The sequence below is a fragment of the Nicotiana tabacum genome, chromosome 17, assembly GCF_000715075.1.
Source record: "Nicotiana tabacum cultivar K326 chromosome 17, ASM71507v2, whole genome shotgun sequence".
NCBI classification, from domain to species: Eukaryota; Viridiplantae; Streptophyta; class Magnoliopsida; order Solanales; family Solanaceae; genus Nicotiana; species Nicotiana tabacum.
In genome coordinates this window covers 117877367-117949455 of record NC_134096.1, presented here as the reverse complement: position 1 = coordinate 117949455, position 72089 = coordinate 117877367, and the positions used below count along the sequence as shown (strand labels likewise).

Below are 72089 nucleotides of genomic sequence, written 5' to 3'. Positions count from 1 at the left end.
TTTGGGCAATTCGAGAGCAGTCCTTAGCACGTTCGAGGACGAACGTATGTTTAAGTGGGGGAGAATGTAACTACCCGACCGGTCGTTTTGAGCTCTAATGCGTCGTTCAGCAGTTTGAGGCCTTGAGTAGCTTCACTTCAGGTATTATGACTTGTATGTGTGGTCGGAATTGAATTTCAGGATGTTCGAGTTTGATTTGGAAAGACAATTCTAATTTCGGAAGCTTTAAGTTGGAAGAATTGACTAAGGTGTGACTTTTGAGTAAACAGCCTCGGAATCGGGATATGAATGTTTCAATAGGTTTGTGTGATGATTTTGGACTTGGGCGTATGTTCGGATTGAGTATCGGATCACCCGGGAGCATTTCGGCGTCTATTATGAAAGGATGGCATTTTGAAGGTTTATCAATATCCGTTCGGGGTTCCGAGCCTTGGAATAACTTTCATATGTCATTTGTGATTCGTCTGCAAAGTTTGAAGTCATTCCGGATTAATTTGATACGTTTCGGCACGGGATATAGAACTTGGAAATTTGAAAATTTATAAGTTTGGTTCGAGGCGCGATTCATGATTTTGATATTGTTTGACGCAGTTTAAGTCTTCGACTAAGTTCGTATTACTTTTTGGGACGTGTTGGTATATTTAGTTAAGGTCCCAAGGGCCTCGGGTAGATTCCAGACGGTTAACGGATTTATTTTTAGCTTATGAGATGCTGAAGCTGGGCAACAGCTGGTGTGATTCTGCAGAAGTTTGGTCGTTGAAGCGATCTCGCAGAAGCGAGGTGAGGCTCGCAGAAGCAGCTTGGGCAGCCTGGGCATGAAGTCGCAGAAGCGGAGGTGAGCAGCGCACCTGCATGTGCGCAGAAGCGAGGTCAGGGCCGCAGGTGGGGAAATTTGTGTAGATGCACTTGGCTGTGTCGCACCTGCGGTAGTGCAGGAGCAGAAAAATTTCTCCAGGTGCGATGGCCTGCTAACAGTAGTCTTCCGCAGGAGGGGGAAATTTCCGCATGAGTGGCTGCTTTTCCGCAGATGCGAGAGGTCGTCTGGGCAGAGGGGTTCTTTTAAGAAGTAGGATTTGGCCCATTTAATCTCATTTTCACTTATTTGGGGTGATTTTGGAGTGCTTCAAGGGGATATTTTCATCAAGCATCACAAGATAAGTGATTCCCACTTATTACAAGTTAAATACATGGTTTATATATCGGTTTAAACATGGAAAATGATAGAAATTTTGGGTTTTTGGTAGAAAACCTAGAATTTGGTATTTTTGGATTTTAACCATGAAATTGGACATGGAATTTGAAATAAATTATATATTTTAGTTCGTGGTGTTATAGGTAAAGTTTATCTTCGAATACTTTTGGAATTCGGTCACGTGGGCCCGAGGGTTGATTTTATAGCCTTTTCGAGCGGAGTTGGGAATCGTTTAAAATGATTAATTATGGGTATTAGAATATATTTTTAGCACATTTGTTTGAATAGTTTTGGATCGACGGACTTTGGTTTGAGGTGTTAGAGAGGCTTTGGAGCCGGTTATAGAACTTCGGAGCGAGGTAAGTATCCTATCTAACTCTATGAGGGGAAAACTACCCCTAGGTGATGTGTTTGTTATGTGCTACTTGTTGCGGGGGCTACGTACACATGAAGTGACGAGAGTCCGTACGTAGCTAGATTCATGTTATGTCAAGGTAGACTTAGGTTCCCTCCATGCTATAACTTTACTATTTGAGTTGTCTCTGGCCTACTAAATTCCTTTATTTTACATTACGACTTGAGACTAGGCTTGCGTAGAGTGATAGACTTGCTATTGTACAGATTTGACGGCTTCATGACAAACCGCAGATTAATTATACTCTCCTTACGAAATTCTCTCGCGTTGTGCATTCTCGTCGAAAAGTTCCCTTAAAAGTCTATAACTCACCCGACTATTCATGAGTGGGGTCGAGGACCCGTCAAAGCTTCTTATTCTAATGGGATCGGGCCATTCACCTCGGCAGGATAGATACATCTATGGTTCGTGCCGTTAGACCCTCGGCAGTGCGCACATTATGGTGGATCGGACCGTACGCCTCGGCAGGATTATGTACCACTCTCATGGGACAGGCCGTTCTCCTCGGAAATAAAATAGATGTATCTATAATTCGGCAATGTTATGATGGATCGGGCCGTACGCCTCGGCATTTCTATAAAATATTCTTGTGAAGTCGTGCGTAATAATTGGCAAGAAGCCAGCATATCTATGAGCTCTTCCTGATTGAACTGTGAGGACCTCTCTGGTAAGGTCCATTATATATACACTCCGATTGAGGAGGTAGCTACTAGCTGATAGTTTGAGTTATTGCTGAGAGCAGGATTGCACCACATATTATACTTGTTATTTTGCTTAATTACTCTAACTCACATCCGTTTACTTCTACTGTATCTGTCTTATTGGACCACTAGTAAGTGTTGATGTAGACCCCTCGTCACTACTTCTCTAGGGTTAGGCTAGATACTTACTGGGTACGTGTTGATTTACGTACTCATGCTACACTTGCTGCACTTTTTGTGCAAGTACATATATGTCTGGTGGTCTTTTGGGTGAAGAAGCGCTGCTATTGCGGGGACTTTACCGTGAGTTGTATTTCATGTTACGATCCCCAGCCTGCAGAGTCTCCATCAGAGTTATTTATATTCTCCTATCTAATTTGTATTCCAGACAGATGTTGTATTTTATTATATTTCTTAGTTGATGCTCATGCACTTGTGACACCGGGTTTTGGGGGTTCCTACGGGTTCTTCACTATTGATATTCGTGTAATTCTATTTCATACTATTTAACTAATAAAAATTATTTTTTTTTAAAGTACTAGAATGAGTAATTAAATTGATCTATCACTGTTGGGTTGCCTTACGGCGGTGTTAGGCGCCAGCACGACCTATAGTGGATTTTGGGTCGTGACAAAAAAAATGCTCGCTCAAAGATATTGTAAAAATAGGATGTCCAAATCCAGCCTCGAATCTACGACCTTCACAAGCCAAAATACGATCTTGACTAATGGACCAAGAACACCCTTCCCAAAGAAGCAGTGTTATTATTATATATTCTTTACTTTTGCAGAATATTAGTATAAATATTATTAAATTTTTTGGACAAAGCAGTGTTGGATGACACCGCTTCCTCCCATGTGCATCGGCACCTGACTAGACCGTGTAATTACTATCCTAATAATTACACTAAATCAAATTACAAGGTGTAAATTTCTAGTTACGCAACAACCATGAATAAGTATAATAAATATGAAATTCACTACTCATCCGTTTCAAATTAGATAAGTTACTTTTCTTTTTAGTGTGTTTCAAAATAAATGACACTTTTTTAAATATGGAAATAATTCAACTTAAACTCTTTATTTTACCCTTAATGAGAAACTTTTAGAACCACACAAATGTTATGGCCCCACAAAGCTTTTATCCCTTGCTTTTAAGACTACAAGTTTCAAAAGACTTCTTTTTTTTTTTAAACTGCGTGTCGAGTCAAAATACCTCATCTAAATTGAAAAGGTGGGAGTACAAGATAGTTTCGAAAAATAGCAAAAGTGTTTGTTTACTTTATGAATAACATCTATGTGCTAAATAGCATAGGTGATAGGACCATCTAGACTTTCATAGAATGGTCCATATACTGGATTATTGTGGTCCAATCACTAAGCTTTGAAACTTCAGATGAATTTTGGTAAGTGTTTCTTTCTGCCTTTAGATACACCTTCATTCACTAGAATGTCAACATAATAGAAAAATGAATCTCAAAAAAGGAAATCTTAATTATTAGAGGAAATGTTCCTTGATCTAAACTCACAGACAAGAAAGCCGTAAAATAAATATAGTTTTCACTATATATATTTCATATTTTGAGGGCAAAATAAGTTATTCATCCTTCTGATAAATTTAACCCTGTTTCCACACACACAAAAAGTCTTATTTCCTTCGTATTACATCCAGAGAATGCTGACCTCTTTTTAAAATGAAAACTTTTCTCTCTTCTAACAATTCAAAGCAATATACTTGTTTTCCCTCGAAATCGAATAACATTAAAATTTGTAAGTGGTATTAAGGATACACGGATTAACTTGACACAAAATAATAAATTAAGTTGCTATTGAGTAAATAAAGATAAGATAAGTCCAAACCACACGAGTTGGATAATTTCAGCCTTGATAGAATAATTGCCCTCGAGCCGGGCTCACCACGACCGGTGTTGATAAACAGAAGAACGAGAGCTTAAAGATAGAGAAAATAATAATGTATTCCTTTTGTGTGCATATTACAATGTGTCAAATGAATTAATAAACCTCCTTTATATAGTAGGAGAGTCCTATTTTAGGTACAACTCTATAAAAGGTAAAAAATCTTTTGATTCACTGATTGCCGGCTCCTTATCGATACGCGCCGAGATCCCTACCGTAATATGCGGCCGGTCCCGGATATTTCGGCCTTCTGTTGGCTATGCTGGATTGTCTAACAATATTCTTCGAAGTCGCTCGAGGCTGGGACCGACTCCAGGATCATGGGCTCAATATTCTCGAAGGCAGGCATCATGCCTCCGGGTTCTAGTCCGGTGAGACTTTGTCTCGATTTTGGTCCCTTATTGCCATGTCTCGAGCTTTGGTTTATCTTCCTCGGAGGCTAGGATGCATCATGAGCTCGGTTTTACCCGTATACAGATAGTCCCCTCATTTTTTGGAGAAATGACATGAGCTTATGATTCTTGCTTCGATGCACTGTGACAGAAACGATAAAACAACCGAAACGTCCCATTAGTCAAGTCTTAATGGCATTAAATGCATGTCAGTCACCGGTCGTCCGTAAATGCATGTCAGCCGCTGAAATACTGTAAATACCCCCCTTCTTTGTTCATTTTAACTTTACATCCAAACCTTCTACCCTCGTACCTGTAAGATTTCAATACTTTCTAGCACTTTTACTCCGGTTTTTCGAGATCCTTCGCAAGAATTTTTACCCGTCTTCATCTTAAGCCATCAGGTCGAATCTTTCAACTTTCTTTCTTTCTCAGATTTTCCTCCATTTTTAAAGAAATGGCAAAGAATTCAAAAACTGTTTCTTAGAAAGAGACCCCTTCTACTTCGCGGCCAGCTACTGAGGCCGAGGAGACCGTTTCATGCGCCGCTGTTGATGAACCAGTACCTGAACCACCTTTGAAAATGTTCATCCCCGGGGGATGCTCGGTCAACATCTATTTCAAGTTTGAAAAATCTTCCTCCGTACAAGGCCGATGTGAGGACGTCTCGAGATACATCTGCTCGATCACTGAAGAAGTCCTCCATACGGTCCGAAAAGACTGCAACTGGCCGATAAGGACATAGTGATCCCCGACCCCGATGAAGCCATCACCACCCATGTCGAGGGATACCTAAGTGTTTACACTTATCCCTTTAAGTTGGGACCGATGGACCCGCTCATCATAGATTTTTGTAACAGGTACGATGTATGCCTCGATCAGATTCATCCTTCGCTTTGGAGGATCGTGATCCTCCTCTAGTTCTTCATAAAAGAAATCGATGGGTGGTCGTTCACCATCGACCATCGTCTTCGCTTATACAGTCCCCAAATCTTCCGGGGGGACTGATAAAGCTTGTGCGTCGGGCCAGTAAAACCCCATTCTCAAGTATTTATGAGGACCGGGATCGAGGCTAGCATAGCCATTTTGTCCTACTTCGGACTTCGGACTTAATCCTAGCCGAGTGCAGGTCATTCCCCGAGATGTGGAAAACCTCATGTACGTATGATTTACTTTCGAATGTCGATTTTACACTTACTTCTCTTTTTCTTACTGATGTTTTGTGGCGGTGTCGTGAATCACACTCAAATGCATACCTCAAAACAAGGTATGAAATGGTAGGTTGCAATTATAGTAACCCAACAAATAGTCGGGATCGAATCCAGGGAGCTAAATGAGAGTTAGGAGTATATATTCTAATGCGTGAAATTGAATTATCTTAATTTGCGCTTCCACAAGAAAGGGTTTTGTTTCTATTTCTATTTTAAAAATAAAGATTTCAAAATAGAGAAATATGACTAAGATAATTATTTTTGATGTTTTTCAAATAGGTAAACGCCTAGGGATGTGACAATTACCTAGGTGTTTGCGTAATGGGATAAAAACCTTAATGTTTGTTTTGTTGATCGGGGTGTATTATAGCTATCAACTCTCAATTACCCACACAATACCTCTCGATTAGAGAATGGTTTTGCCCAATTTGGCTTTCTCAAGACCAAATGGGTATCACACAATACAGTTGATAAAAACTCAAGTCGGGTTATTACTATCTCTAGGTTGAACCCTTTAATTGGGTTATTCAATCTCTAGATTGACCCAATTCGTTGTTAGCTAAGTGTTTATAGACTAAGTTTCTCTTTCTCAAGTAAAGACCAAGTTAAATAGGCATGAACTAATGTTTGCAATAATTAATTCCACAAATTAAAGCATGAACTAAGCAAAATAATAAATACCAAATCATAAACAAGCACTAATTTAATTACCCATAAGGTGAACACACTAGGGTTAGGTCACAACCCTAGTAAACATCTAGCTATTCATGCTTGAAATTGAAGAAATAGAAGAAGAAATACTAATTAAACTCATAATGTAAAGTTAAAATGATAAAATCTATAATAAAATACACCAAAATATAGAAAACTTCCAAAAGAGGCAAAGAAAAACGGCTATAGGACTTGCTGATGTCAAAACTTAACCTAATTTTATGAAACTTGTCTATTTATACAAGGGTGGAAATTTCGGACAAAAATGTCCTTCGGGAGGTTATGCGGCTAAGGCTTTTTCCTTTCTTCATCAGGCAGGAGCTGAGATTCTGCGGCTGTACAATTCTGAACTGCGTCCACGAGGTTATATTTCTACGGTTCGCAGATTTAGCATTGCGGCCGCAAGGCCCTCTTTTGTGGTCCGCAATAGTATGATTGCGGCCGCAAGACAATCTTCTGCAGCCGCACATATCTTTTGCGGACGGCAGTTCAATGAAGCTCTGGACTTGGCTATTTTGTCATCTCTCAGATCTTGGTCTTGAGCCCTTCTTTTACGGCTGCACAATTCATGTGCGGTCCACAATTTACATGAAAGTCTGCTGGGTTTTTCTTCTTTGGTTGTGGCCGTAGATAGAATTCTACGGACTGCAATTTATTTTGCGGGCCACACTTTGTATGCTTCTGTGCCCTTTCGTTGCCTTGTGCTCGGACTACTACTCTTTGGGCCGGATTTCATCTCGGGAGTCCAACTGCCAACATTCCTATAATTTTGCACATTTCATTAGTTTCGGGAATGCAATTCACTGCTTTTAGACTAGAACACAAGCTAAAAGGCACTAAGAAGTAGTCAAAATTCTCACTTATAAACTCTCCCAAACTTAAGTCTTTTTTTGTCCTCGAGCAAATAAAGTAGTTCCCACCTCCACAAGTTAAGGGCCATTTCAGCCAGCCAAGGTGAGCCATTCACACATCAGTTGGGACCAACAATTACCCACAGTACTTATGTATTATCAACAAGGCTACAAGTTAAACATTTATGCACATATAGTTCTAGTGTGACACTTGAGCATCAAGAGTTGACTTTACTCATCAAGGAAGCTCGCTCTCTCATGTAGGTTTTTGTGGATCCCAAACTCCTCCTCCTCTACTCTCCGTTTGCCTAGATCACTTAAGAATTTTAGCACTCAGTCCAAGTATTTATGAAAGGTTCACTCCTCTCTCTCAAGAGAATGTTGCAAGTACGGCTTCAAGTACCATAGGCTTGCCCCTTATGTAGATCGCCACTAATATAAGCTTACTCGGCTTGAAATCAGGTAGGACTTCTTTTGGCATGTAATAAAGGCTTTTGGGTTCGAGTTGGATACAATATGGTTGAGTGGTTACACCTTTCCTTAAGCACTCCATCTTTTTATTTTCGGCTCACACCTTGGCAGTTCTTTGAGGCATATTTTTTTCCTTGGGTGATTAGAGAAACTTAACATCACTCTTTCTTGATCATTACACTCATATTTCTCCATGTTTGGGCTCATTGCCTTTTTTTGAATTTCTTCAACTCTTCTACTTATTCATTTTTGTTGCACTTCTCTTTTTGTTCTTATATTTTCTTTGCCTTTTCTTCTTATCATTTCTTTTTCTCTTTTTGTTCCTTGATACCCTTTTTCAATTTCCTCGTCTCTCCCCCAAACTTACGTTTTTAGATAGTTGTTTCACCTGAGTGTTAAGGAAAGCTCGGGTGCTAAGAGAGGGTCACAATAGAAAGGGTAAAGGCTTATAATATGGTTTTCAAATAAGAAAGGCTAAAGGCTCAAAGAGGTTGACTAGGGATGACATCATTGGTAGGCAATAGAAAATTCAAACGGGCCAAGGAAAGCCTACAATCACTTCTCAAGCCAAGCAAAACTTAAGATATCGCCTTGAATCACAATCAGGGCAAGTTCTAGACAATTCGCATGGTTACTTGGACTAGCAACAAAGCATCTCACCCCTCACGTAACTAGATTGTTAAAGAGGAAAGAGTCGAAGGCCCATAATGACCACATTCAAGATTGAAAATCACTATTATTCGATTAAACTACTCGATGGTTTGCTAGATTAACACAAGAGTCACAAAGTTACTAACTAGAGCTATTTTTTTCAAAAACCTTGTCTCTAACTATAAGCACATAGTTAAGTGTGTTGGTGCCAAATGAAACATGTTTGACTCTTCGAGAATGACTTAATTAGGTTTTTTTAATATTCATTACTACTACTATTATTACCTGAACACTAAAAACCGACTCAGTCCCTTAAGAAGGTTGTCACGCCATCCATCGTTGGGAAGAGTCGCCCGGTTCACAGAAAAATTACATTTGGAAAGAACTATGGCATTAAGAAAACCAAAGGATTATTGTCTACAAAAACATAAAAAGAAACTACTAAATCAAGAAGGAGCTACTAATTCAAAAAGAAGCTACTAATTCAAAAAGAAGCTAGAAGCTACTCACTTAAACACTAACTAATAAGAAAACAAACATAAAGAAGCTACAAAGTAAAAACTATCGAAAGCATAATGAATATACATAATGAGGAAGAATGAGAAAATATATACACAATGAGAGAAGAAGAGAGAATATATACAGAATAAGGAAAGAGAAGAAAATATTGCCAAATTATTACAAACCAATTATCTCAAAATCATCAAATATAAACAAATAAACTCCACCACCCCCACCCCCCACCCCCCCCGAATAAAAATAAGCATTGTCCCCAATGCTTAACAAAATAAGAGTAAAGGAAGGGTAAGAGTGAAGAAAACTCCCTATGGCTCCTTGGCCATCTCTATGTCCCCAGCAGCGTCACCACTCTGAGTCTCTTCCAACTGGATCTCATCATCCTCAACTCTGGAGTGACTGGGTTGGTGAACATCTGACGCACAGCCTCGGCAGTGTCAGCAGTAGAGTCTAGCTACTAAGACTGGCCAGCTGGTGCCACCGGTGCTGTTGGTGCTGTAGGATTTGGGCCTAGGTGGTGTGGGTCAATCAACATGTCGAATGGAATATCTCCGGCTGCAGAAAGCTTGGTAACCTGTCTCCGGAGCATGTCCACTGACTTCTTGGAGGCCTGGGACTTCTTCATCTTCTTTACTTCATTGCCCAGCTCTTCGATCACTGACCCATGCTGACCAATGTAGCTATGATTGTGTTCTGGTTCTCCAAGAGCTTCTTCGGAGTTTCTTCCACTTATGGGGGCATCTGAGGTGCAAGAATAGAAAACTGCGCTACAATAGTACTGGATAAGTCAGATAGCTTTGAAGTGGCTATCTGCATCCAGTTGTTGAGGATCGCCAATGTCTGGAAGACTCGCAGCACAGAAAGTGGAGTAGTAGGCATGGGCACCGGCTTCAAAGCCGAGGTGGAACCTATGGTAGGAACTACTGTGGGAAATGAGGATGGTGGTGGAGGCATGGTTGCAACACTAGATGAAGGCTCGATCGACGCAAATGGAATATCAACTTCCTATGCAACTACCACCGATGGCTCATCAGACTGCCCTGTGGTGGTAGATGGCTGACTCTTTTTCTTCGGGTTGTGTGCATCCATCAGTGAGTACCATGAGAAGGGCTTCTTCGGCTTCACCTTTGTGTCAAAGTCCCTCGGCTCTACCCTCGCATTTGTGAGATACTCTTTAATGGTGTTGGATAAGGGTAGGATGTGTCAGCTTGCCGAGCAACCATAGAGATGTTGGCGGATATCATGGCACCCACATTGATAGGGTACCCGGCCATGATGGAAGAAACTAGAATTGACCGAGGGATTGGAAGATATGTCTCATTCTGGCACGGGTCTAGCCTGATGCATACAAAGGTTTTCCACCCCTTTTCCTCAAAGCTCAGCGTACTCCGATGAATAGAAATCCCTATTGTGATCCATGGTGGTGGTGGCCCAGGAACTGCTAAAATCTCTACTAGCTAAGGACGAGCTGCATCCCCAAGTGCACATTTCTCTAAGTACTCTGTGGGCTTGACATCATCAAACCCCAAGTAAGTGTTCAATGTGTGCTGATCAAATCGCACCTTGAGGTTCCTCACTTTAGTTACCTTTGTCTCTTTCTTGATATGCGCCACATTGGCGTAGAATTCCTGGACAAGGTAATCTTTCGCATCCACCATGCTCTGGGTAAATCACATCCACCCTTTGCGTTCCCGAAACTGCCTCAAAACTACAGGGTTATACTTTTCTAAATTTTTCTACTGAAATTGTCGCTCAAGAGTGAGCGACCTCACTGGCCACCAATCACGGAAGCTGGAGAAAGCAGCCAAACTGACAAACTGATCCTCCCACATCTTTTTCTTCTTCGATCGCTCAAGGCCGGCAACTGTAGCATCTCCCCCTCTGCCATTATCGGGGATGTCATGAATGGATGTCTCTGGTGCCTGGGGACAGGTGTAGTAGAAGGTGCAAAAGCCAGACTGGCACTCTCCAAACCCTCGGAAGTGCTGTGTGGTGTGGATGACTTGTCCCTGAGCTGATACCTCTCTGGCGACCTTGACTGGACAGTCGGCTGCTCATGTACAGAGGCTGAGTTACCCTCTGATACTTCCCTAGATGGGGCATAAGAATTGGTCTCGGAAAGATCTACACGTCTCCCTCTACCGGCTGTTGTTTTCTTCCTGATTTCCTGTTGTTGGGTACTAGGCAAGGGTTTCTTCCCTCATCCCGAGAAGGGACACCCCTTCCTTTTGAAGTGTCGCCTCTGCCTCTAGATCGTACCATTTTCTGTATCAAGCAAAGGCGATTGTTAGATGCAATTCAAGTTCAGAAATACAATGAATGTAAGGACACACTAGAAGATACAGTGAGGGACACAGTTGAAACATGTTTGCAGGGTATAGATTTGTGGTCCACAGATTTTACATTGCGGCCGCAGAATAGGACTTGCGGACCACAAAATTCTCATTTGCGGCCGCAGAATTGGATTGCAGTCTGCACATTTCTCATTGTGGTCGCAACTCAGATACCACTAACATGCCAACTCTCTGATAACAGAGAATTGGCTTTTTTACGGCCGCAACATGTTTTCTGTGGTCCGCACAAATTGTCTTGCGGCCGCACATGATAGTCCCCGGCAACGGCGCCAAAAATTGAATCGCACTCAAATGCACACCTCAAAACAAGGTATGAAACGGTCGATTACAATTATAGTAACCCAACGAAGAGTCGGGATCGAATCCACATGGAGCTAGATGGGAGTTAGGAGTATATATTCGAATACGTGAAATTGAATTATCTTAATTTGCGCTTCCACAAGAAAGGGTTTTGTTTCTATTTCTATTTTAAAACTAAAGATTGCAAAATAGCGAAATAAGGCTAAGATAATTGTTTTTTATGTTTTTCAAATATGTAAAAGCCTAGGGATGTGACCATTACCTAGGTGTTTGCCTAATGAGATAAAAACCTTAATGTTTGTTTTGTTGATCAGGGTGTATTATAGTTGTCAACTCTCAATTACCCACTAAATACCTCTCGGTCAGAAAATGGTTTTGCCCAATTTGGCTTTCTCAAGACCAAATGTGTATTACACAATACAGTTGATAAAATCTCAAGTCGGGTTATTACTATCTCTAGGTTGAACCCTTTAATTGGGTTATTTAATATCTCGTTTGACCCAATTCCTTGTTAGCCAAGTTTTCCTAGACTAAGTCTCTCTTTCTCAAGTAGAGACTAAGTCAAATAGGCATGAACTAATATTTGCAACCATTAATTCTACAAATTAAAGCATGAACTAATCTAAATAATAAATACCCAATCATAAAAAACACTAATTTAATTACCCATAAGGTGAACACACTAGGGTTAGGTCACAACCCTAGTAAAAATATAGCTACTCATGCTTGAAATTAAAGAAAGAGAAGCCAAAATACTAATTAAACTCATAATGTAAAGTTAAAATGATAAAATCTATAATAAAATACACCAAAATATAGAAAACTTCCAAGAGAAACAAAGCAAAATGGCTACAGGACTTGCTGATGTCCAAACTTAACCTAATTTTGTGAAACTCATCTATTTATACAAGGTTGGAAATTTTGGACAAAAATGCCCTTCAGGAGGTTCTACGGTCGCATAAATCTATGTGCGGTCAGCATAATTCTTCATCAGGCAGGAGCTAGGATTCTGCGGCCGCACAATTCTGAGCTGCGGCCGCGAGGCCATATTTCTGCGATCCGCAGATTTAGCATTGCGGCTACAAGACCCTCTTCTGCGGTCCGCAATAGTATGATTACGGCCGTAAGATAATCTTCTGCGGCCGCACAAATCTTTTGCGGACCACAATTCAATAAAGCTCTGGACTTGGCTGTTTTGTCATCTCTCTGATCTTGGTTTTGAACCCTTCTTTTGCTGTTTTGCACGAAAGTCTACTGGATTTTTCTTCTTTGGTTGCAGCCGCAGATGGAATTCTGCAGACCGCAATTTCTTCTGTGCTCCCAAAATTTCTTCTGCGGGCTGTACTTTATATATTTCTGTGTCCTTTTATTGCCTTGTGCTCGGACTACTACTCTTTGGGCCGGATTTCATCTCGGGAGTCCAACTTCCAACTTTCATATAATTTTGCACATGTCATTAGTTTCGGGAATGCAATTCACTGTTCTTAGACTAGAACACAAGCTAAAAGACGCTAATAAGTAGTCAAAATTCTCACTTATCATACAGTCGTTGCTCGGGTCCCAAACGATGTCCCTCAACTTAAGGAGTGGGTCGAAGGTATCATATCACAGATGCCATATTCCGAGCACTCGTGGCGCAAGCTCTCGAAGGGACGTTGGGAGGTGCGTTCCCATGGTGAGACTTCTTTAATATTAAGCCCATACTCCCTTTACTTCTTTTTGCAGGCTAATCTAAGGACGTTGAGTTGAGGCCTCCCACCGAGTCCCCTGCTCTGAGACAACCGAAGAAAAGAAAAGAAAAAGGGATCCGAGTTCCCCGAGCTCCGAGAAAAAGGAAACAAGAAGAAGGCTGGTGCGCAAGTCAAAAGAACGCACCAGTGCCTGAGAACCGTCTTCGGATTCGCTCTATCGTCTGAGAGACGAATCCGAAGAGAAAGAAGAACCCTATATTCTGGTGGCCCACTTGCCGTCGCAGATCAAAAGGCAGGGGGCCTCCGAACCAGAGAACCGCAAGACCGATCTGCCTCAAACTAAAGAGGTCGATGCGTGGGGCCGAGGCTTCCCGAAATGCGGGAAATGCCCCAAAGGAGACAATCGATGTGATAGACATCGAGGCCCAAATGGCGAAAGTACGGTCAAATTAGGGGGTCTAAGGAGCGAACAATCCCCTCCAAAGCTTTTTTGATGGCGTGGATTCCACTGCCACGGAGGACGTCAACGAATTGGGTGACTTAGAGGTACCGAAGAAGAATCCGTCTTTGGGAGCAAGTGGGCCTACCTCATGCCCAAAGCTGATCAACCGGTTCCCTGCCCCGAACGTGGATCCTGACCAGAAGATATCCACCATCATCTCTGTTTCGGAGGATACCCAGGTTTTTTCCACCCCTGTATGGGTGGCCAGTTACCTTCGGTGCCTGGTGACCGAGGAAGACCAAGCCAAAATGAACGAGATATACGCGCCCTGCATGTTCAACGAAGCACAACAGGTACTGAATCGGGTAACTTTAGATAACTCTTGATGATTTCAATTTCTCCTCTTATACTTGAACTAATTCATTGATAATCCTAATATTCTTCTTCGTATTTGTAGGCCTCGATGCTTCACCATGAAACTTTTCTCCGGTATCGGGATGAGTTGAACCAGCTCGAAGCCGAAGTCAGAGGGCTTACTGAGAAGAGAGATACCTACAAACTTCTCAGCGAGCAGTGTGAAGGAGAGGCTAAGAGCTTTCGAGCTGAATTAGAAGTGGCTCGAAAAGAACACGCCGACCTGATTGCACAGGTAAAAATATTTGAAGTTAGTAACGATGAACTAGACTCGGTGACTAATGGTCCGAACCCGCAGGTCCAGCAGAAGATTTATCGGATCGACCAACTCCGAGCCAAGATTGATGCAGTCAAGGTCGAGGCCGAAGAGTGGAGAGGTAGAATGGACCACCTGGCCTCGGAAAAGGAGATTGCTCGGGCATAATTGGCCTCGGCTGAAGCCCAGCTTCGGGCGGTGAAGGAGAAGTCTAAAAATCAGTCCCAAAAAGTTGAGGAGCTACAGTCTCAGCTAAGCTCGGTCGTTTCCGATCAAGAGACACATGCCAAGGAGCTTAAAGCAGCCAAGTTGGTGGTTGAAGTGACCAAAGCTTATGCCGACGAGATGGTAGCCCAGTATAAGGCCAATGTCGAGGCAGCCCAGGATCAGCTGAAAGATACCATTGAATACGTGAAGTGGCAGTCACGAAGGGAGGCCCTCGGAGAAATTCATGCTCGGGGATTTGATTTATCGACCGAGGTCAAAAGTGCTAAGGTGTTCAAAGTCGATGCCAAGAAACTGGCGTATCCTGAGGATGAAGAAGACTCTGAGGGTTCAGACGGATCCAGGGGCGGAGAAGACTCTGATGGTACTGGTAACGAGGCGGGCTCCGGTGGAGACCAGGCCGTTTAAGTGCCTTGCATATATTTCTTTGTTTTTGTATTTTTGTACTTTTTTACTTTTTTTTGTTCAGTAATTTGGCCTTTGTAAAGATCTTTTTATATATATATATATATATATATATATATATATATATATATATATATATATATATATATATATATATATATATATATATATATAAGGCTTTATTTCCCTTCGACAGTTTTTAAGCTTGTTTCCTTTCTCTTTGTTCTTTATGATTGCAAAGATATCGAAATGCCTTAGCATGTAATATTTAGGTCTTGCCCAGAGGTTTGAACAGGCCCTTCTTTCGATATTATTTTGTTTACTATTCATGGGGTCTCGCTACGACCAAAAACGTTCACCAAAATATTTAGAACTTTATAGATTATAATTTGCCGAGGGTAGCCTTATGAACCGGTTTAGAAATTTTGAAGGAGTTTCTTTTTTTGTCACGGGTCTCGGACGTCTCCGAGCCATTTTATTAAGGCCGTAGCCCTTTTAGTTTGGGTGTTTCCAAGTGGGTTTGTTACCCTGAGTCATTTGGGTTTAACCGAGATAATCGTTCCCGAATGGGGGTGGCCGTAGCCTTTAATGTTCGAGCACTGCCAAATAAGCTTTGTGCCCCCGGACTTTATTATCTAGGGATGTCCGAACCTGCCTTGAGTGGAAGTCTTCGAGTGAGGTGGCCCTTGGCCTCGATGTCTTCGGGGGATCAAATGTAACAAAGAAAAATTTTCAAAGGGCAAGATATTTATTCGCAAGGTAGAAACTTCCTTTCAATTTTGTGCGTAATATACAAAGTTACACATGTGTTCAAACTTTGTGTCCGGGCATGAGTGGTCTATGTGGGCACGGTTCATTATAACCGTTTGGCCCATACAGTAAATCCTATCGATCGAGCCTAGACTATTCGAGCACAAAGTTTCTTTCCTTACCAAAATCGTTTTCCAAGAGTGATGCCCCCTAGTGTTTGAGGTCGATTATAGAGTAGCCTCGAATACTGTTGACAATCGATCTTCAATTCTAAGTTATCATGATCCACTGTTGCCTCGTTAAAAACCTTGCGGAAAAACCCATTTGGGACAAAACCGGTTCAAGGGAAAAAGAGTGCAACGCGTGCTTTCAGGACTAAAACATTATGTGGTTCTTTGGCGACTACCTACGAGTGTTAATCCAAAATGTAGATAAATAAAAGAAGTGAACGGGGTCGTACCTTAGCAGTAATATCGTTTCAAGTGAGTTACTTTCTAGTTGTTCGGTAGTCGTTAACCATTCATTGCTTCGAGTTTGTACGACTCTTTTCTGGTGATCTCGATAATTTGATACGAACCTTCCCAGTTTGGTCCCAACTTTCCTTCATTCGGGTTCCGGGTGTTCAATGTGACATTCCTCGACACTAAGTCCTCGACATTGAAGTGTCGAAGGTTGGCTCTTTGATTGTAATACCTCTCGATCAGTTGTTTTTGGGCTGCCATTCGGAAGAGGGCGTCTTTGCGCCTTTCATCTAACAGTTCCAGGCTTGTATTCATGGTCTCGTTGTTTGATTCTTCAGTTGCATATCGGAACCTGAGACTCGATTCTCCGACTTTGACCGGTATTAGAGCTTCAGTGTCGTAAACCAACGAGAATGGGGTAGCTCCGGTACTGGACTTCGAGGTCGTACGGTAAGCCTATAGGACTTCGGGCAAGAGTTCTTTCCATTTTCCTTAAGCTTCGGTCAATCTCTTTTTGAGGTTTTGGAGTATGTTTTTTTTGTGGACTCTGCTTGCTCGTTCCCACTAGGGTGATATGGTGTTGACAGGATTCATTTGATCTTATGATCTTCGAGAAACTTGCTTACTTTGTTGCTGATGAACTACTTCCCATTGCCATACACGATCTCGGCCGGCATTCCAAACCGACATATTATGTGGTCCTAGATGAAATCAATGACTTCCTTCTCCCTGGCTTTCTTGAACGCCTAGGCTTCCACCCATTTAGAAAAATAGTCAGTCATAAATAGTATAAATTGAGCCTTACCGGTTGCCCATGGAAGGGGGCTGACGATGTCCATTCCCCATTTCATGAACGGCCAGAGGGACAAGACTGAATGTAGTAGCTCCCCGAGTTGATGAATCATCGGAGCATGCCTTTAACAATCGTCGTATTTTCGTACAAACTCCTTCGCGTCCTTTTCCATGTCGATCCAATAGTAGTCGGCTCTGATTATTTTCTGAACTAATGATTCGGCGCCGGAATAATTTCCGCAGGTGCATTCGTGGATTTCCCTCAGAACATAGTCAGTGTCTTAGGGTCTTATACATATTGTGAGTGGGCCTTGGAATGTTCTCCGGAACAATGTGCAGTCTTCGGATAGGTTGAACTGGGCCGCCTTCATACGCAGAGTCCTCGATTCTTTTGGGTCCCAAGGCAGTTTTCGATCTTCAGATATTCCATATATTTGTTTCTCCAGTCCCAAGTCAGGCTTGTTGAGTTTATCTCAGCGTGACCTTCTTCCACTACCAATCTCATAAGTTGCACGATCGCCCCCGAGTTGAAATCGTTGTCATCGATCGACGATCCCAAGTTAGCAAGGGCATCGACCTCGCTGTTTTGACCCTGAGGCACGTGTTGTAGAGCCCATTCCTTGAACCAATGTAAATGAACTCCTTCGCGTCCTTTTCCATGTCGATCCAATAGTAGTCGGCTCTGATTATTTTCTGAACTAATGATTCGGCGCCCGAATAATTTCAGCAGGTGCGTTCGTGGATTTACCTCAGAACATAGTCAGTGTCTTAGGGTCTTATACATATTGTGAGTGGGCCTTGGAATGTTCTCCGGAACAATGTGCAGTCTTCGGATAGGTTGAACTGGGCCGCCTTCATACGCAGAGTCCTCGATTCTTTTGGGTCCCAAGGCAGTTTTCGGTCTTCAGATATTCCATATATTTGTTTCTCCAGTCCCAAGTCAGGCTTGTTGAGTTTATCTCAGCGTGACCTTCTTCCACTACCAATCTCATGAGTTGCACGATCGCCCCCGAGTTGAACTCGTTGTCATCGATCGACAATCCCAAGTTAGCAAGGGTATCGGCCTCGCTGTTTTGACCCTGAGGCACGTGTTGTAGAGTCCATTCTTTGAACCGATGTAACGTTACCTGCAGTTTATCCAAGTACTTTTGCATTCATTCCTGTCTGACTTCGAAGGTCCCATTAACTTGGTTCACCATGAGGAGGGAATCACACTTAGTTTCGACCACCTCTGCCCCCAAGCTTTTGGCCAGTTCGAGACCTGCAATCATGGCCTCACACTCGGCTTCATTGTTAGTTAATTTTATAGTCTTGATAGATTGTTTAACTATATTACCTGCGGGCGATTTTAATACAATTCCAAGTCCGGACCCCTTCACTTTCGAGGCGCCATCCGTAAAGAGGGTCCAAATTCCCGAAGAGGTCCCCAAGTTCAACAACAACTCTCTTTCGACCTCAGGTATTAGGGCCGGTTCAAAGTCGGCCACAAAGTCTGCCAAAATTTGAGACTTAATTGTTGTCCGACGCCGATATTCTATGTTGTACCCACTAATCTCTACGGCCCATTTGGCCAACCGTACCGAGAGCTCAAGTTTATGCATTACATTCCTCAATGGGTAAGTGGTTACGGCACATATGGGGTGACATTGGAAGTACGGTTTTAGCTTCCTAGAGCCATTTATCAAAGCGAGCGCCATCATTTCTAGGTGAGGGTACCTAGTTACGGCCTCGCCGAGAGTCCTACTAACATAGTAAATTGGAAATTGCAGACCTTTCTCCTCCTGGACCAGGACTCCACTTACCGTTATCTCTGATACTACCAAGTATAGGTATAGATGTTCATCTGTCTTCGACGTGTGAAGCAGCGGCGGGCTTGACAGATATCGTTTAAGCTCCTCCAAGGCCCGTTGGCACTCCGGGGTCCATGAGAAGTTATTCTTTTTCTTCAACAGTGAGAAGAAACGGTGGCTCTTGTCGGATGACCTCGAGATAAATCGAACCAAGGCGGCTATACGTCCGGTTAACCTTTGCACAACCTTCACGTTGTCCACAACAGTGATATCTTCACTGGACGTGATCTTATCGAGGTTGATCTCGATCCCCCGATTGGATACCATAAATCCGAGGAATTTATCGGACCCCACTCCAAATGCACATTTCTCCGGGTTCAGCTTCATATTATATTTTTTCAATATGCTGAAGGTTTCCTGCAAATACTTCAAATGGCCCTCTGCTCACAGGGACTTAACCAATATATCGTTAATGTAAACCTCCATTGATTTTCCTATTTGTTCTTCGAACATCCGATTTACTAGGCGTTGGTAAGTGGCGCCGGTATTTTTTAGTCCAAATGGCATCATGTTATAGCATTAGGTGTCGTACTTGGTGATGAAGGAAGTGTTTTCCTGATCACTCGGGTCCATCCAAATTTGATTGTACCCGAAACAGACGTCGAGAAAACTGAGGATCTCATGGTCGGCCGTCGCATTGATCATACGATCTATGTTAGGCAAAGGGAAAGATTCAGGGACTACTACTACGTTTGCTAGACAGTCTGGGTATTTTACTTCCCAGATGGATCCTATTTTAAAGAGTTTAGATACCTCGTCCTTGACGAAAGCATGTTTGACCTCGGACTGGGGTCTCCTCTTCTGCTCGACCGGGTGGAACTTCGGGTCCAAGCTTAGTCTGTGAGTGGTTATTTCCGGCGGGATCCCTATCATATCAAGGTGGGACCAAGTGAAACAATCTTCGTTAGCTATAAGAAATTGAATGAATTTTTTCCTAAGCTCAGGATTCAACCCCATGCCCAGGTATACCTTTCGATCGGCCAAGTGTTTGATCAATACGATTTGCTCCAGTTCCTCGATTGTCGATTTGGTAGTGTCAGAATCATCGGGAGCTACGAAAGACATGGGAACCCCGTAGTCGTCGTCCTCGCCCATCTCCTTCTTATTCTGTTGGGACGAAATTGGTGTCAGTAGTTGCTATTTGGTTTCTCCCTTGGTGACTGGACCCATCTCCTTTGGTGTCGTAATTGTGGATATCGGGACCACCTCGTCGACTATGAACATCTCTTTTGTGGCCGGTTCTTCTCTATAAACTGTTTTTATTCCTCCCAGCATTAGGAACTTCAACACCTGGTGCAGAGTCAAGGGTACTTCCATCATGTTGTGAATCCACGGTCTCCCGAACAAAGCATTGTACCTCATGTATCCGTCGATTACATAGAACTTTATTTCCTGAACGGTCCCGGTGGTGTTCACCGGTAATGTTATCTCTTCTTCAGTGGTCTCACATGCCATGTTGAACCCGTTTAGGACTAGGGTCGCGAGCACAATCCGATCTTACAGGCCGAGTTGTTCCGCGACCCTCGATCTCATGATATTGGCCGAGCTAGCTAGATCAATTAATACACGCTTAACTCGAGATTTATTTATAAGCACTGATATTACCAATGCATCATTGTGGGGCTACACGATCTCTTCAGCGTCTTTATCATTGAAGGGCAAGGTTCCCTCCGGCACATAATCCCGAGTTCATTTTTCCCTTGTGATAAATACTTTGGTGCGTTGCAGCATCAGCCCTAGGGGAACATCGACCCCACCGATGATCATGTAGATGACGTGCTGAGGTTCCTCATGTTCGGCTTGTTTACCAAAATCTCTGTTCCTAAAGTGGTTCTTGGCTCGGTCGCCCAGGAGCTCTCGGAGATGCCCGTTATTGAATAGTCGAGCTACTTCCTCTCTCAATTGTCGACAATCTTCCTTTCTGTGACCGTGAGTGCCATGATATTTGCATATTATGTTAGGATCCCTTTGGACTAGATCTGATACGTCCAATGGAGGATATGAAGGCGGAAACGTTAACGTTAAAGTTATACTCCGACAGTCTTGGCGCTTCTTTCGGCCCGATGGGCCTGTCGAAACTGTTTCTGCTCATGAGTCCCTGGTTGTTTTGACCCCGGTCACTCCTTTTACTTTTCACGGGGTTTCGCCCAGGTCCACCACCTCTTTGGTCTCCATTGTATGGATGATATCGATCCTTGTTCGACTGTGGTTCACGATCAATGTCTCTCCTGACTCTATCAACTGATCTGACAAGATAAACGGACCCGAAAGGGGGCCCGAGTTGATCATCTTCAACCCTGATTTTTTATTGATACCGATTATGCACGTCGGCCCAAGTGACATCCGGGTATTCTACCAGATTTTTCTTTAACTATTGTGAAGCCAATGAGCTTCGAGCATTGAGTCCCTGGGTGAAGGCCTGAACGACCCAATCATCCGCGACCGGAGGTAAGTCCATCCGTTACATTTGGAATCGGGACACGAATTCCCTGAGCATCTCGTTATCCCTCTACTTCACTTTGAAAAGGTCTGGCTTTCTGGTCTCGACCTTGATAGCCTCGGCGTGTGCTTTTACAATTGAATCTTCAAGCATAGCAAACGAGTCAATAGAATTAGGAGGTAGATTGTGATACCATATCATAGCTCCCTTGGATAGAGTTTCCCCAAACTTTTTCAGCATGACAGATTCGATCTTGTCATCTTCCAAGTCGTTCCCTTTGATGGCGCATGTATAGGAGGTCACATGCTCATTTGGGTCGGTCGTTCCATTGTACTTAGGAATTTCGGGCATGCGAAACTTTTTTGGGATCGGCTTCGGCGCTGCGCTCGGGGGAAAAGGTTTTTGAACAAACTTCTTAGAATCCAGGACCTTCAATATCGGAGGTGCTCCTGGGATTTGATCGACCCTGGAATTGTAGGTTTCCACCTTTTATTCATTTGCTTCGATTTCTTTCTCCCCCGATTATATCCGTTTTGTCAATTCCTCGAGCATTTTTATGATCTCGGGGTAAGTCCTCAATTCATTTTCATTCGGCCTCTCCGCGATCGGTCCATTTCTATGGGTGACTTCCCGTGATGGCTCGGGCTAAACCCTGCTTGGCGCTTGGCTTTCGTTCTGCAACTGGGCTATCGCCACTTGTTGAGCCTGTAACATTTTGAAGATTACTCGTAAGTTGATCCCATCATTTTTACCGTCGTGTGTATTCTGGGCAATTGATCAGACTTCCCTGCGTACGCTGTTCTTGGGATCGGTAGGAAAATTTGTGTTGTTGGCCACACACGAACTGGCGTCGATGCGATCCGCCACCAGGACTCCACCGAGATTGACTGGGGGCACCTCGTTACCGGGTGCTGCATTGTTTTTTTCTCCATGGTGGCTGGACTCCGTATTCGTGTTTAGAGGAGCAGACTGCGGGTTTGACATTTCGATTTTAACCTGGAATCAAAGACACTTCAAAGAACAAGTGTAAAATAAGGTGTGTTACGGGAATTTGTATCAAATTGCCACTATTATCCTTAGCCCCACGGTGGGCGCCAAACTGTTTTCCCTCAAAATTGGATAACAATTAAATTTGTAACTGGTTTTAAGGATATGCAGATTAACTTAACACAAAGCGATAAATTAAGTTGCTATTGAGTAAATAAAGATAAGATAAGTCCAAACCACACGAGTTGGATGATTTCAACCTTGATAGAATAATTTTTCTCGAGCCGGGCTTACCACTACCGGTGTCGATAAACAGAAGAACAAGAGCTTAAAGATAAAGAAAATAATAATCTATTACTTTTGTGTGTGTATTACAATGTGTCAAATGAATTATTAGACCCTCTTCATATAGTAGGGAGTCCTATTTTAGGTACAACTCTATAAAAGATAAAAAAAAACTTCTGATTCACTGACTGCCGACTCCTTATCGATACGCGCCGAGATCTCTGCCGTAATATTCGGCCGGTCCCAAATATTTCGGCCTTCTGTTGGCTATGCTGGATTGTCTGACAATGTTCTTCAAAGTCGCTCGAGGCTAGGACCGATTCCGGGATCATGGCCTCGATATTCTCGAAGGCAGGCGTCATGCCCCCGGGTTCTAGTCCGGTGGGACTTTGGCTCGATTTCGGCCCCTTATTGCTATGTCTCGAGCTTTGGTTTATTTTCGTCGGAGGTTAGGATGCATCATGAGCTCGGTTTCACCCGTATACAATACTATCACATGAAATTATTTAAAACTTGGTTGAGATCCGGGAAAATTCTTCTTCTAATTAAAAAATAATTTAAAACTTTTAAAGCTCCCACCCAAATAAACTACCCATGGCGACCCAACCTTTAACTTTTTTATAAATGGACAGTTTGTTGTAAAGCTCTCATCCCATCAGTTTCAAACATAAAGATAGCTCATCACTAGCCTAGTTTCAGCATCAAGGTTGGAGAACTTCCTGACTCCTGAGCTAATGGAAACTGATAATGTTGAAGCAGCCAGTGAATTGTTCAAAGCACAGGTTCACATCTACAAACATGCATTCGCTTATGCAAATTCCATGGCCTTGAATTGTGCCATTCAACTAGGCATACCAGATATTGTACATAACCACAAAAAACCAATCACTCTTCCTGAACTTGTTTCGGCACTCAAACTTCCCTCATCAAAATCAATTGGCATTCATCGGCTAATGTGCCTGTTGGTGCACTCTGGATTCTTTGCTACAGCAAAGATCGACGAAAACTCAGAGACAGATGGATATATTTTGACAACTCCTTCAAGGCTGCTTCTTAAGACTGAATTCCCAAACTTGTCACCTTGCGTTAGAGTAATGATTGATCCTATCGTTGTCACTCCTTGGCAACTAATGCTTGAATGGTTTCACAATAAGAATGAAGAGGCCACAGCATTTGAGACAGCCCATGGGGTACCTATGTGGGAATTTTGTGCACAAAATCCAAGATTCGACAAAGATTTCAATGAAGGAACGGCTAGTGATTCCCAAATGATGAGATTAGTTGTCAAGGATTGTAAAGAAGTTTTTGAGGGGATGAACTCATTGGTTGATGTTGGAGGGGGCATTGGGATTATAGCTAAGACAATCTTGGAGGTTTTTCCTCACTTGAAATGCACTGTTCTTGATCTTCCTTATGTTGTTGCCAACATGCCACAAAGTGAGAATTTAAGCTATGTTGGAGGGGATATGTTTCAATCTATTCCTCACGCTGATGCCATTTTGTTTAAGGTATGCACAAGAATTTTATTCTTGACATATGTTTAACTTATACGTATGCTTGACAGTTCACCTAAAAGATAGCTTTACGTAACTATCAGTAATAAAAGTGGAATTAGTAACCTCAAGAATAAATCAGGTTAAATACACAATCGTGCAAAAATAGTGCATTTAAGTTTAATCCTATACAGATAGTCAAGAACAATTTGTTCAGCTTTTAGAGCTTGAGAATCTTTTCTCCAATTATTATACTCTATCCGTGGCACAACCTTCTAACTACAAATTTCTCGAGTTAATTCCTAGATGATCATCCAAGTTATAGAAACAATTCGTCAAAGTCATTTTTGTTTTGTTTAGGACCATAAAATTATTTAACTTTTAGGTTTGTCTCTTAGACAATAACTCTAGCTAGAAAAGCTTATTTCTCTTATCGGATTATTACATGGCAGCTATGTCAGATTACTATTCTTTTTCAACACGAAAATTAACGAAACAGACAGAGCCTGCTGCTTCACCCCTTGGATATATTGATCATAAATTTTGAAATTGATTGGGTGATTCAACTCACAAATGGAGATTAAAACAACATCACTGACAAACAGAAAGCTACTTCACTTGCTACCTTACCAAGAAATAACACATCAGAGCAATACAAAACAAGTAGGTGGATTAATCAATGTCTTAACACAGAAGAACAATCAATCAAAATTTTCAATATAACTTAAATTCAAAACTAGAAGTCCACACAAAAATGATTTCTACCTAGAAAGGGAAAGAAGGAACGAAGGGAGAGCAAGGGCAGACGACTGAAACAAAACTTGAACAAGTTTTGATTGGTTTCATTTATTTTAAAATAGACCCATTTTGCTTCGGGTCAGATTAAATGGGTCTTATGATTTAAGAAATAGGATTTTGTGGCTAGAGTTATGTGACAAAGCTAAAGTTAGATGTTTTTATTGTCCTAAATAAAACAAATATAACTTTACTGAGTTAATTCTGCGTACTATCCAAGGAATTAACTCCAAATTTCTCACATGGACTTAATCTTCTAGATTCTGTTTGTATTGCTCCGTACTTATTAACTGTAAACTTTTGTGTTACGTCTGTTTGATATATCTGATTAACCATCTTTGAAGTTGGCATACCACTTGTGCAAATTAAATTAAGATTCGTTACGATGATGTCACATATAGTAATTAGTATTAATTGCTTTTGCAGAATATATTGCATAGCTGGAGCGATGAGGATTGTGTCAAGGTTCTGAAGAAATGCAGAGAAGCTATTGCAGAAAACTTTGAAGAGGGGAGAAAAGGGAAGAAGGTCCTTATCATTGACATAGTATTAGACACAAACGAAGATGAACCAGACATGACTCAAGTAAAGCTCATGAAAGACATGTTGATGGTAATGTTTTTCACTGGAAAAGAAAGGACTGAGAAAGAATGGGAAAAACTATTCCTTAAAGCTGGCTTTACACGTTACAATATTAGACCAATCTTTGGCCTTAGGTCTCTTATTGAAGTTTTCCCTTGAATATATATATGGGGTTTTCTGTTTCTTAATTAAGAGAGATGATGTTCATGTTGTGCTCTGATAAATAAATAATGACTTCCCTGCTTACATATATAATAATAATGGGGCCATTTCTCTGTTTTCTTAAGCACTGTGCAGTATCCTATTTGTAATTCCTCTGAGAGAACCATCAAATTTCAAGAGACAAAGAATAAAAGTTTTTCACCAACAAATCACTCCTTTGGTATCTAGGCCTTATTACTTGCCCTCGTAGTATATACAGTTTTATTTTTGTTTCTACCTAGCCCAATTTTGTGAAGGATCGATTTATCACCTAATCAAATTGCTTAGTTTACGCTGATGTTGCATGTTGCTCTCAAACGCACACGCAAGTATACGTGATCGTACAAGTAATATAAGATTGTAAGTCCAGATATCATACCCACAGGAACTTGTGATTAACTATCAGCTAAATTAAACTATGACAATTAACATATTCAAGCGATTTTTCAAATATTATTAACTACAACTAATCTAGAGTCGAAAATTAAGAAATTACATAAAACAAGTGGGCAAAATTAGAGACGAATTCAATGAGAGACGATATTCTAGAGCTATAAGTTAGCTAACAATCCCGTTGAGTTTTCCTCTTAAATTGTCTAATCAATTTATCTAGTTTTTAGGGATCAATCATCGTCTCGGACTTGGGCGTACAAAGACGATGATTTTGGACTTGGGCGTATATTCGGATCGGTTATTGATCCTATTGGTTTTGGGTTGCGATTCTTAGTTTTAATGTTGTTTTTCGCGTTCCGAGGGTGCAAGCGAGTCCGTTTTATGATTTCAAACTTGTTGGTATGTTTAGGAGGGGCCCCGGATGCCATTCAGACGAAGAGTGGAGGTCGTTTGGCCTTGGGTGCATAGCTGAAGCACCCAGCTTCTGGTGCAATCGCACCTGCGGAGGGCCAGCCGCAGGTGCGAGCTCGCAAAAGTGAGCCAACAACCGCAGAAGCGGCCCAGTGTGAGCTGCCCAGGGATCGCAAATTTGGAGCATGGTGCGCACCTGCGAGCGCGCAGGTGCTATGGAAGAATTCGCAGGAGCGGCCAATGCCGCAAGAGCGAGCATCGCGTCGCATAAGAGGACCCACAGAAGCGGGCCAGTTATCCGCAGATGCGGAGGAAGGCATCCTAGCCATGGTCGCAGATGCGCGAATCGAGCCGCAGAAGCAGGCTCGCAGATGCAGGACTTGGCCGCAGAGGCGGTGGGCTAGTGGTCAAGCGTGTTCCGTACAAGCGGAAGTCCTCCCGCAGGTGCGGAAATACCGCTCGGCAGAAGGGTTCATTTAAGTCGGGAGTTAAACAATTTTTGGCTCATTTCCTTCATTCATTGGGAGATTTTGGAGATGGGTTTTCACCTAGCACTTTGAGGTAAGTGATTTCTATACAATATGAGTTTAAAATATAGATTGTGGGTAAATTTTAACATGTAAAATTATGAAAATCAGGGGTTTAGATGAATAGCCCTAGGTTTGAAAAAAATGGGACTTACCCACGAAAATGGTTATGGAATTGAGTGAAAATTATATATTTGAGTTCGTGAGGTCATGGGTAATAACTTTCTTCGAAAAAATTCTGGAATCCGGGCACGTGGGCCTGGGGATGAATTTTAGGAATCCTTCAATTGGGGTAGGGCAATCACTCTAATAGTTAGAATATGAACTTTTGAACATGTATTGATTAATTTATATAATATTTGACTAGTTTTGGATTGTTCGGCACCGAGTTGAGGCTTTAGAACGAAATTGTGACCGAAAGGTGAGCCTTGAGACGAGGTAAGTCTCTTGTCTAACCTTGTAAGAGGAAATTTTCCCCATAGGTGATTTAAATTAATATTTGCTTCTAATTGTGGGGGCCACGTACGCACGAGGTGACAAGAGTCCGTGCGTAGCTACTATTCATGCTTATATCCGGGTAGTTTAGGACTGTAATGTTTGCACCTTAATTGTTAATTTAAGTGCCTAAATCAGATTAGAACCGGTTAGAGGAGTTGTAAAAGACCGAATTTCACTTACTTGAATTTTTAGCAGATTACTTGACCGTTAATGGAAATTTTATTATATTGTGTATTAGCCTTGTTATAACGTTTAAGTCAAATGCTTATAAAGTATCCTCTATTCTTGTGGAGCGGGCCGAATGCCTCGGTAGTAGATAGATGCATCTATGGATCGTTTTGCACGTCCCTCGGCAGTGTGCACGTTATTCAGGATCGAGTTGTACGACCTCGACATTAATCGTGCTTAATAATACTCGGAGCGTAATTAGATTTGATATTATTTTGTGGCTTATGGGGTTACACTTATTAATGACGGTAATTTTTTTGGAATTTATTAATTTGTGAAAGAATTATTTGCTCCTGCTTGTTAATAAATTGTTATTATAATTTACATAACTCATGCTTATTTAGAATTTCTATATTCATATTGTTAGCCCATAGTAAGTGTCGAAGTCGACCCCTCGTTACTACTTCTTTGAGGTTAAACTATATACTTACTGGTACATGTTGTTTATATACTCACGCTACACTTCTGCACTAATCGTGCAGGATTTGAGGCAGGTGCATCTGGCGGTCCTACCGGCGCGCATCCCAGATATCCCGAGGCCTAGTGGTGAGTTGCTTCCTGAGTCGTTCCGCAGCACCTAGAGTCTCTCCTTTGCATTCATATCTATCTATTTTCATTTCAGACAGTAGCTAGAGTTTTGTATAATCTATTAGTTCTCATACGCTTGTGACACCAGGTCTAGGCACGCACACTAGCAGACATATGGTTTTGGATTATTCTATTATTATGATTGCACTCAGCTGCTTTCGTCTATTTATTTAAAAATTTATTGTTTCTTAACCTTTTAATTAATGGAATTTGATTACTTGAAAACTCATTAAAAGAGAAATAACAGGGTTTAATTCACTGTTGGCTTGTCTAGCGGTAATGTTGGGCACCATCACGGCCTCGAGTTCAAGATTGAATTGGTGATTAAACCTATATTCATAGATAGTATTTAATTGTTGATCAATCAATCAAATAATTAAGCGCAAGATTGAATAAATAAACCAATATGATAAAATAATAAGAACAATTCAAGTTTCAAACTACAACGTTCATGTAGCACCCAAAACTCTAGAACTAATAAACTATGAGATTAAAGGAAGGGAAGAAAAGAAAAACTGGGAATCCTTGCTCCAAGCGTGATTTATGTTCTCCTCCTCCAAAGTGACGTGTTCTTCCTCAAAAATATGTTAGATCGATACCCTCCAAATTAGGTTTAGACTTGCTTTTATACGAGTGGGGGGTCTTGGGCGGAAATAACTTTATCCCGGGCGAAGTATGAGATGTTTCCTGTCACCAGCGCCCAGGGTAGCGTGGGGCGCTGGCGCTGGCAAATTGAGCATTCTGTAAACGGCGCCACAAGTGGCGTGGGGCGCTGCCTGTGGCGCTGGAATTCAACATTTTCCTTTTTTTCTCCGTTTTTGGCTCTAATCTCGCACCTTTCGCCCCCTATTGCCTCCAGATGATTCCTACGTATAGAAATGCCACGAATTAACATAAATCAATACATTTTACATCCGAAATCTACGAAACATGAGTAAAACATGAGGCAATATACATATAAATATATATATATACTCTTAAAGCCAAATATCACTGCAATTGTACCTGTTTAGACATTATGATATTACGTATTGTGAATTCTAATTAGTCGGGTCTCAATGGTGCCATACACTGGCTGAGAAACCAAAAAAGGACGTCATTGTTTGCCAACATTCAAATATCGGATCGCAGTAAATTGAAGAAACAGCTACTTCATCCTACCACCACAAATGCACATTGACTATATATAACAAGTTGAGCCTCGACAGCCTGGTTTCAATATTTCTTCGGACGACTCAATTGCGAGCTCAGTACTCATACAACCATGCCTCCATGCTTTACGATCAAGAATCAAAAGTCTACCGCACAACAAGTAGTTAAACTTGTAAAGTACAAGGAAATTATTTCAAAATTCCATTTTAAACTGCCCAAAATTGAACATAAAATAAAGTATTACCACCACTATATCCAACAGGCACAAAATATATTCATATATATCTTGCCGTTTTGAAGGACCTGTATACTTGTAATTGAATTTGATTTTTATACACTGACAATTAAAATAGGAATAATAACTTTTTACAACATGTTAAAATACTTTGATAATATAAAAACTCTTTTATATCGTAAATATATATAAGTTAAAATTTATTTAATTCTGTACAAGAATCAAACTCTGAAGGGTCAATCAGTTTGCGAAAATATTATAATGAAAGCCATCACAATGTTCAGCTGATGACGATGACCATGAAGAGAAGAAATATATATAATCACGTGGAGACAAATAAAAAACATATAACAACTAGCTAGGTAGGTTTCTTATCAAACTTCTGCACATTCTGATAAGAATGTTGAAATATTCATACAAGTTAGTTTTTGCTACGCATCTACGTAAAGTAGGCAACGCATAAATTAAAAAAAGATAAAAGATGCCATTTAATTCCTTCTAACCGTCGAGAATATAATTATGAATATTGAAACCTTGGAACTCTTCTTCTTCACTACTCTCCTCTCAGAAAATAGAAGAGTCGGCGGAATGGTTTTCCAAAAAGAGTACCTTGATTTGTTGTTGGTCCCAAGTGGGCTGTGCATCATGTTCATTTACCATCTCTACTTGCTCTATAGATACCTCAACATTCCTCATACCACAATCATGGGTTTTGAAAACAATGACAAGAGAGCTTGGATTGAAAGGATTATGCAGGTAATCTCGTATATGTATACAGTCGTGGATTTTGTATATACATATTGATTTTTAGAAAATTTTTAAATTTATGTAAGTACTCACTCCGATCCACTTTAATTAATTTTTGACTTTTTTTTTTGTGGTCCACATATTTGATTTTTTCAGCTATCAAGAAAGAATTAACCTCTTTTTTTCAAAGTTATCCATGGAGTAAAGAGTCTAGGAGTATTTATTATATTTTCAATGAACAAATTAAGGTTAATATAGTCAATTTTATTGTTAATTAATACAAAAATATGAATTTCTTAATATGTGTTAAAACAGCCAAAAAATCAATTAAAGTTGACCAGAGAGTATATAGAAAGAAAATTTTGTGACACCCCTTACTAAATTTTGTAAGCAGTGTTAATCATTAGTACAATTCGACTGAATAAATGCTTTTGAATCTAGGATGTGGCAGTTTCAAGGCTTTATTTTATGTTCTAAATTGCATTTTACTTTGTACTATTTTCTAGTAGTATCCATAAATTGTATATATACATGTTGGTTTTAGAAAAGTATTACATCATTTATTTTTTTGCGAAGGGGTGCCAGATAACACTCTTTTATAAGGGGTGTCATTATGTACGCATGCCGTGTGTGCCTATATGCCTCAATTTTCCACATTTTCACATTAAAAAAAAGGGAACTTTAGGAATTTTCTAATTTCTGCTTAATCTTGCAGGCTGGAGATAGCAACACTATAAATACAGCTCTAAATGTTATAGGATCCAATAACAATGGAGCAACATTCTTGGCATCAGTTTCATTAACTTTGGCCTCTCTTATTGGTGCCTGGATGGCTAATAATAGTGTTTTCAGCAGTGAATTAATATATGGTGACACAAGGCCAGAAACTATGTGCATTAAATTCATAAGTCTATTAATCTTCTTTTTAGTTGCTTTTGCATGTTTTGTGCAATCATCCAGATGCTTCATTCATGCAAATTACTTAATTACTACACCAGAAACTGATATACCAATTAGTTATGTTGAATTGGCAGTGATAAGAGGAGGTGAGTTTTGGTCACTTGGGCTTAGAGCACTTTATTTTGCAACCACTTTGCTACTATGGTTTTTTGGTCCAATTCCCATGTTTACAACTTCAGTTGGTATGGTTTTCCTCCTCCATTCCCTTGACAAAAACACAAAGCAATTGCACAATCATCGATCTTATGCAAAAGGAAAAGGTACTAGCATTGCAACTCGTGACATCGACCATCTTTTTTAGGCCAAATTTCACCCTGGCTAGTACAAGATCTTGCTGAGGGAGTACAATGAGTTATATTCAATGGTCTATTAATGTAATATAAATTATTATTGTAAGTGAACTTTGGAACAAAAGGAATTGTACAAAAATGTAAAATGGTAAAAGCTAATTTTGGCATTTCCTTGTAATTGTAAATAAGTTTATTACAATAACATTTCAAGCCTTCACATCAAGGGCTGTAATTAAATCAAATTATTATAGGTCAATATAGTTATTTATGAATGTTGCTTGTAAGATTATCTAATTAACAAGTCCATGGGATGTGGATAATACCTTAAGTAAGAGGCCTATATCGGCAAGTTTTCTTTTACAATACGTTAAGTCAGAGGTTTGCTTCAATTGAACAAATAGCAAACTCTGATATAGTTCCTTTCAAGCAACACAAAATTTTTTGCCAATTTAATATGCAAAAAACCATTGAACTACTTCCACTCTCGCAATTTTGCGAACAAAGAACAAACGTAGGAGGAAAAAAATGGTATTCCAGAAAGAGCACCTTGATCTATACTTGGTGCCTAGTGGATTGCTCATCATGTTTGCTTATCATCTCTTTCTTCTCCAGAGATACATTAAAAATCCTCATACCACAGTCATTGGCTTTGAGAACAATGATAAAATAGCTTGGGTTAAAAAAATCATGCAGGTAAGTACTAAATCAGCTTCTTCTATTGGCCCATTAAACATTTTTTGAAATTTTTCAAAGTTCTAGGTGTTTTTTGGTATGACAAAAATTCTTTTTTTTGAAGAAAAGAAAAACATTTTTGTGAGGAAGTCCTTTTTCGGTGTCGATCAACAAAAAATATTTTCCTTGAAAAATATCTTTCTAACAAAGGGGGAAATGAATTTCCTTAGTTATGAGCGGAATTTATTTTTCGCAACCTTTGGACGTTATAGTTACAGCCAGATCCATTCGACACATGCAATTTCTTTTTTCGATACTTCCCAATATTATCATTACGTTTATATAAATCTTTCAAAAGTAGTTTTTGACTCACCAGCCAATTACCAAAAAACACTTTGTAGGAAAATATTTTTTTGTGAAAATGACTTCAGTCACATCAAACACACTATGATCTATTGATAATTTTTTTCTCTTGGCAGACTGAAAATCGGGATGTTACAACCGCATTAGATGTTCTAGCATCAAACAACTCAGGAGCAACATTCTTGGCAACTGTCTGTTTAACTCTGAGCTCTCTCATCGGAGCATGGATGGCAAATAGTTCAACTTTATTTAGGAGTGAATTAATATATGGTGATACAAGGCCAGTAACCATCTCCATTAAGTACATAAGCCTTATTATATTTTTCTTGGTGGCATTTTCTTGCTTTGTTCAATCATCAAGATGTTTCATCCATGCAAATTACCTAATTAGTATACCAAATAGTGAAGTTCCTGCAAGCTATGTGGAATTGGCTGTGATAAGGGGAGGTGACTTTTGGTCTATTGGGCTTAGAGCTCTTTATTTTGCCATCACTTTGTTGCTGTGGTTTTTTGGTCCAATTCCAATGTTTGTTACTTCAATTGGGATGGTTTTTCTTCTTTATTATCTTGACACCAATAAGAGTCCATTGCTGCAACATTATCATTCTTCCACCAACCAACCGCCGCTCAAAAGCTTAGAGGAAATGCTATAATTTCTTGTTAGTTATACGAGATTTGGTCATTAGTTAAAATTTAAATTTTGTAAGTTTGAGATGTAATATCAGCAACATTGGAAAAAGATGATTTCTTTCTTTTTTTTTAATTGTTAGAGCCAATCTGCACACAACTGGCCCAACAGCTGACCTGGCCCAATTTCTCTTTGTAATGAACATTAATACATTGATGTATTTTTCTATTTTTTCCTTGTAAATATAAAAGACTCCTGAAGTGAAAAATAAAGATTCAGAGGGTTATATTCTAAAAAGTCATCTCCTACTTCTCTCTCTCTTCTCTCTCGACCCTTCTAGGGTTTTCTCCTAAATAACTCCACCATAGCTCATTCAGGTTTATTCGAACATGGTATCAGAGCGGGGATTCTGATTCCTCGTTACGAGAGCTTCATCTTCAACGGTAAATCGATTGAAGAATTTACCAGAATCGTTTTTGTTTTGTTAAAGTTCGAACAGTTATTGAATCTGTTACTGCGGGATAAAAATTTGGGGTTTTCACTAGAATCTCCCTCTACATCACCTACATCGACAGTAACTCCTGGTTTTATGATGGATTAGACGGATTTGGGGCTAAATTCAAACTAGGGTTTGAGCTGTGCACGAAGACCTTACTTCTTCGGGTTTTGAGAAGAAGGATGGTAATATAGACCCTAATCTACAACTCTAAAGTCTATACTGATGTGATTTTAGGTTATGTTGTGTAAAATTCATGTATGCAACAATTTGCATGTTATTGAGTTTGAGTTGTTGTCTATTACTGTAGTTTGAGCATGTTGTTTGTTACTGTATGATTTCAGGTTGTGTTAGGAGGTAATATGGACAGCCATGTAGATAACCTCACTCCTCACCCAATTCCCACTGCTGAGGGTTTCACTCCCTTCGCGCTAGATCCCTCTCACCCTTTCTATGTACACCCGTCAGACAATTCGGGTAGCCAAGTAGTACCTGTCCCATTCAATGGACATGGTTTTGTATTATGGAGAAGTAGCATGCTTACTTCTCTTTCTGCTAAAAACAAATTAAGACTATTAGATGGGAGAATTTCTCAACCTCCTATCAACTCTCCTTATTATTCCTATTGGGAGAGATGTAATGACATGGTCAAGTCTTGGATCATCAATTATGTTTCTAGAGACATAGCCACAAGTGTCATGTGTTTTAAGACTGCAAAGGAGGTTTGGACTAACATTAATGAAAGGTTTGGGCAGTCCAATAGGTCTAAGTATCTTCAAATTCAGAGAGAAATCAGTTCAATTGTCCAAGGCTCATCTGATATTGCCACTTATTTCATCAAATTTAGGAGTTTTTAGAATGAATTGAATTCTTCATATGTAGGCCCCATATGTTCTTGTGGAGCTCTTCCCAAGTTTATAGAAGACCAACAACTATTACAATTTCAAAATGGACTAAATGATTCTTATTCAATTGTAAAGAGTGCTATCATGCTCATGAATCCTTTGCCACCAATAACCAAAGCTTATTCTCTTCTGCAACAAGATGAAAGTCAAAGAGAAACTCAAACCTCAATTCCAAACTTTTCCAATGAATCTGCCTCTTTCTCTCTATCTTCAGCCACACCAAACAGAAATTTCAATCAAAGGATCAATTTTGACTCGAGAAAGAATAATTCTTTTGTTTCTTGCAAATATTGCAAGAAAGCTGGATACACAGTGGAGAACTTTGCTAAGAACTCTGCTCATGGTTTCACCAAGGAGCAGTATCATCACCTGATGACTTTATTTCAACAAGTCCAGGTGTCCCCTAGTGTTGGTTCTGATAATTTCCATGTTGAGGAATCTGGATTTGCACATTTTGCAGGTTTGTTCACTGCTTATACTGTAGATTCTACTACCTCTCACATATGCACATCTTCTCAATTAGGTGTAAATCCTTGGATATTAGACTCAGGGGCAACAAATCACATGACTCCACACAAATACTTACTTCACAACCTTGTACCTTTGCCTAAACCCTTCCTTGTTACTCTACCTAATGGATATAAAGTTAAGGTTTTGTCAACTGGTTCTTTATATCTCAGGCATGACATAACCGTACTTAATGTCCTTCGTGTACCTTCCTTTCATTTTAACCTAATCTTTATACATCAATTAATATCTCAGTTGGATTGCATAGCTATTCTTACCAAATTTAATTGTTCTTTACAGAGCCCTTCTCTGAAGAAGCCACTAGTAATTGGTAAGGCTGCTAGGAGATTGTACTATCTACATTCTGATGCTGACTTGTTTTAATCTCAACATGTTTCTTCTTCTTTTTCAAATTCTGTTTCTTGCAATAAGTCTGATTATCTTCCAATTTCTATAAATACTCTACCATGTAATCAAACACCTACTATAAATAAAATGGATTTGTTTTGGCATCAAAGGCTAGGACATATGCCTTTTCATAGAATGACATCTATTCCCTTTTTATCTGATAAAGTCTCTTCCAAACAGTCATTTATATTCTCTATTTGTCCAATGGCTAGGAAACAAAGGTTACCTTTTTATGATAGCCATATTTATTCCACTGCTCTCTTTCAGTTAGTTCACATTTATGTTTGGGGACCTAACAATACTAGAAAACATAATGGTTTTAGATACTTCTTGACCTTAGTTGATGACTATAGCAGAGCTACCTGGACCCATCTTTTATCTTGCAAAGGCAATGCTCTTTCTGTACTACAAGCCTTTACCTCCATGGTCAAAACACACTTCCAATCCTCAGTCCAAACTTCCAGGTCTGATAATTCCTATGAGCTTGGCAGCAGTTCTGAGGTTGTTACTTTCTTTACCAGTCAAGGTATTCTACACCAAACAACCATTCCACACACACCACAAAAAAAATGGAGTTGTGGAAAGAAAACATAAATATTTTTTGGAAGTTTCTAGAGCCCTTCTTTTTTAATCTAAACTCCCTCTCAAATTCAGGGGTGAATGTGTCCTAACTGCTACCTACTTAATTAATAGAATGCCTTTAACTGTCTTAAACAATATTTTTCCTTTTGAAAAATTACATGGACATTTACCTTCTTATACTCATTTGAAATATTTTGATTGTTTATGTTTTGCAACTTCCCCCAAGATTGGAAGGGATAAGTTCCATGCTAGAGCTATACATAGCCTTTTCTTGGGGTACCCTGTGATGACCCAAAATATTATCTTTAAATTTAACAAGTAATTATGTATTCTAGGATCTTAAAAAGCACTATTTATTATTTTTCGACTTACGTGCGCAGTCCGTGCAATTTTTCGAAAAGTTTTATGTGAAAAATAGATTAAAATGTGAAATAGAGCTTTAAAAACTCAACTGAGTTGACTTTAGTCAACATTTTGAGCAAACAGACCCGGATCAGTATTTTGACAATTTCGGTAGGTCCGTATCATGATTTGAGATTTGGGCGTATGCCCGGAATCGAATTCCGAGGTCCCTAGCTCGAGATATGGAATTTTGATGAAAAATTAAAAGCTTGAAAGCTTAATGATTTTTAAGAAAATAGTGATATTGAATTTATTAACCTCGGGTCCGTATTTTGGTTTCGGAGCCCGGTGTAGGTCCACTATAATATTTATGACTTGTCTGCCGAATTTGGTGAGAATCGGAGTCGATTTGACGTTATTCGGACGTCTGGTTGTAAAAATATAAGTTTTAAAGTTTTCTTGGAAATTTTCTTTGATTTGGTGCCCGATTCGTAGTTCTTGGTGTTATTTTGGTAATTTGATCGCGCGAGCAAGTTCGTATGATATTTTAGGACTTAGGCGCATGTTTGGTTTGGAGCCCCAAGGGCTCGGGTTGGTTTCGGGTAATTAACGGATCATTTTCGGACTTAGGAAATCTGCTTTTCTGCAGACTTCAGACTTCTGGTGTGTTCTTCTTCGCGTTCGCGAAGGTACTCTCGCGAACACGAAGAGCAAATTGGGGCTGGCATATTTTGTGCTTCGCGTTCGCGACCGAAGCCTCGCATTCGCGAAGGGAAAGAGGCTAGCCAGGATTATAGCCTTCACGTTCACGAAGGCCAAACTAGGCAAGCTTCGCGTTCGCGAAGTAGCCCTCGCGTTCGCGAAGTGTAAAATGGGAGAGCACAAATTTGTTCTTCGCGAACGCGCAGCACTGACCGCGTTCGCAAAGGGTAAAAGTCCCAGAAACAGAACTTAAGTTCTGGAAAATGGGATTCGTCCCATTTTCAACCCTCTTCCATTTTTGAGCTCGGTAAGGCGATTTTTGGGTGATTTTCACGGGAAAATATTAGGATAAGTGTTCCTTATCCTATATTGATTATATTTCATGATTTCATACTCATTTATATCATGAATCCGTGAATTTATGGAAGAAAAATCATATTTTTATAAAATCTTCCAAAAATGAAATTTTAAGATTTGAAGGTCCATTTGACATCGGAATTGGATAATTTTTTTATGGTTGGACTTGTCTCGGAATGGGTGGTCAGATTTCGTAAGTTTTTTCAGGATTTGAGACGTGGGTCCCACTGCCGAATATTTTAATGAATTTTGGATTTTTATCCGAAAAATTTGTAAATTCATATGGAATTAATTCCTATGATTCGTATTGAGTATATCGAATTGTTTGTGAATAGTTTTGAACCTTTTGGAGACAAATTTAAAAGGAAAAGCTGTGGTCGAGTAAATGATTGGAATTTGCAAAGCAAGGTAAGTGTCGTGGTTAACCTTGACTTGAGGGAATAGAACCCTTAAATTATTTGTTATGTGAAATGCATGTGAACGACGTATAGGCGAGGTGACGAGTGTCTATACGATGTCAAATTAATTATTTGTCTGCTTACTTGAAAAATCATAAATTGTTTAAATCATGAATTAATTATTATAATAATTGTTTCTCTCCTATTCTTTGTCAAATATTAATTCTTGAATTCCTGCATTAATTGTTACATGCTATTTGAATTATGTGCCTTAATTGTTATTTGACATTTAGCATATTAAATATTAAACTGCATATTTTCTCTCTGATTTCCATAATAATTTGCTATTTGCCTTTGTTTGTTTCATAATTATTGTATGCTTGTTTTCTTATAATTTTATATTAATTGTTGCATTTATTGGGGAAATTTCTTCTATAAGAATTGGTAAATGAAAATTTTGGAGGAGCGGGTTGCACGCCGCAACAGAGTTAATTATAATGAATATATTAGAAGATCGGGTTACACACCGCAACAGACTTATTAAAAAGTCCATGTTGGAGGAGTGAGTTGCCCGCCGCAACAGAATTAATTATAATGAATATATTGGAGGAGGGTTGCACGCCGCAACAGACTTATTAAAAAGTCCATATTGGAGGATCGGGTTGCACGCCGCAACAGACTTATGAAAATTCCATATTGGAGGATCGGGTTGCATGCCGCAACAGACTTATGAAAAGTCCATATTGTAGGATCGGGTTGCACGCCGCAACAGACTTATTAAAAAGTCGACATACATATATATATATATTGGGGGATCGGGCTGCACGCCGCAACAAATTTGATTAAAGGAATATATTGTGAGAGCGGGTTGCACGCTGCAACAGAATTGAATGTGAATATATTGTGAGAGAGGGTTGCATGCTACAACAGAATTGAATGTAAATATATTGTGAGAGCGGGTTGCACGCTGCAACAGAATTGAATGTGAATATGTTGTGAGAGCGGGTTGCACGCTGCAATAGAATTGATGGAAATGATAATTGGTTATGACTCCTGAGTTGGATTCAATTATTATAAATGAGTTGCCTGATTTATTTCTATCATTGTTGTTGTTACTAATATTGCGTACAGGTAATGTAAGTGACTCGCCTTAGCCTCGTCACTACTTCGTCGAGGTTAGGCTCAGCACTTACCGGTACATGGGGTCGGTTGTACTGATACTACACTCTGCACTTCTTGTGCATATTTCGGAATTGGTCCCAGCGGCGTGCCATAGACTTGCTCAGATTTCAGCTATTCAAAGGAGACTTGAGGTATAACTGCATGGCGTTCGCAGTTCTGAAGTCCCCGTCTATTTTACTTTAGCTGTGTATTTATTTCCAGGCAGCTTTATTTTATTCAGACCTTTATTTGTATTATTCTAGAAGCTCGTGCCCTTGTGACACCAATTCTGGGATGGTATTTAGATACCGTTATTTTTATGGATTATTTCACTATATTTCAAACTTTGCTTCTGCTTTTGGTTCCTTGATTATTAATACTGTAAAGATTGTTTAAAAATTGGTTAATATTATTCTAATATTGGCTTGCCTAGCAAGTGAAATGTTAGGCACCATCACGGTCCGAAGGTGGAAATTTCGGGTCGTGACATACCCCTGTGGCAAAAAGGGTTACAAACTCATGAACCTTTCAAATTCTTCTATCTTTTATTCTAGGGATGTCGTATTCCATAAACACATCTTCCCTTGTGGTTCAGCAGTTTCCTCTACTACTCCTTCTTCCACTTTCCCACCTTTTTTTGACATTGACTCTTCTCCTACACCTGATGATGCAACAGGTGTTCTTGCAGCATCTAATACTTCTTCTCCTCCTATTGTTGCAACAGATGTTCCTGCTGCCTCTTCTACCTCTCCTCTTTCTTCTTCTTCTTCTTCTTCTACCTCTTATTCTGACCCTCCATATCCTCCACCTAGTGTGAATCAGCCCTCTCCACCTGCTCCTGCTCTAAGCAAATCCACCAGAATTGTCATCCAACCATCCTACCTCCAAGATTATGTCTGCAATTTTGTCCTTCCACTTCTTCATGTTTCTGCAATATCTAAGGTGTCCCAAAATGAGCTACATGTTCATGAACCTCAACATTACCAGCATGCAGCTTCTCATCCTGCCTGGCAAGAAGCAATGCTAAAGGAATTTCAGGCTCTTGAGTCCAATCATACTTGGGACATTGTTTCTCTTCCTCCTCACAAAAAGGACATCCCTTGTAAATGGGTTTACAAGGTTAAACAAAAGTCTGATGGTTCTATTGAAAGGTATAAAGCAAGGCTTGTTATCAGGGGTGATACTCAGAGAGAAGGTATTGATTTCACTAAGACATTTTCACCTGTTGTCAAGCTGACAACCATCAAATGTCTCCTGACCTTAGTTGTGAAGAGAGGCTCGATTGTGTCACGACCCAATTTTACCTATAGGTCGTGATGGCGCCAAACACTACAGCTAGGCAAGCCAACTAGTGATTTAAACACATATTCAACTCTTTAAAAATTAACCGAGTAATTAAACTCTCATAACTTGCAAGAATTAAGACAATATAAAAATATCTAGTAAATAAAAAACAAATACAAGAATAGAATTAAATCCACAAATTCTACTATTGTGTGCCAAGACCTAGTGTTACAAGTGTATGAGCATCTAGTAGATTATACAAAAATTTTAAATATTATCTGAAATAAAATAGACAGAATAAAATTTCAAGAAAAGGCACTAGTTGTTGCAGAACGGCTCAAACGGCAGCTCACCACTAAGCCTCTAGATAACGTGGGTGCACGCTGATAGGTCCAACTATAGAACCTGTCTCAGGTCATATACAAAAAAGTGCAGCAAGTGTAGCATGAGTACGTAAACAACGTGTACCCAGTAACTATCAAACCTAATCTCGAAGAGGTAGTGACGAGAGATCTACTTTGACACTCACTAAGGGTCAATAATAATAAATAAAATTAAAATAGAAATATTTAAATCTACATGATTTATAGAATTAACAATAATTTTCTTTAACGAGCAGAAATAATTAAATTCCTTCAAATACGAAAATTTTCCAATTTATTTAACTTCACAAGCTGCAATTAAAATATCAAGGTATCGTGTAACTATTATTATTAGGCACAATTTCTGCCAAGATTGTACGGCCCAATCCAGAGTATCGTGTACACTGCCGAGGGACGTGCGGCGCAATCCATAGATGCATCTATATTGCTGAGGCGTTCTTCCCGCTCCACAAGAAAGGAGGACATTTTCTTATGTACCTCCGGAATGAGAGTTATTTATAATAAGATCAATTCGAGAGGATGAACAATTTCTTTTAACAATTAATTAATTTAAACAGAAAATTAAGCATATGAGATTTTCATCTTTTAATATTTTCCCCTAACCATATGAGATTTTTCATCCTTTAATATTTTTTCCTAACAATTCACAATATATATATCAAATAATTTTAATTAAACAAAGAATACAATTTACACAAGTAATTCATGATTTGAGTCCTAAACTACCCGAACTTTTAGCATAAATAGTAGCTACGCACGGACTCTCGTCACCTCGTGCGTACGTAGCCCCCCGCAATTTAGCACAATTATTTAATTTAATCGCCTATGGGATAAATTCCCCCTCACAAGATTAGACAAGAGACTTACCTCAACTTGCTCCAATTTAATCCACTAGAAGGCCTTTTCCACGATTATCCAACTCTGTCTGGCTCGAATCTAGCCAAAATAATTCGATACAATCACTAAAAATTATAGGAATCAATTCCATAAGAAAATACTATATTTTTCAATAAAAAACCGAAATAAATTCAAAAGTCCTTTATGGGGCCCACGTCTCGGAATCTGGTAAAAGTTACGAAATTTGAACGCCCACTCAACCACGAGTCTACCCATACCAAAATTACTAAATTTCGATAACAATTCAACCCTCAAATCCTCAAATCTATCCAAGAGAGTTTTCAAACTTTTTCAACTTAATTCACCAATTAAATGATAAAAACAGTGATAGATTCGGGTAATTTAATCAATATTGAGTTAAGAACACTTACCCCATTATTTTCTCTGAAAATCTCCCAAAACTCACCTCAATCCGAGCTCCAAATCGATAAAAATTGAAAATGGGACGAAGTCCCATTTTCAGAACTTAAACTCTCTGCCCAGTGATTTCTTCCACGCGATCGCGAACATCCTCACGCGATCGCGTAGCACAAATTTTTACTGCCAAGAAAATAACCCTACTTGATTGCAAACAATGCCACGCGATCGCGATACACAAGGTTCCAACTCTACGCTATCACATCCCTCTTCACGCGATCGCATAGAGCAAACGCATGGCCCAGATTCCTCTCCAGTTTCCCCTAGGCGATCACGAACAATGCCACGTTATCGCGATGCACAGACTGGCCCAACCTACGTGATTGCGGACTTGCCCACGCGATTGCATAGAATAAATTTTTCTATTGCCCAATTAAGCCAACGCGATCGCAACCCGATTCACACGATCGCAATCGCGTAGAACAAAGTCGCCTCTGCCCAAATTACTATATGCGACCGCAGACAAACTTACGCGATCGCGTAGATGGAAATCAAAAGAAAAATACCAGCAGCTATCAGCAGTCTCCGAAAGGCCAAAAGTAATCTGTTAGCCGTCTGAAACTCACCCGAGCCCCTCGGGAGCTCAACCAAATATACCAACAAGTCCCAAAATATTATACAAACTTAGTCGAACCCTCAGATCACACCAAACAACATTAAAACCAGGAATCATCCTCCAATTCAAGCTAAATGAAACTTAAGATTTCCAACTTCTTCATTCGGTACCGAAACCTATCAAATCAAGTCCGATTGACCTCAAATTTTGCACACAAGTCATAAATGATATAACGGAGCTATGAAAATTTTCGGAACTGGATTCCGACCCTGATATCAAAAAGTCAACTCCCCGGTCAAACTTTCAAACCTAAATTCTTATTTAAGCCATTTCAAGCCTAATTTAACTACAGACTTCCAAATAAAATTTCGAATATGCTCCTAAGTCCAAAATCACCATACGGAGCTATTGGAATCGTCAAATCCCAATACCGGGTCATTTTCTCAAAATGTTGACCGAAATCAAACTTAGCATTCTAAGGCCAACTTAAGGAACCAAGTGTTTCTATTTTAACCCGAACACTCCCAAATCCAGAACCAACCATCCCCGCAAGTCATAAATTAATAAAAGCACATACATAGAGTTTTATTTAGGGGAACGGGGTTTTAAAAGTCAAAATGACCGGTTGGGTCATTACATTCTCCACCTCTTAAACAAACGTTCGTCCTCGAACGGATTTATAATTGTACCTGGAGTGCTAAATAATTGTGGATATCTGCTCCGCATGTTTTCCTCGGCCTCCCAAGTCACTTCCTCGACTGGTTGGCCCCTCCACTGGAATTTTACTGCAGAAATCCTCTTGGACCTCAACTGGCGAACATGTTTATCAACAATGGCAATTGGTCCTCTTCATAGCCCAAACTATTATCTAGTTGAACTGTGCTAAAATCTAACATATGCGATAGGTCAGCATGATACTTCCGGAGCATAGATACATAGAAAACCGGATGAACTCCTGATAGGCTGGGAGGCAAGGCAAGCTCGTAAGCAACCTCCCCAACTCATCTCAACACCTAAAATGGGCCTATAAACCTTGGGCTCAATTTCCCCTTTTTCCCAAATCTCATGATTCCCTTCATCGGCAAAAACTTCAAGAGAACTTTTTCACCCATCATAAAGGATAAATCACGCGCTTTCTAATCTGCGTAACTCTTCTGTCTCGACTTCACTGTAGGAAGTCTTTCCTGAATCAACTTTACCTTTTTCAAGGCATCTTTCACCAAATCAGTACCATAATATTTAGCCTCATCGGGCTCAAACCATCCGATGTGCGAACGACATCGCCGACCATATAAAGCCTCAAATGGAGCCATCTCAATGCTGGATTGGTAATTGTTGTTATAAGTAAACTTAGCCAAAGGTAGGAAATGATCCCACTGACCTCTAAAGTCAATCACACATGCCCTAAGCATATCCTCCAAAATCTGAATTGTCTGCTCTGACTGCCCGTCGGTCTGAGGATGAAAGGTTGTACTGAGCTCTACACGGGTCCCCAATTCACTCTGTACTGCTCTCCAGAAATGTAAAGTAAACTGAGGGCCTCTATCTAATATGATGGAAATTGGCACACCGTGCAACCGAACTATCTCCTGAATATAAATCTGGGCCAACCTCTCTGAAATATATGTGGTCACAACCGGAATAAAGTGTGCCGACTTAGTCAACCTGTCAACAATTACCCAAACTGCATCAAACTTCCGCAAGGTCCGCGGCAACCCTACTACAAAGTCCATAGTAATGCGTTCCCATTTCCACTCCGGTATAGTCATCTGCTGAAGTAGGCCACCTGGCCTCTGGTGCTCATATTTAACTTGCTAGAAATTTCGACACCTAGCTACATACTCAACTATGTCCTTTTTCATTCGTCGCCACCAATAATGCTGCCTCAGATCACGATACATCTTCATAGCACCTGGATGAATAGAATACCGAGAACTGTATGCTTCCTCTAGGATCATATTTCCCCACTCCATCCATATTAGGAACACATAGACGATCCTGGAGTCGTAGAACACCATCCGCTCCAATAGTAACTTCCTTGGCACCACCCCGTAATACCATTTCTCAAAGAACCATTAAGTGTGGATCATCATACTGGCGAGCCTTGATCTGCTCAAATAGTGAAAACTGAGCTACAACATATGCAAGAACTCGGTTGGGCTCTGAAATATCCAGCCTCATAAGTTTGTTAGCCAAGGACTGAATAATCAAAGCTGATGGTCTCTCCTCTACTGAAATGAAAGCCAAACTACCCATACTCTCCGCCTTTCTACTCAAGGTGTCTGCAACCACATTTTCTTTGCCCAGATGATACAAGATAGTAATATCATAATCTTTTAGTAACTCAAGCCATCTGTGCTGTCTCAAATTTAGATCCCTCTGCTTGAACAAATGCTGTAAATTACGATGATCAGTGTAAACTTCACAAGAAACCCCATAAAGATAATGCCTCCAAATCATAAGAGCGTGAACAATCGCAGCTAACTCCAAATCATGTACCGGATAATTCTTCTCATGGGGCTTCAGCTGACGTGAAGCATATGCAATAACTCGCCCTTCCTGTATTAATACACAACCCAAGCCAACGCATGAAGCATCATAATACACCGTATACATCCCCGAACCGGAAGGCAACACTAACACTGGTGTTGTAGTCAATGCTGTCTTGAGCTTCTCAAAGCTCACCTCACAATCATCGGACCATTGGAACGGAGCACCCTTCTAGGTTAATTTGGTTAAAGGTGTTGTAATAGATAAGAAGCACTCCACGAACCGATGATAACAACCTGCTAAACCTAGGAAACTCCTGATCTCAGTTGCCGAAGTGGGACGATGCCAATTCTGAACTGCCTCAATCTTTTTGGGATCAACTTTAATACCCTCACCCGATACAATATGCCCCAAAAATGCTACAGACTCTAGCCAAAATTCACATTTGGAGAACTTAGCATATAGATTTTGTTCCCACAACGTCTAAAGCACCACTCTCATATGTTGCCCGTGCTCTTCCTTGTTGCGCGAGTAAATCAAAATATCATCAATGAAGACAATGACAAACGAATCAATATATGGTCTGAATACTCTGTTCATCTAATCCATAAACGTTACCGGGGTGTTAGTTAAACCGAAAGACATCACCAGAAACTCATAATGGCCATATCTAGCCCTCAAAGCAGTCTTCGAAACATTCGAATCCCGAATCTTCAACTGATGGTACCCCAACCTCAAGTCGATCTTAGAGAACACCTTAGCACCCTGCAACTTGTCAAATAGATCATCAATACGCGACAATGGGTACTTGTTCTTAATAGTGACTTTGTTCAATTGACGATAATCAATACACATTCGTATTGTTCCATCCTTCTTCTTCACAAATAATACCGGTGCACCCCAAGGCAATACACTCGGTCAGACGAACCCTTTGGCTAGTAACTCCTCAAGTTTTTCTTCCAATTCTTTAGGAGTCATGCGATATGGTGGGATAGTTATAGGATGTATATCTGGAGCCAAGTCAATACAGAAATCAATATCACGATTAGGTAGCATACCTGGAAGATCTGAAGGAAATACATCGGAGAACTCCCGAACTACAGGCACTGAATCAATAGTCGGAGTCTCTGCAGTAGTATCCCGAACATAGGCTAGATAAGCTAAACAACCCTTCTCAACCATATGTTGAGCCTTTATAAAAGAAATAACCCGATTAAATGCACTAACAGACGAACCCTTCCACTCCAGCCTAGGCAACGCTGGAATAGCCAAGATAACAGTCTTGGCTTGACGATCTAGAATAGCATAATATGGAGATAACCAATCCATGCCCAGGATGATTTCAAAGTCGGTCATCTCAAGCAATAGGAGATCTGTTCTAGTTTCATAACCACATAATGTAATAATACAGGACCGGTAGATCAGATTCACAACAACAGAGTCGCCCACAGCAGTGGTGTCACGACCCAATTTTACCAATAGGCCGTGATGGCGCCCAACACTACAGTTAGGCAAGCCAACTAGTAATTTAAGCATACATCAATTATTTTCAGAATAATTTTCTAAGTATTTTTTATTATCTTACTAGTAATATTAAAAAGAATATAAAAGATACCGATTAATTTAAATCCAAGATAAATAATCAACTCCCAATTATACCAATGTGTGTGCCAAAAGCTGGTGTCACAAGTGTATGAGCATCTAGTAGATTATACAAAACTCCAAATACTGTCTGAAATAAAATAGACAGAAAGTAAATACAAGAAGAGACACTGGTAGCTGTAGAACGGCTTTAAAAGGCAGCTCACCACTACGCCTCTGGATAACGTGGGTGTAAGATGATAGGTCCTCCACTAGTGCTTGCCTCAGGTCCTGCACAAAAAGTGCAGCAAGTGTAGTATGAGTACGTAAACAACGTCTACCTAGTAAGTACCAAGCCTAATCTCGAAGTAGTAGAGACGAGATGGCCGACTCTAACACTCACTATGGGTCAATAATAATAATTAAAATAAAATTAGAATATCTAAATCAACATGATTCACAGAGTTAACAATAATTTATTTAACCAGCAGAAATAATTAAATTTCTTCAAATACAACAATTTCGAAACTATTAATTAAATTCACAAACTGCAATTTTAAATGCCAAGGTATCGTATAATTATCATTATTAGGCACGATTTCTGCCTAGGTCGTACGGACCGATCCAGAGTACCGTGTACACTGCCGAGGGACATGCGACGCGCTCCATAGATGCATCTATCCCGCCGAGGCGTTCGGCCCGCTCCACAAGAAAGGAGGACATTTTCTTATGTACCTCCGGAAGGAGAGTATATTTATTATAAGATAAATTCGGGAGGATGAATAATTTGTTTTAACAATTAATTAATTTAAACAGATAATTTAAGCATATGAGATTTTCATCTTTTAATATTTTTTCCCAACAATTCACAATATATACCAAATAATTTATTTAAATAACGGATAGAATTTACACAAGTAATTCATACTATGAGTCCTAAACTACCCGGACTTTAGCATTAATAGTTGCTACGCACGGACTCTCGTCACCTCGTGCGTACGTAGCCCCCACAATTAGCAACAATTATTAATTTAATTACATATAGGGTAATTTTCCCCTCATAAGATTAGACAAGAGACTTACCTCAACTTGCTCCAATTTAATCCACTAGAAGACCTTTTCCACGATTATCCAACTCTGTCTGGCTCGAATCTAGCCAAAATAATTCGATACAATCACTAAAAATTATAGGAATCAATTCCATAATAAAATACTACACTATTCAATGAAAATCCAAAATTAATTCAAAAGTCGTCCGTGGGGCCCACGTCTCGGAATCCGGCGAAAGTTACGAAATATGAACACCCACTCAATCACGAGTCTACCCATACCAAAATCACTAAATTCCGATAACAATTCGGCTCTCAAATCTAACCAAGAGAGTTTTTCAAACTTTTCCAACTCAATTCACCAATTAAATGATACAAGCAGTGATGGATTCGGGTAATTTAACCAATATTGAGTTAAGAACACTTACCCCATTGTTTTCTCTGAAAATATCCCAAACATCGTCCAAATTCGAGCTCCAAATCGTTAAAAAATGAAAAATGGGACGAAGTCCTATTTTCAGAACTTAAACTCTCTGCCCAGTGATTTCTTCTACGCGATCGCGGACCAACTCACGCGATCGCGTAGCACAAATTTTTCTACCCAGAAAATAACCCTACGCGATCGCGAAAAATCCCACGTGATCGCGAAGCACAGTCTTCGCAAGCCTACACGATCGCGAGCCTCCTCACGCGATCGCGAAGCATTAAGCATGTGGTCCAGCTTCTGCTTCGTTTCCTCTTCGCGAACACGTTCTTAGCCACGCGTTCGCATAGCACGGCTTGCCAAACCTATGTGATTGTGGACTCACTCACGTGATCGCATAGCACAAAATTTCAGCTGCCCAATTAACCCTACGCAATCGCATATCTTCTCACGCGATCGCGTAGAAGGAAACCAGAACCTGCAGAAACCAGAACTTCAACTATCAAGCCAAGTCTAAAAATGATCCGTTAAGCATCTGAAACTCACCTGAGACCCTCGGGACCTCAACCAATAATACCAACAAGTCCTAACATATCATACGAACTTAGTCGAGTCCTCAAATCACATCCTACAGCACTAAAAATACGAATCACACATAGATTCAAGCCTAATGAACTTTGAAACATCCAATTTCTACAAATGACGCCGGAACCTATCATTTCAAGTCTGATTGACCTCAAATTTTGCACACAAGTCTTAAATGACATGACGGAGTTATGAAAATTTTCGGAACTGGATTCTGACCCCGATATCAAAAAGTTAACTCCCCGGTCAAACTTTCAAACTTAAATTCTTGTTTTAGACATTTCAAGCCTAATTTAACTACGGACTTCCAAATAAAATTCCGAACATGCTCCTGTCCAAAATCACCATACGGAGCTATTGGAACCGTCAAGTCCCGATTCCGGGGTAGTTTTCTCAAAATGTTGACCGAAGTCAAACATAGCACTTTAAGGCCAACTTAAGGAACTAAGTATTCCGATTTCAACCCGAACACTTCCAAGTCCTGAACCAACCATCCCCACAAGTCATAATTTATTACAAGCACATATAGGGAGTTTTATTAAGGGGAACGGGGTTCTAAAAGTCAAAATGACCGGTTGGGACATTACAAGTGGACACATAAACGGGAGTAATCAAGGACTCACGAGAAACACCCAGAAATTGAGCAAATAGAGAGGACACATATGAATATGTAGATCCTGGATCAAATAATACAGAGTCATCTTTGCCGCAAACATAAATAATACCTATAATCACGATATCTGAGGCCGATTGTCACGACCCAAAATCCATAAAGGTCGTGATGGCGCCGGACACCGCTGTCAGACAAGCCAACAATAAATAATAAATAAATTCTCATTTTAATATTTTTGAAGTCATAGTTGTTCTCCTCAATTAAATAGCAGAAGATGAAGTTTACAAAATACGTAATAATATCTCTAAATTTCTAAACAATTTATAACCATTCCCAAAACCCGGTGTCACAAGTGCATGAGCATTTACTAGGGAGTTAAAATAAAATACAGCATCTGTCCGGAATACAAATTAGACAGGAAAAATATAATAACTCTGAAAGAGACTCTGTTGGTTGCAGATCGTAATACAGAATGCAGCTCACCTATGTCCCCACAATTTTAACCACACCACTGTGCCCACAAGGCCGCTAGACATATATGTACCTGCACAATAAAATGTGCATCAAATGCAGCATGAGTACGAAAATAACGTGTACCCAGTAAGTATCAAGCCTAATCTCGAAGAGGTAAAGATGAGATGGCCGACTATGACACTCACTATGGGTCAATAATATTAAATAATCATGAAAATAGAAATATTTATATCAAGTATTTTATGCTTTGAGTCTTAAACTTCCCGTACTTTAACATTAATAGTAGCTATGCACGGACTCTCGTGAGTACATAGCCCCCGCAATAGCAACAATTATTTAATTTAATCACCTATGGGGTAAATTTCCCTCTCACAAGATTAGACAAAAGACTTACCTCAATTTGTTCCAATTTAATCCACTAGAAGGCACTTTCCTCGATTATCCAACTTTGATTGGCTCGAATCTAACCAACAATAATTCGATACAATCACTAAAATTTATAGGAATCACTTCTAGAAGAAAATACTACATTTTTATTAAAATCCCGAAATTAATTAAACATTTGTCTGTGGGGCCCACATCTCGGAATTCGGAGAAAGATATGAAATCTAAAAATACATTCAATTATGAGTCCAACCATACCAGTTTCACTCAAATCCGACTCCGGATCGACACCGAAATCTCAAAAATTCGTTTCTATGAGATTTCTAAACTTTTCCCAAATTTATATCTCAAAACACTAATTAAATGGTGAAAACAATGATATATTCATGTATATTGACCAATTCCGAGTTAGAATCACTTGCCCCATTGTTTTTCCTTGAAAATATATCAAAATCGCTTATCCTCAAGCTCCAATTCATCAAAAATGGAAAATTGGACGAAGCCCCCTGTTTTTATAACTTACATATCTGTCAGGGAGCCCGATTTTCCAGGGAGCCAATTTGTCAGGGAGCTCGATTTGTCAGGGACCCCGATTTGTCAGGGAGCTCGATTTTCCAGGGAGCTCGATTTGTCAAGGAGCCCGATTTGTCAGGGAGCTCGATTTGTCAGGGAGCCGGATTTGTCAGGGAGCTCGATTTGTCAGGGAGCCCGAATTGTCAGGGAGCCCGACTTTGACAGGGAGCGCAATTTTGTCAATGAGTCCGATTTTGTCAGGCAGCCCGATTTTGACATGCAGCCCAATTTTGACAGCATTTCCAGCAGAAAAATTGTAGCAGCTTTTACAGCAGTTAAGTCCCACTTTTGATTCGTTAACCATCCGAAACGCACCCGAGGCCCTCGGGACCTCAATACAATGCACCAACAAGTTCTAAAACATCATACGAACTTATTTGAAACCTCAAATCAAGTCAAACAACGCTAAAATCACAAATCACACCCCAATTCAAGCTTAATGAAACTCAAGAGTTTCCAACTTCTACATTCGATGTCGAAACCTATTAAATCAAGTCCGATTGATCTCAAATTTTGCACACAAGTCATAAATGACATAACGAAGATGTGAAAATTTTCCGAACTGGATTACGACTCCGGTATCAAAAAGTCAACTCTCTGGTCAAACTTCCAAAGTTAAATTCTTATTTTTAGCCATTTCAAGCCTAATTTAACTACGGACTTCCAAATAAAATTCCGAACACGCTCCTAAGTCCAAAATCACCATGCGGAGTTGTTGGAATCATCAAAATTCTATTCCGGGGTGGTTTGCACATATTTCGACATCCAGTTACTATTTGAACTTAAATTTTTAATTTTTTATCAAAATTCCATATCTCGGGTTAGGGACATCGGATTTTGATTCCGGGCATACGCCCAAGTCCGAAATCACGATACGGACCTACCAAAACTGTCAAAATACTGATCTGAGTCCGTTTGCTCAAAATATTGACCAAAGTTAAACTTGGCCTTTTAAAGCCAACTTAAGGAATCAAGTGTTCCGATTTCAACTCAAACACTTTCAAATCCCGAACCAACCATCCTCGCAAGTCATAAATCATTAAAGCACATACGGGAAGTTTTATTTAGGGGAACGGGGTTCTAAAAGTCAAAATGACTAGTTGGGTCGTTACATTCTCTCCCACTTAAATATACGTTCGTCCTCGAACGTGCTAAGGAGTGTTCCGGAGTTATCCAAAATCACTGTTTAACACCTCGTGCACCTACCCGTGCTACCACACCCAATGGAGCATATTAACTCGAGCCAATCTGAAAATTCTCCCCTTTATTTAGGCAAATAAGCCTTAGAGCCCAATTCTAACATCCAGAATTCTCCACCATGCATGTTTCCAACCTATGAATGTCGTATCAATCATTACATGATGCACCAATACAGGATTGCATACCTTTGTTGAATTTAGACCATGCACCGCATCATTCACATGACTATAATAATATCCCCGATAACAATAGTCAAAATTCCACGAATCTGATGTTCACAACACACCTCATGATACATATAAGTCTTGTTCCAACTCTTGAAATGCTTCCACGATGGAAGAAATGTGTAGAAATTCATAACCAACTGTCGAGTCAACAATTATTGAGTTTCTCCTTCTGACAAGAACCGTTGCCTCATTATAAGCAAATAATGGTATTTTCTTTTTATTATACTTCATATAACCCGATCGCACTGATCCCGGATCCAATAATTTTGTCTCCCCCAGCATGAGCTACTCAGGAAATAAGCCACCTCAGACACAGCAAAAAGTCTCATATGACGCCACAATGAGCTAATAAGCTACGGACTCGATTGCGATACATAAGAAAAACGAATTCTGGAAAGGATTACTCAACCCACGTGACTAATTAGACAACTAAAAAGGTGTCATGAACCTTCCTCAGAAAATGGGACACAAATACACAAAATAGAATATAGGGGACTGTACTCAACATCACAATGTTGCGACGTGCAACCCGATCCACACATGGTACCGTTGCAGCGTGCAACCCGATCCAAACAACATACCCGTGGCGGCGTACCACCCGATCCGCACAAAAAGAATCTATAAGAAAATACTTACCGAGATAGAATGCTCATTACTACAAAATATCCAAATATCGGACACAAGCATGCTCAGTGCATAATACCATCCCTAGAAGGACCGACAACGCCATATGCTACAAAACTCAAGAACAACTAAGGTGCGATATATGATCTGAATCTCGAGAGCCATCTTGCTCACATATCACCATCGCTATGTGGGACCTCAACACATAAGAAATTTATCAAGCCATTGCATAACTCACACGGCACAATATAGTATTACATGAAATAACTGACGACGAAACGACATCCAACGTCTGAATACTCCTCCATAAGGAGCTGTTATGCTGAAATGAACACACCCGGCCTGATATAGAGGCCGTATTCATATTTAAATTCATCCACAAACCTCAAGCTGATTCTGATCGCACCGTACTAGGCTAATAGCCTTTCAAGGATCCATAATAACCCTTTTTCCCCTAACACACAAGAACAACCATCATAACCTGAACAAACTTCCACATTCCATAACCAAATGAACCGAGCACCCTCTAGGCAAAAATTCTCGAATTAGCGATATCGCCACAATATTCATACTTGGTTGTTAAATATTTAATCAATCAGGTGACTACTTGTCATACTCATACAATTTTCCCGTGGAATACGCTCCCACGACCTTCCCCAACAGAGAACAAGTCTGCACATCCATACCACCGGCAATACTAATATTGTAAGGAGAATCAAGGATCCGCAATTCAATACACAAATCCTCTTACACATAATGCCAATCTCAAGTGACACTGAAGACAATACCAGCTTGCTTTAAACATCTAACTCCTTTTCTACTCGTCCGAGATTGTGACATCCTTGTCAACACCGAACCGAAATCTTAAATCCTCAACTTTCGAATCTCATGCTACTTAATGTACTTAATCACGCAAATACGTAGGAGTACAAGAATTCCATCATAACTCCCGAACCACTAATAGGGTAAACACTTCGTCATATAGCAACCTTCAACTTAACTCATTTCAAAAGAACCATTGCAACATGCTGAAATGAACACACCCGGCCTGATATAGAGGCCGTATTCATATTTAAATTCATCCACAGACCTCAAGCCGATTCTGATCGCACCGGGATCCCTCTACACATAACATGCCATAATACTTGAATTTCTCCAAATAAAATCAATTACGGCGGCTGTCAAGCCTGGCACGTACCGCCACAAATCACATGCATAACTCAATGCACTGAAGGAACTGATCATTGCCACCATCATGCCAATTTAACCATTGTTAGCCGACCCGTCTTTTCTCAATTTATTCTCAACTTGCCTTAGAAACAATAATAGCTCAATTCATTACATCACGAACTCAAATCCGCACTCATCCTGGGTGACCTTATTTCACCAAACCATGTTATTTCAAAACTCACGAATCATCTCATACACCTCCTTCTGCGCACTTTTACATCTTCAACTGTTATACCCATTCTGGTACTTCTTTTATGAATCCGAAGTTATTTTCTTCCGTTTCTCAAATGCTACGCCATAACCTGAAGATAACGCAGAGTACTCCAAGCCTCGTTTCATAATCTGCTGCAAAAGCTTGATACTCAACCATACTACGGACTCTAGATCCTTAGGCACCGCACTCTAAATTTTTGAACCCACCACGATCGTTATTGAGAGTCACTTGCTCTGACTTGTTCCCAAACATGATCAACTCCAAGGCCCTGCTAGCACATGGACACTTTATCAAGGAAACACCCAACAGTCTCACTTTCCCTGTGTATTACATCTACATGAAGCATAAACTTTGAGTCTTCCCAAATCCTAAATACGAATCGATAAGGCCAAATATGGCACACATTCCTGAAATCCTTTGCTCAGATTACCACCGATGTTTTCTTTTCTTAGTCGTAATGACCCACCAATAACCAGAAACCGCACAAGTTGACACTACGCAATCCAATCATAGATGGTGGGGCTCTCCCTCTTAGCTTGAAGCTACAATTACAAAATTCTAGAATCCACCGAGATTCTTTCTTCATCGTTGACATGATCATGCACACGCAACTCGCCAAATTTTCTTGAAATCCTTCTATTAACCTTTAATAAACACTCTGAACCACTAGCCACATTTACATATTAAATCTCTTACCGGGTAGCCAGTAGAATTCTTTGCAGAAACTTAGTCAACACCACGCGACCGTTAACCTGCTCAAAGGAGAATAACCCACCTGTGGAAATTACATGCCGACTTATTCCAACGTCACTGCACTGGGTGAAATTACTACGAAATCAGTAGATCATCCTGAGTCCGAGCTCATTCACCAGTTGCACCAGTCCGTTCACTCCACATGGACGTCAACTAAATGTGCGACAATACATTCCAATCTAAAGACATGTTGTATCCTTCTTTATATCAAGCAACTCCCTCCTATTGTATCCAACCTTCCTCAATATAGCAGCCAATATTCTAAATTAAGTCCGTAGACCTAGTCACTGTCCACCATGAATCCCAAATCACTCAAATTTCCCCCCAAGGCGTGTGGCTATCCTATCACAGAACCCGTATGCTACCTTGCCACTCTCCCACTTTGGTCAACCATCTCCTTTAAGCAACTACTCTGCTTCTGTTTTCTTACACTTAGCCTTTTCGGAACCAAACCACCGCAAGGCACCTTCCATATGTCCTTCCTCATCCTTCGCTTCCCAGTTGTTGCCCTAACTCAAAATCTGACTCTGTAGCACTTGAACCAATAGCTCGTTACCAGCTTTAAACCTTTCTGACGATCTTCCTTCTCGAGACATCAATACTAGGAACGCTGCTTCGATACTGAATCACTGCACACCGCGATCTCTAACGACTGCTTCCCATATTCCAATTCCTAATACCCCATCGTGAAGGCTAGTTAAAGAAAACCATAACACCGGCGAACCTTAACATATTTAACAAGGCGATGACACCACATCAAAAGTGAGAACTCTATCACACTCGAAAATATCAAGCTTTGTTACTCTATCAACCCCAAACCTGAACATTCATAGTACGATTACCTTTTTCTTGCTGGGAATAAAACATGGAACCTCTAAATCATGTACTGGGAAAAACCTTCTTTCAAGTCGTTTACTGCCCTGACACATAGACGAGCATTTTACCATTTCATAAACACTTTGCGATAACAACGCACGAATCATCATAACAGTGAATGCCAAATCTCAAAACCTTAGGTAGTACTGATACTTAATTTGAAATGACAGAACGGCCTTTCGCAAGGCGACGACAATAGCCTAATTAATTACACAGGGAGAAGCATTATGTACTACATCTGTAGTACCATTAAAAATTTTCTCGATCCCCAATTTATAACAAGCGCTTCATGTCGCATAAGATTGAGTAGGAAGAAAATGAAAGCATAAGCCTTAAAGGAATCAAATCGCACGATGAGGAATCAAAAGGGGAAGTATTCCTAACAGCCTTGTAGCCTCTCGAAGATAAGTACAGACGTCTCCGTACCGATCCGCAAGACTCTACTAGACTTGCTCATGACTCGTGAGACCTACGTGAACCTATTGCTCTTATACCATGTTGTCACGAGCCAAAATCCATAAAGGTCGTGATGATGCCGGACACTGCTGTCAGACAAGCCAATAATAAATAAATTCTCATTTTAATATTTTTGAAGTCATAGTTGTTCCCCTCAATTAAATAGCAGAAGATGAAGTTTACAAAATACGTAATAATATCTTTAAAAATTTCCAATATAGTACAACCCATAATCAACCCAAAACCCGGTGTCACAAGTGCATGAGAATTTACTAAGGAATTAAAATTTAAAATACAGCATCTGACCAGAATATAAATTAGACAGGAAATTATAATATCTCTGAAGGAGACTCTGTTGGCTGCGGATCGTAATACAGAATGCAGCTCACCTATGTCCCCGCAAATATTAACCACACCTCTGCGCCCACAAGGCCGCTAGACATATATGTACATGCACAATAAAATGTGCAGCAAGTGCAGCATGATTACGAAAACAACATGTACCCAGTAAGTATCAAGCCTAATCTCGAAGAGGTAGAGACAAGATGACCGACTATGACACTCACTATGGGTCAATAATATTAAATAATCATGAAAATAGAAATATTTATATCAAGGTGATTCACAGAGTTAACAATAATTTTATTGAACCAGCAGAAGTAATTAAATTCCTTCAATTCCAATAATTCTCAATATATTAATTAAATTCCTTCAATTCAAATAATGTCTAATCTATTAATTAAATCCTTCAATTTCAATAAAAATTTCAATTTATCAAATAGCTTTACAAGCTGCAATTCAATTTTAATAAATTTTCAATTTATCAAATAGCTTTACAAGCTGTAATAAACTGTCCAAGTATCGTGTAATTATTATTATTATTAAACACGATTTCTGCCGAGGTCGTACGGCCCGATCCAAAGTTTTGTGTACATTACCGAGGGACGTGCGGCACGGTCCATAGATGTATCTATCCTGCCGAGGCATTCGGCCCGCTCCACAAGAAAGGAGGACATTTTCTTATGTACCTCCGGAATGAGAGTATTTGCTATAAAATTTATTCGAGAGGATAATAATTTATTTCAACAATTAATTAATCTAAAAAAAAATTAAGCATATGAAAATTTCATCTTTTGCTATCTTTCATAACAATTCACAATATATACATCAAATATTTTAATTAATAAAGAATACAATTTACACAAGTAATTCATGCTTTGAGTCCTAAACTACCCGTACTTTAGCATTAATAGTAGCTACGCACGGACTCTCGTCACCTCGTGCGTACGTAGCCCCCACAATTAGCAACAATTATTTAATTTCATCACCTATGGGGCAAATTTCCCCCTCAAAAGATTAGACAAGAGACTTATCTCAATTTGCTCCAATTTAATCCACTAGAAGGCACTTTCCTCGATTATCCAACTTTGATTGGCTCGAATCTAACCAACAATAATTTGATACAATCACTAAAATTTATAGGAATCACTTCTATAGGAAAATACTACATTTTCATTAAAATCCCAACATTAATTAAAAATTCGTCTGTGGGGCCCACATCTCGCAATCCGACGAAAGTTATGAAATCCGAAAACACATTCAATTAATTGTCCAACCATACCAGTTTCACTCAAATCTGACTCTGAATCGACACCGAAATCTCAAAAATTCGTTTCTATGAGATTTCTAAACTTTTCCCAAATTTCTATCTCAAAACACTAATTAAATTGTGAAAACAATGATATATTCGTGTATATTGATCAAATCCGAGTAAGAATCACTTACCCCAATATTTTTCCTTGAAAATATATCAAAATCGCTTCTCCTCAAGCTCCAATTCATCAAAAATGGCAAATGGGACGAAGCCCCCTGTTTTTATAACTTACAGATCTGTCAGGGAGCCCGATTTGCCAGGGAGCCCGATTTGTTAGGTAGCCCGATTTGTCAGGGAGCTCGATTTGTCAGGGAGCCCGATTTGTCAGGGAGCTTGATTTGTCAGGGAGCCCGATTTGTCAGGGAGATCAATTTGTCAGGGTGCCCGATTTGTCAGGGAGCCCGATTTGTCAGGGAGCCCGATTTTGTCAGGGAGCCCGATTTTGACAGGGAGCCCGATTTTGTCAGGCAGCCCGATTTTGACAGCATTTCCAGCAGAAAAATTGCAGCAGCTTTTGTAGCAGCTAAGTCCCACTTTTGATTTGTTAACCATCCGAACCTCACCCGAGGCCCTCGGGACCTCAACACAATACACCAACAAGTCCTAAAACATCATACAAACTTATTTGAAACCTCAAATCAAGTCAAACAATGCTAAAATCACAAATCACACCCCAATTCAAGCTTAATGAAACTCAAGAATTTCCAACTTCTACATTCGATGTCGAAACCTATCAAATCAAGTCCGATTGACCTCAAATTTTGCACACAAGTCATAAATGACATAACGGAGCTGTGAAAATTTTCAAAACTGGATTTCGACTCCGGTATCAAAAAGTCAACTCCCCGGTCAAACTTCCAAAGTTAAATTCTTATTTTTAGCCATTTCAAGCCTAATTTATCTACGGACTTCCAAATAAAATTCCGAACAGGCTCTTAAGTCCAAAATCAATATAAAGAGCTATTGGAATTATCAAAATTCTATTCTGGGGTCGTTTGCACATATTTCGACATCCGGTCACTATTTGAACTTAAATTTTTAATTTTTCATCAAAATTCCATATCTCGGACTAGGGACCTCGAAATTTGATTCCGGGTATATGCCCAAGTCCTAAATCACGATAAGGACCTACTAAAATCGTCAAAACACCGAACCGAGTCCGTTTGCTCAAAATGTTGACAAAAGTCAAGCTTGGCCTTTTTAAGCCAACTTAAGAAACCAACTGTTCCGATTTCAACCCAAACACTTCGAAATCCCGAACCAACCATCCCCGCAAGTCATAAATCATTAAAGCACATACAAGGAGTTTTATTTAGGGGAACGGGGTTCTAAAAGTCAAAACGGCCGGTTGGGTCATTACACCTATGCATCTGGTCTGGCCGGAAAAGCATAGAACCGAGCTGGAGCGCCAACTGGCTGGCCTCCGACTGGCTGACCTCCATCTCTAAGACCTCCCCTACCCACCTGTCCTCCACCTCTTGGTGGTCGGACTACTAGTGGAGAAACTAGTGCGGTAATCATAGGCTGCTGACCCTACTGCACTAGCCTACCCCGAAGCCTGGGGCAGAATCTCTGTATGTGACTGGGATCCTCGCACTCGTAACAACTTTTCAGTACAATAGGTTACTCACTAAGAATCTGGCCCTAGTGACCTTAGTATCCACTGGAAGAACCCTAGATAGCTGGTGGGAGATAAGAACTCTCTGGTATAGCACTAAAATAAGGTCGCACTGGAGCACCCGAGGAGGCGGTAGTGCTGGATATGGGGGCCAGTTGGACTGTCCTCTCACGAACTGACCTCTGCCCCCAGACGGAGCACCTCTGAACTCTCCAGAGTATCTAAACCGCTTATCTCTCATAACCTGCTCTCGGCTCCGCTGACGTACACCCACAATCCTCCGGGTTATCTCCACAACTAGCTCATAAGAAGTACCCATCTCAACCTCACGAGCCATAGTGGCCTGAATACCAGTATGTAAACCTGTAACAAACCTCCGCACTCTCTCCGCATCAGTAGGGAGTATCATAAGTGCATGGCGAGATAACTCAGAGAACCTCGCCTCATAATCGGTCATTGACATCTGACCCTGCTGAAGCTGCTCAAACTGAAACCGCAACTCTTCCTACTGGGAGGGTGGAATATACTTGTCCAGGAAGATACGGGTGAACCTGTCCCAAGTTATGGGAGGAGAATCTGCTAGTCTACCAAGAACATAAGACTTCCACCATCTACGAGCCCTGCCCTCTAGCTAAAAAGTAGCAAAGTCAACCACGTGAGACTCCAATATCCTCATGTTATGTAGTCTGTCCCTGCACTGATCAATGAAGTCCTGTGGATCCTCATGTCGCTCACCCCCAAATACAAGAGGATATAGTCTAGTCCATCTGTCTAATAGTTTCTGCGGATCAGCGGCTGCAACTGGCCTAGGCTCAGGTGTAGCTGCTGCCACTGGTTGGGCTCCACCCACGGGTAGTGCACCCTGGGCCTGATATACAGCAGCTGCCTACCCATGAGCATGTGCGGTAGGGGTCTTTTCTCCCCTTCCCTCCTGAGATGTGGCTGGGTCTACCGGAAATAAACCAGCCTGAGTCATAGTGTCCATGAACCGCAACATACGACCCATGACATCCCGAAATCCCGATGCAGATGTGAAATCCATCGGAGCTGGCTCTACCACAGGCACCTCACCCTGTTCCTCAATAATGGGATTCTCTGTTGGGCCAACTGGCAGCATAACTGGAACAGTCCTGGGGCGTCCTCGCCCCTACCACGGGCTGGAGCCCTCCCTCATTATCTGCCTCGGTCTCTAGCAACTGGGGGAGTAGCTTCCCTGATATGGAACCTCACTAGAGCGCATTCTCACCATCTGTGAGAGAATAAGAGAAACATATTTAGTTCTACATCAATTGCATGAGGGAAGATGAAGAAAGGTAATTTCCTAACACCCTATACCCTCTTGAAGATAAGTACATACATCTCCATACCGATCCGCAAGACTCTATTAGGCCTGCTCATAATTGGGAGACCTACGTGAACCTAGTGCTCTTATACCATGTTGTCACGACCCAATATCACCTATAGATCGTGATGGTGCCCAACACTACAGGTAGGCAAGCCAACTAGTGATTTAAACACATATTTAACTCTTTAAAAATTAACCGAGTAATTAGACTCTTATAACTTGCAAGAATTAAGATAATATAAAAAGATCTGGTAAATAAAAAAAATACAGGAACAGAATTAAATCCAAAAATTCTACTAGTGTGTGTCAATACCTGGTGTCACAAGTGTATGAGCATCTAGTAGATTATACAGAAATTCTAAATATTATCTGAAATGAAATAGACAGAATACAATTTCAAGAAGAGGCATTAGTTGCTGCAGAACGACTCATAAAGGCATCTCACCACTAAGCCTCTAGATAATGTGGGTGCGCGCTGATAGGTCCAACTATAGCACCCGTCTCAGGTCCTGCACAAAAAAGTACAGCAAGTGTAGCATGAGTACGTAAACAACGTGTACCCAGTAAGTATCAAGCCTAATCTCGGAGAGGTAGTGACGAGAGGTCGACTTTGACACTCACTAAGGGTCAATAATAATAAATAAAATAAAAATAGAAATATTTAAATCTACATGATTTATAGAATTAACAATAAATTTCTTTAACCAGTAGAAATAATTAAATTCCTTCAAATACGATAATTTTCCAATTTATTTAACTTCACAAGCTGCAATTAAAATATCAAGGTATCGTGTAATTATTATTATTATGCATGATTTCTGCCTAGGTCGTACAGCCTGATCCAGAGTGTCTTGTACACTGCCGAGGGACGTGCGGCTCGATCCATAGATGCATCTATATTGTCGAGGTGTTCGACCCGCTCCATAAAAAAGGAGGACATTTTCTTATGTACCTCCGGAATGAGAGTGTATTTATTATAAGATCAATTCAAGAGGATGAATAATTTTTTTTAACAATTAATGAATTTAAACTCTCTCTCTATATATATATATATATATATATATATATATATATATATATATATATATATATATATATATATATATATATATATATATATATATATATATATATATATATATATATATATATATATATATATATATATATATATATATATATATATATATATATATATATACAATTTACACAAGTAATTCATGATTTGAGTCCTAAATTACCCGAACTTTAGCATAAATAGTAGCTAGACACGGACTCTCGTCACCTCGTGCGTACGTAGCCCCCGTAATTTAGCATAATTATTTAATTTAATCACCTATGGGGTAAATTCCCCCTCATAAAATTAGACAAGAGACTTACCTCAACTTGCTCCAATTTAATCCACTAGAAGGCCTTTTCCATGATTATCCAACTCTGTCTGGCTCGAATCTATCCAAAATAATGCGATAAAATCACTAAAAATTACAGGAATCAATTCCATAAGAAAATACTATATTTTTCAATAAAGATCCAAAATAAATTCAAAATTCGTCTGTGGGGCTCATGTCTCGGAATCTGGCAAAAGTTACGAAATATGAACACGCACTCCACCACGAGTCTACCCATACCAAAATTACTAAATTTCGATAACAATTCAACCCTCAAATCTACAAATCTATCCAAGAGGGTTTTCAAACTTTTCCAACTTAATTCACCAATTAATTGATAAAAATAGTGATGGATTCGGGTAATTTAACCAATATTGAGTTAAGAATACTTACCCCATTATTTCATCTAAAAATCTCCCAAATATCGCCTCAATCCGAGCTCCAAATCGATAAAAATGGATTTCATAACTTAAACTCTCTGCCCAGTGATTTCTTCTACGCGATCGCGAACATCCTCACCCGATCGCGTAGCACAAATTTTTACTGCCCAGAAAATAACCATAAGCGATCGCATTCCTCTTCATGCGATCGCATAGAGAAAACGCGTGGCCCAGCTTCCTCTCCAGTTTTCCCTACGCGATCGCGAACAATGCCACGCGATCGCGATGCACAGACTGGCCCAACCTACGCGATCGCGGACTTGCCCACGCGATTGCATAGAACAAATTTTGATGTTGCCCAATTAAGCCTACGCGATCTCAACCCCATTCACGTGATCGGGTAGAACAAAGTCGCCTCTACCCAAATTACTCTACGCGATCGCGTATAAGGAAATCAGAAGAAAAATACCAGCAGCTATCAGCAGTCTCCCAAAGGCCAAAAGTGATCCGTTAGCCGTCAGAAACTAACCCGAGTTCCTCGGGACCTCAAGAAAATATACCAACAAGTCCCAAAATATCATACGAACTTAGTCGAACCCTCAAATCACACCAAACAACGCTAAAATCACGAATCATCCTCCAATTCAAGCTTAATGAAACTTAAGATTTCCAACGTCTACATTCGGTACCGAAACATATCAAATCAAGTTCGATTGATCTCAAATTTTGCACACAAGTCATAAATAATATAACGGAGCTATAAAAAATTTTGGAACTGGATTCTGACCCCGATATCAAAAAGTCAACTCTCCAGTCAAACTTCCAAACTTAAATTCTTGTTTTAGCCATTTCAAGCCTAATTTAACTGCGGACTTCCAAATAAAATTCTGAATACGCTCCTAAGTCCAAAATCACTATACGGAGCTATTGGAATCGTCAAATCCCGATTCCGGGGTCGTTTTCTCAAAATATTAACTGAAAGTCAAACTTAGCATTCTAAGGCCAACTTAAGGAACTAAGTGTTCCTATTTCAACCCGAACACTCCCAAAATCCCGACCCAACTATCCCCGCAAGTCATAAATTAATAAAAGTACATACATGAAGTTTTATTTAGGAAAATAGGGTTCTAAAAATTAAAATGACCGGTTGGGTCATTACAGATTGCTTTTCAGTTAGATGTCAATAATGTCTTTCTCCATGGTAACCTTCATGAGGAAGTTTATATGAAGATTCCACCTGGGTTGGATGTCTCTTCTAATTCTGAATCTCCTTCATTGGTCTGTAGACTCAAGAAATCCTTATATGGCCTAAGGCAGGCTTCTAGACAGTGGTTTTTTAAATTGTCTGAAGCCCTGCACTCTAGAGGCTACATTTCAAGTCTCAATGATTATTCTCTTTTTACAAAGTCCTCTTCTGATTCTTTGGTTGTATCGGCAGTATATGTTAATGATATACTGCTGGCCGGTGATGACATTTCTGAGTTGAACTCTTTAAAAATGTTCTTGGACTCTTAATTTAAAATCAAGGACCTAGGTTTGGTGTATTACTTTCTAGGTTTGGAAATTTCCTAGCAACCCCAAGGATACTTAATGAATCAACATAAATACACCACTGACCTTCTTCAAGAATTCAATTGTCATCACTTCTGCCCTGTTTCTACACCATTGGATCCTTCTGTTAAGCTTACTTTGGATATGAGAGCTCCTGTTTCTGATCCAAGTGTCTACAGAAGACTAATTGAAAAATTAAATTTCCTACAACACACAAGACCTGACATCTCTTTTTCTGTCCAACATCTAAGCCAGTTTCTTCAGAAACCCCAGGTTCCCTATATGATGGTTGTTCTTCATGTTCTAAGATATCTTTTGCATGATCCTGCTCAAGTTATTTTACTATCCAGTTCTGCTGATTTTTCTCTTGTGAGTTTTTCTGATTCTGACTGGGGATCATGTGCCATCTCTTGCAAGTCCGTGAGTGGGTTTTATATCACTCTTGGTGGCAGTCCTTTATCCTGAAAGAGCAAGAAACAACCTATAATTTCTTTATCTTCTGCTGAGGCTAAATATAGGGCCTTAAGGAAGTTGGCTGCAGAAGTTGCTTGGTTGGTCCGGCTCTTAGGTGATCTTGGTTTGGACATATCACATCTTGTTCCTGTCTATTGCGACAGTCAAGCTGCCCTTCACATTGCCAAAAATACTGTTTTCCATGAATGCATCAAATATATCGAGATTGACTGTCATTATGTGCGTGAATGAATCACTGCTGGTCTCATTACTTTACATTTTGTCTCTACTTCAAGTCAACTGGCTGATATTATGACTAAAGCATTTCCCAGCCAGCTGCATTATGGTATTCTTGGCAAGCTTGGTGTTTCATCACCCTCAAGCTTGAAGGGAGGTGTTAGAGCCCAGTCTGCACACAACTGGCCCAACATCTGACCCGGCCCAATTTCTCTTTGTAATGAGCATTAATACATTGATGTATTTTTCTATTTTTTCCTTGTAAATATAAAAGACTGCTGGAAAAGATTCAGAGGGTTATATTCTAAAAAGTCATCTCCTGCTTCTCTCTTTTCTATCTCGCCCCTTCTAGGGTTTTCTCCTAAATAACACCACCATAGCTCATTCAGCTTTATTCGAATATTAATAAGGAATTTTGCCCTATCTATGCAAAATTATAAACCTAATCACTACTCTTAAAGATGTTCTCATTTAATTACCTAGCATAATCACATGTACCAATTGTATACAAAGTAAGGAATTAGGCTCCAATTTGTCCATTTTAGGTTCCAATCTCTCTCTCTTACATGTCTCAGTCCAATTTGTCCATTTTAGGTTCCAATCTCTCTCTCTTACATGTCTCAGTTAATTAATAATCCATTAATTAAAGCAATAAGAATGAAGTCGAAAAATATATAATAATATATACTTTATTATCAAATATTTTGAAACGAATTTAGTTTTAAAAATGATTAATATTTGTAATTGAAATGAGTATGTTTTACCAATTAATCAAAAGAAGAGATACAATTATACAAAAGCGTGACTGTGGTATAATTATTGTCATGCCACTCATGATCACTCGACAATTTTGATGGCAAAAATTGCAACTAACTTTAACTAATTTCAACTCCCCAGTACAAACAAACTAACTCAATTGATGACATTACATATTGAATTATCATAGAAAGCACAACTTAATTTCAAAGCTTAATTGTTTATACCTGGTCAATCAGACACTAGGATCAACTTATTTATTTGGTGATCAATATGGAAATGACCTTACATCATATAATCTTTTCCTAACTTTACGGTTAGGAAAACCTAACTTACTTGTTGTAGAAGGAGGAGTAAGATTTTATGTCCTCTCCATGTATTTCCTTTTTAGATTCTAATATATAAGTTGGGGTCAGCCTAAACTCCCCGTGATGGTGAGATTTATAAATAAATAAAAAATAAAAAATAAAAATAAAAAAACACACTACTATTAACACTATAGGCTGTACAGAACTTAAGAAAACAATTGAAAAGTTATTTTTGTTTCAGCTCGGTAAAGAATGTCATTAGCATAAATCTCGTTGCAAAATCCACATTGTAATTATTTTATCACTTCATCTTGCCCATTACTTTTAATCTTGTCAATTAATCAATCGAAAAATCTAATCTAAAACGTACTAAGTCATGTCACTTTTGCCTTGGTAACAAGAAAAAGAAGAAAATTTACGAGATCAATATCTTGGACTATTAGGAGTTTGTGGCAATTTCAATCCACCTTAGGAAGATGGGCAATTTTAGTCCACCCTACTTTCTTATAATGCCAATTAAGAGGGGCATTTTAGTTCTTAATCGAAATTTAAAGTCAGAATTGATTAAAGTCAATATACTAAACTTTCCGTTCTGGGATGCAGTAGATTACATTTTGCTGAGGCTGCCATAGACTTAACTGCAACGCGATGAAAATCTAGGAAGCTCCACCACATCCTCCACAGTAGTTCCTTTCTTTACTTTTCTTTCCTGCATTCCCAATGAGATTCATAAGTAGCATTAAATTGATTTAATTATAACTCAATATTTGACATGCGATTTATAAGTCGCATTTAACGATTACGATTTATAAGTCGCATTTAACGATTGCAATTTATAAGTCGTATTATGCAATTAGTCTTCAATCCAAGCTATGTTTCGATATGGAAGTATGCAAAATAAGTTTTAGATCAAACTATCACTCACACATAAGATAGGGTTTTACAACTAGAGTAAATTATAGAATCATGTACTCTTCCCTCTCAAATTTCTCCGTCAAAGAGTTAGTGTTACCCCTTCATTATCTTCACTATGAATTCATTCTCTTACTCTCGTAGACTTTTAACGGCAAAGTTAAGACACTAACGAGTCGTTTGGTACGTGGGATAATGGATAATAACCTCGAGATTAGATGCGAGATTATTTTGTCCCGCATTGGTTAAGTTTTTGAATTCAGAATTAGCTGTCCCGAGATTAATTAATTTCATAATTGAATATTATTCTATCCACATTGACAGTGAGATGATAATTTATGGACTAATTAATCCCGAGACAAATACTAAAATAATAAAGATGACCTTCTCCAAGGCTCTTCCCCCAAAGTCTTTTAAACAATCCAAGGTTAAAATTAAAAATAAAAGTTTATTCCAACTTATCAAGTGTACAGTAAATATATATTTATATTATATCCCATATATCTTATTTTTAGTCTAGTAAACGATATATCTTCCAATAAAAATATATTCATTAAATAATCCTGTCAATTTAATATATTTTGGAGCTACTAGGTTAATTTTGTGGGAGTTTGGTAAAAATTAGAGTTGGTTTTGGTTAAAAATTCAGAGTATGCAAGTTGTATAAAAGTTGTGTGTAAGTTGTATGTTTTGATTGGATTTTTATGTATCAAAATTTCGAAGGTATGTTGTATGTTGTGACCAATTCTATACAACAAAAATTTGTATATAAATTGTATATGTTTTGACCGAATTAGTATACATTTTGTGTCTAGCTACTTTTTAAAAACCCAAAAACCAAAGCTAAAGCAAGTAAATATTATCATATTTTTGTAACTATAGGAAAAATTCCTTTTAATAATTATATTACAGTGTTTGACTGAGACTCTAACCGGGTGGCTTTGGCATAGTAATCGTCCAAAAGCGGATTTCTGCCCATTGTTGCCTAAAAGAAAAAGCAACGGAAAAGTTTGAATGAACCTAGGAAGGGGAAAGGAAATTATTTTTTCTTATCCAATAATAATGGAGTAATTACTTTTGTAATGAAATTTGAAATCAGATTAACTCTAATCTATTCAATTTTTTATGTTGTACGAAAAGTCGACAAGTTACTCCCTCATCTCACAGTAGTGACATCTTCTATTTAAGTTAAGTTTTTGTTTTGATATTACTCCTCTTATTTTTCTATAATTCAAGCTTATTTTTCTATAATTCAAGTACTTCACGAACTTCTAACAAGGATTAAACCATATTACTATAATTCCAAGTTGCTTATAAATTATTTACTCCCTTTAGTTTTGATGTGATTCAGTTGTATCAGAATTAGGGGTCGTAATTGGAGCCCAAACACATCCAACCCGTCCAGAGATAAATGGGTTGGGCTACAAACATCTTAGCTCATTGGTCTATTTGGACTGAGCCCAAGTTAACCCATCATTTTTTATAGCTCATTCTGACCCATAAAGTAGCTCAAATACAATCCATAATGCTCACCCAAAACAAAGAGAAATTTTCATAGTTATTGATGCATTCAAAAAATATTCCACAATCTAAAACTATTAATTAAATAGCATATTCTACAACATAAACATAGCAAATGGAGAGGTCGTGAAAATATCCCATAATAATGCAATCTCCAACTAAAATACAGCATGCACAGAACAAGGAAAGAAAATCCTCAAGTGTTAAGCAAAAAGACGAGAGCATACGGAGAGGTCGTGAGAGATGTTGGAGATCTCTTCGTTGGCTTTATATTAAGTACGTATAGTATATTTAATATATGTCATTAATATATGTTTTATATTTGGAAGTAATATATTAATTATCCGCACATCGCGCGGGGTACTAATACTAGTTTATATTACCACTAACATATCACATTTATTATTTATAAATATTCGTATACTATACCAAATATATGTTATTAGTATACTATAGCTATAGTAAATATTATATATTGTTAATATATATATATATATATATATATATATATATATATATATATATATATATATATATATATATATATATATATATATATATATATATATATATATATATATATATATATATATATATATATATATATATATATATATATATATATATATATATATATATATATATATTATATTTGGGACGGTTGATATAGTAGAAAAGGGGAAAAGAGGCTTGAAACATTGGGATATAATGGAATATTATTTAATGGAGAAATTAGAGGAAAAATGAATAAGTTTTTTGTGAGAGAGAATCTTAAGTAAGAGATATATTCTTTTAGGTGAGAGAGAGATTTTAGGAAATTTTTTAATTTTACATAATTTAATTAAAAAGGTAATATTTTAAAATAAATTACATTATATGTAATTTTGTGAAAGTAATTGAAGGAAATTTAAATAAGTCTTAAAAGGATTGTATTCTATGTAAATTCCTCCAAAACAAAGGGGTCTCAACCCAACTGAAGACTTGTCTGAAAATTTACTTAGTTGCCCCATCATCAGTTTCTGTATCTAAGTTTAAAAATGAGAATCTAGGTATTTAACTTCCAATATAAATATGAATAATTTTGTAACTGAGTTGTGGTGAAATTTACTTAGTTAGAAATAACATAAAAGATATTTTCCAACTTACAAATTTAAATACTAATTTGTTATTTAAGAAAATATATTTTGATTCTCATTTTTTTTTTGGGAAAGGAGGGAGTACTTCTTAAGTGGGCTATAGGGCTTCCTGTGTTACATTGTAAAGAACAAATAATAACTACATAAATAGATATAAATCAAAGTTTGTACAGAAAATTGTGTAGGTTATTTTTCTCTAAAAGATTTAATCAACAAAGTTTTCTGAAAATTTTGTATGGCCGGAAGGCTCTTTTCTAAATGAATTATTTATGGAACAATTGCAACATCAAAAAAAAAACTTCAACTAGCCAAACCTTTATCTTGCACAAAGATTTTCTGAAATATTGCCTTTTTTTTCAACCGCTTTTTTTCTTTTTTTTTTTCTTTCTTATACACTTTTAAATATTTACTTAGTTTTATAAAAACTCATAAATATTGAGTATAAGATTAATCCATATGTGTTTCTTAGCTAAAAATTTAAAATTAGATATATAACAATTCATCGTCAATGCATGGAATGAATAAATTAGGAAGAAGCTAAGAAAATAGGGAACATACATAGGTATATAAAAAGTAAAATGCTTTGTTTATGCAAGATGAGCATGATTCTAAATCATGGGTCAAGTTGGACGGGATGGGCTATGACTCATTGTTTAACCCATATTGACCCAACCCATCTTAGTGCAAATATACTTTGGATTGAATTGGACACCCATTTATTGACTCAACCTATTATGAGGCACCCAAGTACAGCCCAATCCGCCCAGAATGATCGCATTTTATATTCTTTTATATTTACCTCATACAATGTAGTCCTAAATACCAAATTGACTGACCTACATGTAGGCGTGTCAATGGGCTCGTGGTCCGCCAAACTTGGCCAATTTGTCCATACAAAGACGGGCTTGAACCATATAATCCAAGAAAAAGATTTGGACAAAAACTTTCCACTAAAAGATATGTAGAGCACTTAAAACCCTATTCCCGCGAGGCTACTAAAGAACCAAGAGGTTATAAAAGGAAGGGCTTTTAACGCATTTAGCTTGTTGATCAAAAGTAATTACAGTAGCTAGTCAAATATATACAAAATATACTTTAATTATATAGAATATTAATTAATTTATATATATATACGGCTATTATTTTGGGTAAAATTTCTTTCATTTCATTTTTAAGGGGGGACTCGTGTAACACCCTTACAGCAGCCGCTGCATTTTACCCACCAATCTAAGTTCGTGACACTAAGAGCCTGTTTGGCCAGGCTTATGGGAGGCTAAAAGTATTTTTTTTGCCAAAAAAGCACTTTTTGAAAAATTTAAGGTGTTTTGCCAAAATAAAAAAGTACTTTAGAGCAGCAGCAAAAGCAATTTTTCTGTTTTTGGAGAGAAGCTACAAATTCTAGCTTCTTCCAAGAAGCAGAAGCAGAAAATTAATTTATTCAAGACAAAAATAACCTTATAATAAATTTATATTTTTCAAATTATCCCTCATTAATTATTTAACATTTTCCTTTTCCTTTTTCTTTTTTTTATTTCTACTATACATTTCTTCTCTTTTTTATTTTAATCATATTTCTATTCTCTTTCTCCTATTCCTAAGAGTATATTTTAAATTTATGTTGAATAATGTATTTTGACATTTAAATTATCATGTAAATAATAAGTAATACCAAACACTCAATGATATTGCTTTGGAATAACTATATTTTATATTGACTTTATTTTATTTTATTTTTACTTTACGTTTTATATTTTAATTAAATTATTTTATGATAAATATTTAAATTTATTTTTTTCTAAATAATATTAATCGCAAATTGAATATTTACTATCATTTTTCGTAATTTGATACTTAAAAGTGCTTTTTAAAAAGATTGGTCAAACACAATGAGCTTGCAAAAAGCACTACTTAAACGAATTGGTCAAACACAAAATGCTATTTTGCAAAAGTACTTTTTCAAGAAATACTTTTGAACAAAAACACTTCTTAAAATAAGGAGTTTTTGACAGTTTTGCCAAACGGGCTCTAAGCTATTGAGGAAGGATTATTAATTTCACACTTCTTAATGTAACATTTAGAGTATCTAATAAATTCTATATTGGAAAGCCCACGACAATTTCCTCATTGCAAACATAATTCTAGATTCAGTCCCAAAAGAACCAGATATGTTTCAGAACTTAATGAGCTTTGTATCTTCAAAATAAATGAAGCTTTTTTTTCTAAAGGCTAAGGTAGGCCGA

At 39.0% G+C, this 72089-nt stretch overlaps 4 protein-coding genes across 4 annotated transcripts; all 4 read left to right on the top strand.

The window, feature by feature from the left end:
- Positions 1 to 23203: 23203 nt before the first annotated feature.
- On the top strand, positions 23204 to 25912 carry LOC107822922 (trans-resveratrol di-O-methyltransferase-like). Its single transcript, XM_016649510.2, has 2 exons — positions 23204 to 24187; positions 25394 to 25912. Exons 1-2 carry the CDS (start codon positions 23414 to 23416, stop codon positions 25706 to 25708), a joined length of 1089 nt encoding a protein of 362 aa, XP_016504996.1. The 5' UTR covers positions 23204 to 23413; the 3' UTR covers positions 25709 to 25912.
- Positions 25913 to 30301: 4389 nt separating this feature from the next.
- Positions 30302 to 31930, top strand: LOC107822923 (uncharacterized). The gene is made up of 2 exons (XM_016649511.2): positions 30302 to 30538; positions 31245 to 31930. Exons 1-2 carry the CDS (start codon positions 30302 to 30304, stop codon positions 31788 to 31790), a joined length of 783 nt encoding a protein of 260 aa, XP_016504997.2. The 3' UTR covers positions 31791 to 31930.
- A 241-nt stretch (positions 31931 to 32171) lies between these two features.
- Positions 32172 to 33670, top strand: LOC107822924 (uncharacterized). Its single transcript, XM_016649512.2, has 2 exons — positions 32172 to 32472; positions 32931 to 33670. Exons 1-2 carry the CDS (start codon positions 32305 to 32307, stop codon positions 33465 to 33467), a joined length of 705 nt encoding a protein of 234 aa, XP_016504998.1. The 5' UTR covers positions 32172 to 32304; the 3' UTR covers positions 33468 to 33670.
- Positions 33671 to 35893: 2223 nt separating this feature from the next.
- LOC142172069 (uncharacterized) lies at positions 35894 to 64490 on the top strand. Its single transcript, XM_075235835.1, has 3 exons — positions 35894 to 36284; positions 39896 to 40566; positions 64137 to 64490. The coding sequence occupies exons 1-3, from the start codon at positions 35894 to 35896 to the stop codon at positions 64488 to 64490; spliced, it is 1416 nt and encodes a 471-aa protein (XP_075091936.1).
- Positions 64491 to 72089: the final 7599 nt, after the last annotated feature.

Excerpts from the sequence above, each read along its gene's own strand:
- LOC107822923 (XM_016649511.2), top strand. The coding sequence starts at position 30,302 with ATGAATATTGAAACCTTGGAACTCTTCTTCTTCACTACTCTCCTCTCA. Across the intron at positions 30,539-31,244 it reads GGATTGAAAGGATTATGCAG|GCTGGAGATAGCAACACTAT; the intron begins GTAATCTCGTAT and ends TTAATCTTGCAG.
- LOC107822924 (XM_016649512.2), top strand. The coding sequence starts at position 32,305 with ATGGTATTCCAGAAAGAGCACCTTGATCTATACTTGGTGCCTAGTGGA. Across the intron at positions 32,473-32,930 it reads GGGTTAAAAAAATCATGCAG|ACTGAAAATCGGGATGTTAC; the intron begins GTAAGTACTAAA and ends TTCTCTTGGCAG.
- LOC142172069 (XM_075235835.1), top strand. The coding sequence starts at position 35,894 with ATGACATCTATTCCCTTTTTATCTGATAAAGTCTCTTCCAAACAGTCA. Across the intron at positions 36,285-39,895 it reads TACTTTCTTTACCAGTCAAG|CAGTTTCCTCTACTACTCCT; the intron begins GTATTCTACACC and ends CTTGTGGTTCAG. Across the intron at positions 40,567-64,136 it reads AATGTCTCCTGACCTTAGTT|ATTGCTTTTCAGTTAGATGT; the intron begins GTGAAGAGAGGC and ends GGGTCATTACAG.
- LOC107822922 (XM_016649510.2), top strand. The coding sequence starts at position 23,414 with ATGGAAACTGATAATGTTGAAGCAGCCAGTGAATTGTTCAAAGCACAG. Across the intron at positions 24,188-25,393 it reads CTGATGCCATTTTGTTTAAG|AATATATTGCATAGCTGGAG; the intron begins GTATGCACAAGA and ends TTGCTTTTGCAG.